Source organism: Anguilla anguilla, chromosome 8 (assembly GCF_013347855.1).
Source record: "Anguilla anguilla isolate fAngAng1 chromosome 8, fAngAng1.pri, whole genome shotgun sequence".
NCBI lineage: Eukaryota > Metazoa > Chordata > Actinopteri > Anguilliformes > Anguillidae > Anguilla > Anguilla anguilla.
In genome coordinates this window covers 13,559,058-13,630,749 of record NC_049208.1, presented here as the reverse complement: position 1 = coordinate 13,630,749, position 71,692 = coordinate 13,559,058, and the positions used below count along the sequence as shown (strand labels likewise).

At 41.7% G+C, this 71,692-nt stretch overlaps 4 protein-coding genes across 9 annotated transcripts in view; 2 read left to right on the top strand and 2 right to left on the bottom strand.

Annotated features, from left to right (window-relative positions):
• Positions 1–18,914: 18,914 nt before the first annotated feature.
• cahz (carbonic anhydrase) lies at positions 18,915–42,465 on the bottom strand. Of its 2 annotated transcripts, none has more exons than XM_035429838.1 (7): positions 42,178–42,465; positions 41,485–41,682; positions 40,055–40,173; positions 39,611–39,703; positions 38,885–38,947; positions 38,623–38,778; positions 18,915–19,069 (listed from the first exon to the last, which is right to left on the bottom strand). In XM_035429838.1, exons 1-7 carry the CDS (start codon positions 42,209–42,211, stop codon positions 19,010–19,012), a joined length of 723 nt encoding a protein of 240 aa, XP_035285729.1. In that variant the 5' UTR covers positions 42,212–42,465; the 3' UTR covers positions 18,915–19,009. The 2 variants fall into 2 exon arrangements, with proteins under 2 accessions (XP_035285729.1, XP_035285728.1); XM_035429837.1 differs by lacking the exon at positions 18,915–19,069 and adding an exon at positions 32,796–34,048 and having other exon boundaries at positions 42,178–42,440.
• Positions 42,466–45,843: 3,378 nt separating this feature from the next.
• ripk1l (receptor (TNFRSF)-interacting serine-threonine kinase 1, like) lies at positions 45,844–55,642 on the bottom strand. Of its 4 annotated transcripts, none has more exons than XM_035430895.1 (11): positions 55,573–55,642; positions 53,039–53,225; positions 52,009–52,165; positions 51,258–51,401; positions 50,932–51,163; positions 50,551–50,700; positions 49,942–50,018; positions 49,685–49,754; positions 48,836–49,402; positions 47,810–47,947; positions 45,844–47,652 (listed from the first exon to the last, which is right to left on the bottom strand). In XM_035430895.1, the coding sequence occupies exons 2-11, from the start codon at positions 53,194–53,196 to the stop codon at positions 47,333–47,335; spliced, it is 2,013 nt and encodes a 670-aa protein (XP_035286786.1). In that variant the 5' UTR covers positions 53,197–53,225; positions 55,573–55,642; the 3' UTR covers positions 45,844–47,332. The 4 variants fall into 4 exon arrangements, with proteins under 4 accessions (XP_035286786.1, XP_035286784.1, XP_035286785.1 ...); XM_035430893.1 differs by lacking the exon at positions 55,573–55,642 and adding an exon at positions 54,185–54,931; XM_035430894.1 differs by lacking the exon at positions 55,573–55,642 and adding an exon at positions 53,509–54,176 and having other exon boundaries at positions 53,039–53,265.
• Positions 55,643–60,195: 4,553 nt separating this feature from the next.
• LOC118233047 (dual specificity protein phosphatase 22-B-like) lies at positions 60,196–67,838 on the top strand. The gene is made up of 7 exons (XM_035428368.1): positions 60,196–60,390; positions 62,192–62,225; positions 62,520–62,602; positions 63,462–63,511; positions 65,547–65,621; positions 66,868–67,039; positions 67,285–67,838. The coding sequence occupies exons 1-7, from the start codon at positions 60,370–60,372 to the stop codon at positions 67,414–67,416; spliced, it is 567 nt and encodes a 188-aa protein (XP_035284259.1). The 5' UTR covers positions 60,196–60,369; the 3' UTR covers positions 67,417–67,838.
• Positions 67,839–69,811: 1,973 nt separating this feature from the next.
• Positions 69,812–71,692, top strand: part of LOC118232915 (interferon regulatory factor 4-like) — a 10,176-nt gene continuing 8,295 nt past the window's right edge. The window contains exons 1-3 of one of the 2 annotated variants that reach the window (XM_035428161.1): positions 69,812–69,900; positions 70,618–70,681; positions 71,640–71,692. The exon at positions 71,640–71,692 is cut by the window's right edge and continues 134 nt beyond it. In XM_035428161.1, coding sequence (XP_035284052.1) covers positions 69,851–69,900; positions 70,618–70,681; positions 71,640–71,692 — 167 coding nt within the window. In that variant the 5' untranslated portion in view covers positions 69,812–69,850. Of the gene's footprint in view, positions 69,901–70,481; positions 70,682–71,639 lie in introns of both variants that reach the window. The other variant, XM_035428160.1, reaches the window with a different exon arrangement.

Here is a 71,692-nt window from a genome sequence, read left to right as displayed (position 1 = left end):
TTCATTTGCAGCCCTATGTGCAAAGATACAGGCCTGGAGGCAGTATTCTCATGTATTATTTTAATCCTATACAGTAGTTTCACACTTTGGATTGGTATAATTGCTTTTTTTGGGGACATGCTGCAGACAGTCGTTTGCTAAAACAGCAAGGTCACCTCAAGAGTTCTCCCTGTGTTTTCTTAACTGGAGTTAATCTCTGTGTCCGACTGAGAAAGCTGTGAGAGTGTGAGCATGCACGTGTGTGTTTGAGTGTGTGGTTTTGTATAAATGTGCGTGTGTGTGTGTGTGTGTGTGTGCATTCGTGCATGTGTGAAGGCATGCATAATTGCTTGGTTTTGGCCAGGGCAAGATAAGGTTATTTGTTATCGTCTTTCCTGATATTGTTCTCTTTTCAGAAACTGTAATGAATACTTGCTTCTGACGTAAATTGCAAACTTTCAGATAAAAATGAAATTTCCAAAGGTGTATTTATTTTTGAGATAGATCGCAAGAAACCAAAGACCATGGCTCCACAATGTAGCTGTGTGTAACACTTTTGTCACAGGGGTTCATTGTGTAATTAGAAGGAAAAAAAGGTTCACAAAACCTTGACAAAGAGATATAAAACAGGATGCATGTCTTGTATCACTCACAAGGGACAGTGTCTTTATTTTTCTAATAACATTACATGAAGTCAGTACTGTGGATGGTTTAATTTATGGGTAATTTCAACAACTGCCTGCCTAACTGCAGTAGCATTTAACACTGGTACTTGAAAACTGTGGTACAGCAGATCCTTAATAATCCTTTTAAGAAAAGATTACTTACTAAACATTGGATTTCTTACAGATTACAGTAAGTTTGTTTTTTTCCCCACAAACAAAATTTGTTCTGACTGATATTTGATATTTGATATCGCATGTGTTTCCAACAGGGAAAATTCAAAAGATGAGAGATGGAAATTTCTTCTCTTTTTTTTGGTGTTTGGTTGTTGCATGTTGCATGCAAGAAAAACAATGTTTATGAATGTCATTTTTACAGTCCCTTTGAAGTGCTAAAGGTCTAAGCACCTTCAAATTTTGTCTACATTTCGCTGTGCTGGAACCACTGTTCACCATTGATGTGCTGTACAGCCACACTCCAGCCCCGCTCTGCTGTACATTCACTGCCCAGCCCTGCTCTGCTCTACAGCCACTGTCAAGTCCTGTTTCACTCTATAGCCATTGTCTCATCCTGTTTCACTCTATGGTCACTGTGCAATCCTGTTCCACTCTATAGCCACTGTCTAGTCCAGTTTCACTCTATGGTCACTATGCAATCCTGTTCTACTCTATAGCCACTGTCCAGCCCTGCTACATGCCATTAGCATGCTGCTGATCTTAAAGGCTCATATAACTACGCAACACTAATAGTTCTTATATCAAGCTCTTAGAAATAATGCTAATGTTTGCTAAGCCAGCTTTGACTATTTTTGAATGTATTTTCATTAAACAAAGCTTCAAGGAGGGTCATTTATTCTGGCTCAGGACCAAAGCACAGTCACTCAGCTGCCTAAGTCAATATGTCCTATCCTTTTGCATTTGCCTATGTCTTTCTCTTCCTTTATTTTCCAAAGATATCCCAGCTTTGAAGAACCTCTGCAGGGGTGCAGAGTAAATAACTCATCTCAGGAACAATCAGGAAAAGCAAACAGCATTGTGAAGAAAAGTCTCACAGCACGTAAAATGGTTTCGGGAAGAACACACACTAGGTGACTTCCCATTTGAAAAGCGGAACATGTTAGGGGAATATGGATTCTCAAGCATGGCAGTTGTTGAAGATTGTAATTTCATGCATATCTGGAGACTACAGTGCAAAATTAAAACAATTACAATACGATTATTATGCATGAAGAATGGCTTACTGTAGGCTTTGTAGAAAAAGTATTTTATGCCACTGCGTTTGTATGATGGTGATGAATATGTGGCCAGTGAAAGGGAGATGAGCAGTGTTGAGCATAGAATACTGGGAATTACACCTTTACTTAAAGGTTTGAGGTTGCAGGCCAAAATGGGATCTGGTGCTGCTGAACCATCAAATGCATTCACCCATCACCAGTGTTAGTGTTGGTGTTACAACAAAGCGAGTGGGATTTACACAGTATGTAAGTATTCAAATATGTACAAGCTGTCAGTCAGTTATTACATGATGTAATGCATTTCCTGTCTCATGCACTTGACCTTAAACTGACCCTCCTCCCGTTTACTCAGTAGTTATTATTTCCCAATCATCGGATCTCCTCTAAAACACCGGCTGGGGCAGGGCAGGGCAATGTTAAAACCTCTTTCTCTGGTAGAAAAACTCCTCTCTCAGTCCTCTCCTCCTGAGTGATTCATCGTCCCATCTGAGACAAGAAATAATGACTCTCTCAAGACAGGCACCTCAGCCTTCGGCATTTCCGAAGGGACTTGCACATCCTCCACGTCAGCAGGAGGATGTGTGAAATGCCCTATGCCTTCCAAAGGGATCAGCGCACTGAAGCACAACCTTGTGTAGAATGTAAAATCTAGTGCTGGGTTTTAACAAGTGCCAAATAACAGTGTAAACATCTTGTAAAAAAGAGCTTGATATAGCAAGAGGGAGCACTGTGTTTATTGGGCAAGGGGTTACTAGAATTGAAGATAGAATTGAAGAGTGAAATCCACTCCTACAATTAGTGCACAATCAAGTGCTATTTTTACTTGATATAGATTTTCTGAAAATCAGCTTGTTTAAAGGATAACATTTCAAGGATTTCATTTTTTCAGTATTGTCAGCATGTCCAGTGAAATGATCAAAACCAATAATTGTTCTGTCCAGTTCTAAATGGATACATCCAACATCCATCCAGCCAATGCAGATATACCAGAGGTCATATAACTCCTTTGTTGTTCAAAACTATATTAAACCAAGTCACAGTCAGAGACATATATATATATATATATATATATATATATAGGAAAGGGAAGTCAGCATATTGCCAAATAAATAAAATATTTTGCAGGGTGCATCCAAAAACAAACCACCTGGATTTCCATTATGTCATAGATTTTTCTGACCTTGAATTCCCCAGCAGTCCCAACACGAGCATGTCTAGTTAGGGTAATAATTCCTTGATCCACTTGTGCAATTAATCATTATTTAGTATACTTGAGGCTGCTGAGTTATGAGTCTTATATGGTTTGTGAATGATATTTTTAATTTTTCCATATGTTTATTTTATTATTTATAATAAAATGTATTAATTCACTTATGTATTTACTATGGCACTGAGAATGAGGAAAGGATAGAGGAGCAGCTACAGATCACACTCCTTCTCTCCTGCCTCCCTCCAGCTGGCTGGGACGGCCCATGGACAGAGCCCTGCGAACTCCTGTAGAATTCCTGTACACTGGACACCAAGCCTTTCTGGTAAGTTACAATTCTCAAATTCTGGTTTGAAATATGGGCGCCCCATGAGAGAAAACACACAACCCAGAATTATGATGGAATGTCAGTTTAGTTTGACTGAATTTATTGTCAAAACTTGACTGGGAATTCCAATATTCGTAATCCGCATATGACTGGTGGCTTTTTGTTAATGTAGCATGACAAAGGGGGGAAATATTTGTTCAATCACAAAATCTAAGACTTGGTGATCTGACTATTTTAGTATATAAAATGTATGAAAAGTTAAGCAAAAAGTAACATTGGAAAGGCATGTGGATTCATATTTTTCTCCTCATGAAAATATGTTAGCTACCAAAAGGCTAAAAGAAAAAAGTAAAACGAGTTCCATAGAGAGAAAGAAAGTCAGCACTTATCTCTGTTCTGTACTTTCTGATGAGGAAATGTGATGTGATTTGCATTTCTTCCAGGCTATTGCGTCTTCACTGTGCGCACTACGCGCATAACTGAAGCGTAGTTGAAGTACTGTTATTACAACGGCAGCGGGCGACGTCGTCTCCACCAGATGCGAACGCATCGCGAACCGGCTGCAAAGCTCGCGCGACACAAGCGAACTGAAGCGTAGTTTTTCGCTTCTGTTCTATTTTTTCGGCTTGTCGCGTGTCACGATGGCCTGTTTATACACAGAAATATGCTCTAAAATGCTGGATATACATGCTCTGATTTATATTTCATCCTTATATTACTGGGGGTGTGTCCCTAGTTCGGTCCCAGATATTATATAAGCAGCTAAAAAAATACAAGCCTTTTCGTTTTTGTATTGTCCTTGCAGAAAAAAAAAAAAAACTGGAACCTGGGGAAAAGGCAAACTCAGTTTCGCTATCTGATTTTGCGGAGGGGGTGGGGTAAATTTGAAAATACACCACAGAAAGACGTAGCCTATTGAATGATGTAGAAGTGAATGCACCCAGCAGCGGTTTGTCAGCTCGAGTGTTGGAAGGTAGTTTTTAACCAACCATTGCTCAGCCTATTTGACTTCTCCGATGTCTTCGTTCGCTGTGCTTTCAAAAGGGGCTTGTTAATAAAAATCAGATAATCCACAGAGCTTTAAAAAAAATCAGATTATTTAGTGGTCTTGCCGATGAAAATGCACCTATTTTATAAATGAAGTTGTAAGCAAGCCTTTATTGCACTTGTACTTGAAAGCTTCCGGAGTTCACGGCGTTGTGGTGTTCATATCCATTCAAGATTAAACTGTTACGCTATCTTTTTGATGATTAGCTGATTTTACTAAATCTGATCCTATAAATGTTTTGACGTGAATGACAAGACAACACGGGAATTCCCAATGGTTGATTACGGATTATTTATTATTATTATGATCATTACTCTTCATGAAATTGGCACGCTTGTTAACCAAGCAAATAAATTAATACAGTTTGAGATTGATTATTATGCAGGCTACGTTGCGATTTAAGCTTATGGTAATTCTTGAAAGCGTTTACTTTCTCACGTATTTACATGAGTTAACGAAATATTACCAAATTAACAAACTGAAAAAGGTCTCTCACCAAGGATTCACTTAACCCATAATCAACAATCGTGAATAAACGTGAAATACACAATCTAATCCCACTGCAGACTGCGAGAGCTACTAGGAATATAGAGCTTTAAGCAAGCCTTTGCGCGACACAAACGGAACCAGTGTAGACACGCTACGCGCCGCGCCGTGCAGCTTACGCGCCGCTTGTGCTACGCGTGTGGTGGGTGCCCGGCATTAGTCTGCCTGTGGCCTAGTGGGCAAGGTTACAGTCTTGGGAACACAGGGTTGTAGGTTCAAGCCTAGCTAGGAGCGCGTTTCTTTAACCTGCTTTTACCCTCACTAATAATTGTCTACTACTTCTCAATTCTTGCTTTTGCTACCCGCCATTCACCGAACGTATACACTGCATTATGACGTACCGTCTGCACGTTCAATTATTAACCGGCTACAATATTGCAAAGCCATATGGATTCAACGGGAGCTCTTCTGTGCTTACTGGCATGTGTTCTTCTTTAAAACCACGGACAGGTTTGCTAATGATATTCCACGCATTGCATAGCTATGTCATGGTGCTGCCCTAACAAAGTCACAGACTCGTAAATCTCCGGTTGATGGCTTGAATCTCGCCTCGCCCTCAGGCAGATAATGTCCTCTTTTACACTAACGTTTTCTTACGCTTATATTATATTTGCTTACCAAAACTCACTCACGGCCACCCATATGCATTTCATGACGGCAAATGTATTCATTTTATTAAAAAGTTACACTTCTACTAACTATATTTCTTCACTTGGCTACCGTACAAAACCTTCTTATCAGCAAACGCCACGTTTCTACATTCAGGTTACCTCGCCCTGTTCTCCATCTAGCCACATACAAACAATTACTACGTATGTACGTCCTGCAACTCCAATAAAACATTACATTTAAAATCATGATTCACTCATAATTATAACTACTAGTACTGAACATGAGAAAAACACGTCGGTGCAATAGATTTCACACGTTACTTAACCATCCACTTTAATAGCTAATACTTTATAGCGACTGTTATATATACCGTTCGATAAGGAAAATAAGCACTTCATACATATGCATTTAGTTATACTAATACAGCCTTATTTATTATAACTTTAAGACAAGCAACACGCTCGGAATTCTCATCGCGACCCATTAAATCCAATGGCGCAGACGTAGCTTCATAATTTCAATTTCTGCTTTCCTAACGGCTATTTTGCGTCCTGCGACTTGAGTTACAACAGTGAATATGTACTGATTCCTAGACATGCTGATAGCGACCGCCCTTTCTCATATTAACCTCAAATACGCAAGACAGGACACTTATACAGTATGCAGTTTACGTTTTCCTGTCTGTCGAACGAAGTTGGTTGATAATAGGTGCTCTCACTCTAGCTGACGTTACAACAGGTGTAACGTTAGTTGAAGAAGCTGAGCTATCTAACGTTAGCAGCTTTACTGCTGCCTCAGCCTGTTGTGCACCCACCGCACCTACTACAACTTCTAGCGTTACTGGCGAGGAAAGTGCCAGAGGCGACACCGACAGACAGCAGCAGCCCACCACAAACCAGACACCCGCTCGGACCGGGACTTTTACTCGTAGAGAATAGTGGATGTTCAAATGCTTTTTCAAAAAGCATGTACTGTACTTTTGTCTTGAAAGAATTAAAGATTATATACTTATAATCTTTTTCTTGCCATATTGTCTTCTTCTAACTGACTGAAGGTCATTTGAAGTTCTTCAGTTAGTATTCTCATTTGGGTCTGTCCTTTAGTTCTGTGGCTTTGTCACATTGGTCTTTGCCTGGGGCCTCACTAAATCACTAAAACCGCCCCTGCCCAGGGCCACGGTCCAATACGTACATGTGAACCGCGATATTACGATATGCCTGTCATTTTCCTATAATTTCCAAAACTCGCTTATTGTGGTGCAGACTACACGCACATTGTACATTCAGAGCCACAGAACATATCTTGGGGCTATCAGAACTTCCCTGGAGCGGATCAGTACTCTGAATGCAAATCTCATAAAAAACATGTTTTCAACGTACAAAAATTACAAGTTACTCACACATACAAGACATACACCATCTATAACTCATTCATTCAGACTGCCAAAATCCAGGCCTGCCATTAAAAGTATTGATATCAAAATGACGCCAAGTTACGGTACTACAAACAATATAGGCTATCTTGCCTCACCAAAATTAAATAAGATGTATTCCAAAGCAATGCTACCCAATATTTCCTCAATTCTTTCAAGTCACTGTAAGAAGCGGTTGTGGATTATGGCTATCCTTGTGTGCATGTTTTTAAATATAAAGACACCGATACCGTACCGTTACTGTGGTCCAAAAACCGTGATGCCTACCGAACCGTGGGCCCACTGTACCGTTGCATCCCTATTGCACATGACCTTATGTTTGCAAATGCTTACATGTATGTGTGTGTTTGCATGTGAGTGTGTGTACATGTGCATGTGCATCATGATGTTTTCCTTTGGCTTCTCTATCCATTAGGCAGATTGCTGATTTGTCACCCATCTGTTGCTAGGCAACACCAGCCTATCCAAGCGGACATTACTAATTGCATTAACTCATGACCCGTTAAAGCTTTGCTATCCCTGTGTTGGTAAATAATACAATGATATCGTAAACAATGGTATACAATACATATTGGACTTTGCTGGGCTCTTTAAACATGTTGATGCACATAATAAATTGATTTATTTAATAATGTATTGCTCAGGGAGAATCCATATTGCATTTTCATGTAATCCATATAGAATTTTGAATAATTCACTGCTGGAGGAGACTGGGTACAGAGACAGCGTAGGAGGGAGAAGGGGGGGGGGGGGGGCGGGGGTTAAAACTGATATGAGAAAACATACGGACGCTGGTGCTGCAGGCTCCCTGTGGTTCTCGTTGGTCGCTCGACCAATGAGCATTCCAGCATGCAGGTCCTGGGAATGTGAATCAGAAGACGACAGCGACAGCGAGCGGTCGTTGATATTCCAGTCATGCCCGCCTCCTCAGCAAAGCTCCACCCCCTCATGTAATTCAGGTCGCTGCGGCGCCACCAACATAGCCTTGTCACTTGTACCCGAGAGACGATCCCTTTTAGCTTGGGCAAAAAGACAAATTAACATATTAAATATTAAGCTGCTGGAGAGAAGGTATTTCACAGCTTCTATGGTACTGAATGTGCGATTACAAGTTTGTGATAGAATGGCAGCTGAAGCTATTGGTTTCTTCAAAAACACAGTCATAATGCTGATATGCAGGAATCTGGAATTGCAAGAGACAGCCATGTTGGATATTTCACTGTGCGTATGTGCATGCGTGCGTGTGTGTGTCTGTGATACATAAGGATGTTTAACGCCCCCCGGGCCTAAAAACTGGGCTGAAAAATGTAAGGTTCCTTTATTTACTACAAAATACGTGCTGACATGTAGTGATTCTTTTATTTATTTTTCTTTTTTTGTAAAAAGCAGGACACAATTTATGAGTAGGTGTACTATAATATGTTTGTCTGAGGTCAGTGAATGTTTTTGATTAAATAAGTATTTGTTGATAGTTGAAATTGATGCATTAGAAAAGCTTTGGAGAGACTATGAATTAACATCAGTGTCCATTAATAATGATAAACTGTCAAAAGATTACAGGAAGACAAATTTATCCAGATACCAGAACAGATACAAACTACCTAAAGAAAAACACCACAACTGTATTGACTTCTTACAATAGAGACATGAAACTCTAAAAGAACCACAACAACAAAGAAGAAAAATGATGTTATGTAAACAAATCTAAGAAATGCAAATGTGCGCACACACACATACACACACACAATAACATGCTTATTTGCAGTACAGACAATAATCCTGTTGTGCTGGTCCTGTGAGCCGTGATTTCTTGATTTATTTTCCACTGTCCGCAGATGAATGATGAACATGTTGTTGCCAAGGTTACAGTTCCCACTGAACCATGACGAGTAAGAGAGATGTGTAAGGAGGGAGGAGGGGAGACGGGGGTTGGGGGGGGGGGGGCGTCATTGTGCAGGGAGCGCTCTCATCTCTGAGAGCGCTGAAGTGGCCCTCTTCACAGACGCACTCAGAAGGGAAGGCCAGCCCACGGCTTCAGACAGCGCTAATGACACACTCGGTCAATGCTTCATTTTTCCCGCTGGACAACAGCGAGCGGCGTGCAGCACTTTTGTAACGACAGCTCCTCCTACCCTCCCCCACTACCCACCTGCCTCGCTTCCCACCTCCCTCACACACCTCCTCCTGTTCCCTCCTGTTCCAGTGCACAAAGCACCTGAAAGCCAGAGAACCGCACACTGTATCCTTCTGCTGAGTGCGGCTTCTGTATCTCTGCTCCGTCTATGTTAGAGCTCCTGCCGTTGTGAACCGGGTCCCTGCAGTTACACAACTGTACTGCGTGAAATCTTGGCAGGCGCCCTTGTGTATTTTAGACTTTACACCGTCCCTAATGAAAACAGCTGAGTGTTCAGTCTGCTCTGGATCAGTGGTCCTAAAACACTGATGAACATTCAGGTTACCAGCCTAGTCCACCGGGTCCTCAATGTGCTGAGCATTGCCTCACTGTTAGCTATGGCACAGCATGGATTGGTCACATGGGGTGGAGGGGAGGTGGCAGGGGCAAATATGTTGTCATGGCCACAAAAGCACAGGCCCAGCCTGGAATTTTGCCACTTTGGGAGATGAAGCAAGGTTTGGGTCCCTGTGCAGGTCCCATGCATCCTGTCTTGGATCACTGCTCACTGAGAGGCTGATGGAAAACTGTGTGCTTGCGGGCGGGCGGGTGTGCGTGCGTGCGTGTTTGCGGGCGTGCGTGTGTGCGTGCGGCTGGAAGCCTCTGAAACCTGCAGACTGACCTGGGGGCCTGTGCCCTTTTTCACAAAGTGTGTTTTTGAGAAAGAGAGATGTGTTTGCTTTTTGAAATAAAATGTATACAGAACATTATGTGGACGGAGCTAATTTGTCCTGAACTTTGACGTACAAGTGAACAAACACTGCACATTTCTTTTCAATTTGTAAGGGACTGTTAGGCCTTTTTAGAAGCATATTTGATGCAGGCAGCCTGTTTGATGTGCTTTTATATGCAGTACATCAGCAGGCTAGATAATACATTCTACAATCTGTGGGCCTTTTGAACATGTAATTTGCCCTTACCTTCAGCCAGTTTTTTTCCCCCTTTTTCATTGGAAGTGGGGTGGAAATATTAGTGTGGAAAAAATCCTTACTGAATAGAGTCTCAAAATAGAATGGGACACAGTGGGCTTACTGCTGGCTGCTGCTGTTTGTTGATGGATTTTTGATATAGACAATGCCCCCGTGTTTTCTCTCATCACAAACGCGACCGCTGTTTACTGTCTAAACATACTGTCAGCACCAACTATCTCCTTTTTCTCATCTGTTTTTTTATGATGGCGGTGAGGCACATTTCAGTGCAGCCACTAATGGTCACTGCAGTCTTACTTTAGCCATGTGGTTTCACAAAGGTTTAAGATAAATACCCCCCCACATTTACAGTAGGAGCTGAAAGCTTTGTTGTGTTGTGGTTGTGGCTGTCCAGCATCTTAAATGGATATTTAATAACATTATATGCGCATAAGTTACCATTTAACGTGTGCATGGTGCTTTGATCACAGAAATGGTGTTACAATTTTAAAATGTAATTATATTTCCACTATAATCGCAATTCATGTTGTTAAAATGTGAGAGATGTACTCGCCTGTCTGTGAGGTCATGGGAAAGAGTCAAGAACCAGATGTCCGCAACGTTCAGGATCTACGGCCACATTTCTGAGGTGAGAAAACGGCTAAACACAAATGGCTGGGCGTCTGCCTCCCTTCAGTCCTTCACCCTCAAATCCCAGGATCTTCTGTCATCTTCTGTGAGTCACGAAATTTCTTTACAAACTGCACATTATGATGATACAAGGCCATGAAAAAAAGACAAATTCAACACTGAACTCTGTTTGAACTTTCCACTTTTCTTTGTTCACTGTTCTTTGTTTTAGGCATAAAATATCCAACCATGTTTTTTTTAAGCGTCTTGGACAAATTTAGCCGATTACAGTAGGAAGAGGTGGTTGTCAGGAAAGACTGTGTAGTTCATTCCATGGCCATATTTTCACCCAAAACACCGTATTATAAAAATACTGTTGTGTAATAATTCTGTTCAGTTATGTCAAAATAATAAAGCACTGCAATGCAAATGTGGAAATGTTGAATAGTTTAATTTACTGAGAGACCTAATAACGAACACACTGAATCATTATTAATTGCTTCAGGCCTTCTCTTGTATGTGGAAAATACAAAAAATGCACAGGTCCTACAAAACGGACAGAAAGAATCTGAGCCTTGATTAATGACAAAACAAGGGCAGTGATGCCCCTGCAGATAAGTAATCTCAACAATGATCTGATACTGCTTACACCAACAACATAAGCACAGGAGAGATACTGTATCTCAGCCTCATAGTTTTACTTTATCCTGTTTGGGATAATAATAGAAGAACAAAAAGAAGAAGATTTTTTTTCAGTGGACATTAAATAAAATAAGCATGAATCAAGGTGAAGTGCTGAGTTTACTTTCTGGGAAGGAATATGTTATTTGGCCTTGAATTGTTTCAAGGTTTATATACAAAGAGGCAAACCTCAAATCTTGCTTCCTAAAAAGGGCTCCTTCCATTTCAAAGAGGCATTTGAGCATGGAGATGGTTTTATGTAGCGTTGCTAACGTGTTCACTTATGTTTGTATGTGAAACGGAACCAGCAGCAGTGTTCGGATCAGTGGAGGCAGTGTCCCTTGTATCCCCCACACATCCAGACGCTAGTGTGCGGGCGGCCGCACCTCCGCGCCATTGGCCACAGAGCTCAGGTGCCCGCCACACGTGGGCTCAGCACACAGCGCCGCCTGTGTCACGTGACCTGAACACCATCACTGAGAGCAGCCTGTGTTCTCCCATTCCGAGAGCACAGCAGAAGCCCTGAGTAAGCACATCTTCTCTCTTAGTCTTGTGTCTTTGAGCCTGGATCGGCACTCCAGTTTTCTTGCCTGCGTGCTGAGGTGTGTGTGTGTGTGTGTGTGCGTGCATATGTGTGTATGTGTGTGGGTGTGTGGGTGTGTGTGCGCACGGGTGTGTTCGTGCTTGTGTATGTGCATGTGTGCACAAGTGTTTTGTGTGTGTGTGTGTGCGCGCACACGTGTTTCGTGTGTGTGTATATGAGTGTGTGTGTGAGTGTGCACATGGGTTTTGTGTGTGTCTATTTGTGTGTGTGTGTATGTGTGTGTGTGTGTGTGCCCGTGCCTTTGTTCAGGTCCAGGCGCATAATAATGACTCAGTGTTTGCAGTGTCCCCATTTGGCTTTATGGCTGAAGCAGAGGGACAGGTACTCTATCATGAGTCTTCAGGCTCAAATTATGGGCAGGGTGTCGGTGCCTTGCACCCTCCAGCAGAGTACATAACTTGTATTGTTTCAGTAAACAATAGTGGCGTGCAATAAACTCTAATCTCTGTACACGTCATTCTGGATAAGGGATACTGTACACCAATAAATAGGATGACGTTACGACAGCTGTGACGTTTATGTGGAGTCATCCACCAGTCAGCACCACGTGCGGTTGTGTGCAGTTGTGAAACTGGGTCACATACTGGTGTAAACCCCAGTACAGTCAGTAAGAGGATTGTACACAGTGATGGGTGTTTGGTGATGGCTGTGGATCATAGTCCCACAAGAGGTTTCAGAAGGGTCAGGGAGCCAGTCTTGTACAGAGGCATGCACACATTGACACACACACTCACACAAGCGTGCGCGCTTACGAACATACATACGTACACACATGCCCTCACACACAACCAAAGAAGTTCAATGGAAAACAGAATGCCCTTGGGAGTGTTTCTATGCATTAAACAATGAAAGGAGTGTGTGTGTCCTCTCCTTACATTGAGATAAGCTCTCCATGAGTATTACTTGTACAGTCATGCTATAGCTAAAGAACTGCATCGTGCATTAACCTATTTGAGTCTTGCCTCAGGTAAGTGATATGACCAGTGCTAGTTCACTGAAACTGTACTCAAGGATACATTTACTGCGTGGAAATAACCCAGCATTTAATTGAATTAACTGTGAATTGTGGAATGTTACTGACTCTGTGTCGATTTACATGTGCGCTCACACACACACACACACACACACACACACACATAAAGTATTCATGCGTGCGACTGGCTCATTGGTCAGGTGCAGACAAAAGTAAGAAACATGAGCCTCATCAAATATATGTGCATGATCATATGGGAAGCCAGATTCTCAGCGAATTGCATTTATGATTATGAACTTTAATGAATTACGATTATGCATTCAGCAGACTGATGTAACTGTATTGAGTGTTCTGAATAATACTGGCAGGACATAGATACTGCTGAAACAGCAGAGAGGTGTGGGTGTTTATTTTAATGGGAGATACTGGAGCCGTCTGAGACCGCAGAGACCGGGGTTCAGTCACCGGCAGTGGTACTTCCAGCTTGGTCAGACGTTCCTATGAACACAATTGGCAGTGTTTGCGGGTGGCAAGCCGGTGAGGGTGTGAGTCCTGATCGTTGCATTAGCGACTCCTACTGGTTGGTCCGGGCGCCTGTTCAGCAGGGAGGGGATCTGGCGGAGATAGCGTGAACCTCTGCATGTGTTACGCTCTCCTCCTGTCAGATGAAAAGAAGTGACTGGCGACTCCACATGTATTGAGGAGGCCAGGACCGTGATTCACATGGGGAATTGGTATAATGACTAAAAGTGGGGGGAAAATGGGAGAAAAATAAAAAAATTTAAATAAAGGGAGATACCTACCTATACTTACTAGATGCAAAGAGAAAGGACTACCCTGGAAATCTTAACTAAAACTTCTATAATAATACGCAATATTGAGAATGCACTGGTTTGAGATTTGGTGTTACACCTCCCTATCTCCCTAATCTTTTTAATTGTGCTGTTTTTCATCTCCAGTACAGTAGCCTTCCTGTGATGCCTTATCAGTAGTTTTGTTGCGCAGAGTTATCCAGAGACATGCAGTCTGTCCCTAGCTGATCTGTCTGCTGGCAAATTCAAGTCTTCAAGTCTGGTACATATTGTACTTTATCCACAGAACATAACAATTGCATAACTCTTTTGTATCTCAGCTCTCTGCACTCCACGGGCATTGCGGCTGTGAGACTGGAAAAGTACTAATCAGCCTGTTTTGGAGGTGATGAAGACAGGAGTGCGTAATTACAAATACACATGAGAATGTTGCCACTGACACCTCATTAATACCTCTCCCTAACAGGTAATCCAGAGTAGAATGGGTGGATGGAGGAGGATCGGGGGAGGGGGGGGGAGTTTGTGTGCGTGCAAGGAATAACGTATTTGAGCTTACTGTAGTGATGGAACACACCAGAACAGAAATGGCCTAAATGGTGTCCTGCCTTTTTCCTCTTCCCTGCTTTGGTCTGTCTGTTTTCAGTTCAGTACGCTTCTCATGTCTTCATTTACATTGATTTGGAGGACAAAATAGCTATACATAACAATGGAATGTACAATTTAACATTAAAAGTGTGAATTATACTCTAGCATATGCAGCATTTTTCTATTTAGAAGGAGAGCAGAAGCAGGGGAGAGAATGATTTGCTATTAAAATGCAACAAGACCAGGTCAAAACCTAGTATATGGCTGGACCTAACACACGTCATCCGGCCGACCAATGGTGTAACTTCATTACTCAGTCACAGACAATCGCGTTTGTAGGGCTGGCCCCGCTGTTGCGGTCCACCCAAAACCAAAAATGAGTCTGTGGTGAGGGTTAACGCCCATCTAATTGTTCAGCAGCTATTGCTACACTGAATAACACATGGATTCCACAACCCACCTGTCCTAATACTCAGCCATTTGTCAAATAAATAAAAAATATATGGTTGTCCCTTATCCCCTTACACAACCATGACATCTGCCATTCTACCACATTTCAGAATTTTATTCTGCTAGTCAAAATTAGAAATAACTTTCCATTTAACTTGCTGTGACTGGAAAAGCTCAGCGATGTCAGTGCCAGTGTTGCCAGTCTGAGTTACTCGGGAACGTGAATCTTAGAGTTCTATTTAAGTTCCCTGTTATTCCCAGAATGACTCACCTGTACTTCACTGCGCCTGTAAAATATGCTCCACAGGAGCTAAGTTCTATGCTGTGAATCAGGCTGTCATGCATGACAGCAGCCAGCAGGAGGCAGTGTTACAAGCCCACAATGCCTTTGGAGTCCTCCTATGCTCCAGCATTTCTAGTGCACATACACGTGTGTGTTTTTTTAATAAGCTGATTAGCTTGTGTCATATAAATGCCATATCAGGGGCTGCCATGCTGTGCCAACAGGCAGATTAGCATATGGATGAGTCCCCACCCTCGCCAACCTACAGATACCCACCCAGCAGGCAGCCAGCATTACAGTGAGGTGCTGTTAGTGGAATATGGGTGCACTGTGTTTTTTCCCTTCTGTGGTGTTGGTTAATACCCTACTAAAGATGTTTGCAGGGATGTGATCTTCATTATGATGCCAGGAAGTGGGTTGGGTATTACTGTGCTGTGATACAGGTCTCATTTTTGGGTTTGAGCGGAGTACAGATCCTTTGGGAGAAAGGGAGGGATTTTCATCTTTGAGTTTGTCTCCATAACTATGCCTTATCTGTTCAACCTATCAGAGAGCTGTTTCCTTGTCAGTCCACCACCAGCCCAGAGGTCTTCACATCTGATGTGTTTTGAGACAGGATTTTTTGAGAGAAAATGTATGCTTTTGTGTGTGCGCGTGTACGCATGTATTATTTGACATAAAATAGATTGAGATGTAAGTAGACAGGATCATCCTCTGAAGTTTATGTCAGTCTCAGTTTAAAGCTCAAAGCAGAGAATCCACTTTTCTGGCACTCACAATGATCAGGATCTCAATGACATTAGGTCCTTTTTGGAACAGCAGTAACTTTCCCCACATTCTTCACAGATAACATTCAAATATGGAAACTGTGTAAGTATTTGCATTTTGGATAAGTTGGCTAGCTGTGAAATATGCTTATCAAAGTTATGCTTGCCTGTGCAAGAGCAAATATCAGGCCTCACTTCAGCTGAAAAACCCAGTAATGTACTTTATCTCAGTTTCATATGGGTGAATTGCTTTTGTCTTTGCATTTTATTCCACAACCCTCTGATAGGTCTAAACTTATCTTGTGACACATTTTTGCCAATCATTGAAGAGGATACCTTGCGGATGAGGATACACGCACACCCTGCTTTTCTGGGTGAAGTTAGACAGGCACACTCACAGACAAAAAAATTAGCTCTTGACATTGTTTGTACACACATCGCTAGCTATGCTGCTGTTATTATCAAAATAATTCCACCAGTTCAGTTTTTGTGTTCAATCTGTTTAGCATCCCCACAAATGATTTATTTTATTTTATTTTTTTACTGTGGGAAGTATATCCAGGCTACCTTTCTTTAAAATACCCACTTGCTGTCCAGAACAGGGCCTGATTTAGATTCTGTATCACTGCAGGCTAACCCTTGGAGGAGATCACCCTGCAAACCATATTTCATATGCTGACTCTGCAGACAGGCAATGCAGTCTGAACTGCAGTACAATTCCAGTCAGAGACTGCATTATGAAACCTGAAAACAGGATAGGGGGTTCTGTTAAAAGACATCTTTCTTCTCAATGCACAATTTAAAACACAAATGCTTTGAGAATATCAAAGGAACCACATTAGGATTTGACACACACAGGCACGCACACACACACTCATTTATGTATACCTGTCTGGTTTTTTCTGACATATTTAATATTTATCCATTTACTGTATACAGATGGATATTTGCTGCAGAAATTCCAGTGAGCTACCTTTTGCCAACTGTGCAACAGGAGTGTCACACCTAAGAATCAAATATGCGATACATGAGCCATGGGCACTGTTCTGTTATGCCTGCATACTGCCAACATGCATATCATCTCATAAAAAACACGTTTTCAACGTACAAAAATGCCAAGTTACTCAAAAGTATTGATATCAAAATGACGCCAAGTTACGGTACTACAAACAATATAGGCTATCTTGCCTCACCAAAATTTAATAACATGTATTCCAAAGCAATGCTACCCAATGTTTCCTCAATTCTTTCAAGTCACTTGGCCCTGTGTGTATATAAGCGTGCAGTACATGGACAGGCCAAACATATGTGTGGATGGCTGTCTCACAGTCATGATTGATTGAATAGGCATCTATATGTCCAATTTGTATTGGTATGTATGTATTTTGGTGGCGTATCGTACAGTATAAAAGTACTTTTAAAATACTGAAAACTGTAATGGTATATCTTTTATTTACATCTCTAGTAATACGAAGTACAATAATATTGCCAATATTAATCACAAAATAACCAACGCCAAAACAAATTCATGCCATGTTTCTGTTTGATTTCTCCTGGAGTAAGAGTTTTTGTCTCATGTGAAAAAGCGTATCTAAAATTACAAGCATATCATTAATCTTATTTTCGCTTGTGTTAAACATTTGTGTGAAAACCCTCTGCATTGACCTGCGACACATGGCCATTACTTTATGAAAGGGCGACAGCAAAGGAGAAGAAAGAACAGGTGATGGATCAGTCGGCTCGAACTGCGGTTTGTGTACATGACATGCCATTGTAAACACAAAAGGGAATATGATTTATCTGTAATTTACACGGTCATATGAAGAACGGCTGCAGATTTACCAACGCCTCTGGAATTCACCAAAAAAGTGTTTCCTTCTCCCTTATGCTATTGGCCAGAGCTGTATATCATGATCAACATATTTTCATCGGTGGGAAGAGTGGCTGTTTCATGTACAAAGCAGTATTTCAGAGAATTGAGATTTGGGGTTTATGTCTATTTGGCCATTTTGCACAGGAAAACTAGAAAGTCAAAGTCAAGTAACGCTAAAATAATTTTTTAAAAGTCAGCAAACCAACCATGAGACAGGGCACAAAATAACTAAAAAGCACTCCTATTAAAATAAACTAATGTTTACAGTGGTATGTCTTGACATTACTAGAGATGTAAATAAAAATATGTGACAGTGGTTTCTGGGGCGTGGGGATGACAGTGACTCTCAATGAAACAGAGCAACATCGACAACACAGACACAGATCTTCAGATATGAGATTAAAAACCAGTTTGTCAGCGACCGGTTGGTACCAGTTCCTGAGATCACGTCTGCCAATAAAGACACACATATTTCAGAAAATTCCATTCACCCTCATGGCCTTTTACTAAGAAACACAGCTAATCTGGGCCTCTCTGTTTTGAATATATGGGACATCAGGGATGTCCAATCTTATCAGAAAAGTGCCAGTCTCGGTGTAGGTTTCTGTTTTAGCCCAACCCTACAACACTTGATTCAACTGATTTATTTATCTCGCTCCTCAATCTAGACCTTGATGAGTAGAACCATGCTGTCTTAATGCATGGTTCTACTCATCATTAATTCCCTTTATGAAAGGAAAACAGTGCAATGGTGTTATTCACCTCTCACAGATCATGGTTTCATTAGGATAATTCACTCATTTTTCATAAAAAATACATGTTCAAACTCTTTTTTCTGTATATTGGAAAAACCTAGATATAAAATACACTAGTTTTATATAACATTTAATTTTAAATTTGTTTTACATTTTTAAACATTTTTTTTTCATGGGGTGATGTTGCTAGAGATGAGACACCTCTTCTTTTCAGGGTCAAATTGACCCGTTCACTTAAAATCAAGCCAAATGAGTCATAAGGATTTTTATTGAAAGTAATCTTTATTTATGCAATGTTTAGAATGTTTAGAACCAGAAATGAACAAAAATGAACAAGAGACGAGCAATATAAACGAGGCGTGTGTGTGTGTGTGCGTGTGTATCTGTGTATCTATACAGCACATGAGGGACAAGTCGTCACGGTATGCTTTGTGCAAATGAATTTTGCAAGTCGCACATGTCGTGCTCATCTTGACGTCATGCAGACCTGGCACCTTTTCCACTTCCATCTTCCCCCAGCAGCAACCTAGAAAGATGAGGGAGATGATTACTATGTCTTTTTTCTGATCCCGATCCCCTGACACGCACACTGCCTCCGTTGTATATGCGGTACCACGAGTGCCTTCCCCAGCTTCTCATGGAAGATGCGCCTCTTGTACAGCTTTGACACATTCCACTCAGGAAAAATCTCCGTCCAGATGATGAACGCATTGTAGGCCGATACATCAATTATGTTATAAAAAATGCCTAAAGGCCAGCGCACAGTCATTCGCTTGGTGCTGTAGGACCCCGTTACTTTGTCCAAGTTGTTCCACCCCCCCTTCGGTGGCATTGTAATCGAGGATCATGCTTGGTTTCTGGTCCTCTCTGGTGCTGATTTCGGCATTTTTATGGAGAGTGCTCATGAGACACTAGGGCTGTGTTGTCTGTGAAGACGAACTTGGACAATTGAAGGGCCCTATACTTGATCACCAACAGTTCGGCATATCTGCACTTTCTCACACTTTACAGGTGAGGTAGGGATAATGGATAATAAGGAGAAAGAGTGTTTGTATGTATGTGTGTATTTGTGTGTGTTAGATTGGGGTGAAATGTGTGTGTGTGTGTGTGTGTGTGTGTGTGTGTGTATTGGCATGTATTACTATCTTTGTGAGAACCAAATGTCCCCACAAGGATAGAAGGATGAGGAAAATTACGCAAGGTGGGGACCTTTTGCTGGTCCCCACAAGTTCAAGAGGCTGTTTTAGGGTTAGGACTTAGGGTTTGGCATGTATTGGTTGGGGTTAGGGTTAGAGGTTACGGAATGAATGTAAGTCAATGGGAAGTCCTCACAAGTATAGCAATACAAACATGTATGTGTGTGTCTGTGTGTGCGTGTGCATGCGGGTGTGTGTGTGTGTGTGTGTGATTGGGGTGAAATATGGTGGGAGGGAGCAGGAAATACCTTATGTTTCACATCTGCAAAGAAAGAAATGGTCTAAATTTGACACTTCTGACCCCTTTTAGCCTCCACTTTCACTGTCGGGTCAAATGGACCCGAACAGTATCTCTGTGATATAAACATGCAGGGGGGGTTTGCAAATACATGAAATGAACCATTTTCATTTCAAATGTTGATTACACTAATTAAGGCCAGTAGAAGAAGTTTCATACTGAAAAAATACTTTTAAGTATTTTTCCTAGATTTTCAAACTTTAAAAAGGGTCAATTTGACCCGCAACATAACAGGAGGGTTAAGCTAGAACCGGAAAAGTTGATAGTGGAGAATAGGAGCAGACGCATATGTCCCAGCAGGCTTTGCATATGAGAAAATAACAAGTGTGAGATAAATTAGGCGAAATGATGAAATTGCGTAGTTGAAACAATATGTTTTTTAGCAGAATTGGCATGTAGGTGAAGGTTGACATGATCACAGACTATAGTGCGAAGTAAATGAAGTGACCATGAGCGAGCTTAGTTTCCTTATCAAACGGTATATATAACAGTCTGTATTTAACATTAGTTGTTGAAGTGGAGGGTTAAATAACGTGTGCAATCTATTGCACTAATGTGTTTTTCTCATGTTCAGTGCTAGTAGTTATACTTATGAGTGAATCATGATTTTAAATGTAATGTTTTAATGCGGAGTTGCAGACGTACATACGTAGTAATTGTTTGTAGCCTATGTGGCTAGATAGAGAACAGGGCGAGGTAACATGAATGTAGAAACGTGGCGTTTGCTGATATGAAGGTTTTGTACGGTAGCCAAGTGAAGAAATATAGTTAGTAGAAATGGCACAGTGGTGAACTGGTGTAACTTTTTAATAAAAGGAATACATTTGCGTCATGAAATGCATATGGGTGGCCGTGAGTGAGTTTTGGTAAAGCAAATATAACCGTAAGAAAATGTTAGTGTAAAAGAGGAAATGATCTGCCTGAGGGCGAGTCGGGATTCATGCCTTAAACCGGAGGTTTACCAGTCTGTGACTTCGTTAGTGCAGCACCATGCCATAGCTATGCAATGCATGAAATATCATTAGCAAACCTGCCGGTGGTTTTAAAGAAGAACACAGGCCAGTAAGCACAGAAGAGCTCCCGTTGAATCCATATGGCTTAGCAATATTGTAGCCGGTTAATAACTGAACAGTGAACGGCGGGTAGATATGGTGCAAAAGCAATAATTGATAAGTAGTAGACAATTATTAGTGAGGGTCGAAGCAGGTTAAAGAAACGTGTTCCTAGCTGGGCTTGAACCTACAACCGCGTGTTCCCAAGACTGTAACCTTGCCCACTAGGCCACAGGCAAACTAGCTGTTTAGATTGCGGAGTTGCAGAACATACATACGTAGTAATTGTTTGTAGCCTATGTGGCTAGATAGGGAACAGGGCGAGGTAACATGAATGTAGAAACGTGGCGTTTGCTGATATGAAGGTTTTGTACGGTAGCCAAGTGAAGAAATATAGTTAGTAGAAATGGCACAGCGGTGAACTGGTGTAACTTTTTAATAAAAGGAATACATTTGCCGTCATGAAATGCATATGGGTGGCCGTGAGTGAGTTTTGGTAAAGCAAATATAACCGTAAGAAAACGTTAGTGTAAAAGAGGAAATGATCTGCCTGAGGGTGAGTCGGGATTCATGCCTTAAACCGGAGGTTTACCAGTCTGTGACTTAGTGCAGCACCATGCCATAGCTATGCAATGCATGAAGTATCATTAGCAAACCTGCCGGTGGTTTTAAAGAAGAACACAGGCCAGTAAGCACAGAAGAGCTCCCGTTGAATCCATATGGCTTAGCAATATTGTAGCCGGTTAATAACTGAACGTACAGACGGTAAGCCATAATGCATATGGCTTAGCAATATTGTAGCCGGTTAATAACTGAACGGTGAACAGCGGGTAGATAGAAGAAGGAGAAAACGCAAAATCCCCTTAGTTTGGGGCTTTATTGTGTGGACATGTGAAGTTGTTTATGAATTCTGTTTGTTGAAATGGGGTCAGAATGTAATGTTTTTAAGGGTTGAGTGTCTGTGGCTGTTGTGGTTATTTCTGTGGGGAACCCTGAAAAGTGCCAAACTCTCGGTGCTGTATAGGTATGGGGCATGCCCCCGCCAAGGCATAACTTGGCGGGATGGCATACCTGCCATCCCAATACTGCCTGAAAGCATGGGGTTCTGCATCGGAAACTTATGGCCCTCTGGGTTATGACTGGAGCTGTTTCAAGTCCTCATAAACAGATACTATAGAGGAACACAAGTGTGAAATCATCCGGTTTTTAATTAGGTTTTTGCACTGAATATATTCTCTGTGTGTTTACAAAAACATACATAATGTGTGTCTAAAAGAATGTGCTTCATCATCATTTTTTTAAGTGAATGATTTCTCTGATTTTATCAATGGTGTTAAATAAGCCAGGTCCACCCTCGCTAGTTCTCAGAGGAGGAAAATAGCCATGGGTGAATCAAATTGATCCCTGCGAAGGTTTTCCTATTGACTCTCGATTTAGTCGATTTACTGTCAATTTATACTCTCCATTTCCCAGTCCATTGTACAGCAAACCGTTAAGAGGTCACTGCAGGTCACACGGTCATAATAATCCATGACCTGAATGACACGGTCCAGTCACAGAGCAGACCAAAAGGACATTTAATTTCGAACCAGCGGTCAAGGATGGGTCAAGTTAGAAATCATTTATACTATAACAGAGATTTTTTATTTTTTATTTTTTGAATTCTGCAGAAGGTTGGGTAGAAGTCTTCATAGTTTGAGGTTTTTCATAATGGGGAAGTCTCAAGAATATGATCTGTTATCACTGATTTCCGTGAGAATAATGACCACTGTAAATCTGACTGCCTCTGTTTGCATTTTATATGTATACTCAAATATATCATGGATATATAAATGTATGATGGTATAATCTTCTACAGAGATAACAGCAGTGAGAAAATGTGATGTTAGGACTCAAATATAGGTTTAATTTGAAGCAATTTGTCAGACTGTAAAAGCTGACAGCAAACATGTGAAATAGATTGCGTAGAAACTATATTTGTCAGCACACAGTGATAAGTCTCTCGCACAATGCATGCTGGGATAGGCTTCAGCATCCTCCATGACCCTGAACAGGATAAGTGAGTATAGATAATGGATGGATGGATGGACACTGATATGTGAATTATGTGTGGTCTGCAAAACAACCTGTATGAATATAACCAAGTTCTGTTGTTGTTTAGAATTTGTTATTTAGCGGCAACCTTAAATAGGCCTACTGCCAATTTACATTTGTCCTTACTTTTGACCAACTCTCCTAACTTTGTCTTAAAGGCCAGTACAATTTTCATTCATTTATTTACTTATTTATTTCTTTATTTATTTATTTACAGTATTTATTTATTTACTTTGCTCTCACCTTTTGAGGGTACATGTTGGCTAAGAAATAAAATCCTATTTCAGTTATGTGGGCATCAACCCGTGAGAATGTGTCAATTTACAGACAAGCATAGACTTTTGTGCACAAAGTACTCAAATGACCTCATTCTCCATCCCAGGGTTTCCAAATCACCAACCTCTTCCATATGAAATGCTCAGTGCTGGCTATTTGGAAACCCTTGGTTCATATTTCATAATTACTGTCATTTTAGCAAGAAAGTATCTCAGGTTTACATTTTTTGCAGTTTTTTTTGCCTGCAAAAAATGTAAAGTTCAGTGCTACTCTGAGCGTTCAGATGCGACACAGCTCTCGGCCACGTCACGTCCAATGTGTGAGCAGGAGGGACGCATGGAGGGTTTGATTGCCCCTTCTGTACACAGTTGATATGGGCAGAATTAGAACACGCCCACAGTACATCATATGCTCAGACTCTACATGCCAGAATGTACGCTGGCAGCGTCGAAAATATGACAGCAGAAGTACAGTATCTATCAGACCAGAATATCGGCATTCAACATTTGAAGTAGGAAAAGGCTCCACTAATGACTTGTCTATACACTGGTCTGCAATGCATTTCTGGGATATTATGGCCTGCCTTTGATGTGCAGAGCCTGTGGCCTTAAGCGCTTGCATTGAATAAAGGCTTTTGAATTTTTCTTTTAAACAGGCATTTCCACACTCCTCAGGTTTTAAGGTCATTCAGCTGGAATACATTTTAATCAATTGTAGTTATCATAATTGTACTCTTATTATTTTATTATTTTTATTTTATGTATTTCTATTTATTATTATAATAATAATAATTATTATTATTATTGTTGTTGTTGTTGTCTTGTATTGGGTGGGCCCACAGGCCCTTAAACCCCTATTTCTCCTCTACACACACCCTCCTGCTATCAGGGCCAGTGCTGTCTCTTATCTCCTGTCATTCAGGGATGGCTGTGGGTGTCCTTCCGACTGAATTTACAAGCTTCCTCATCGTTTCAACAGTTCTCAAACTGTGTGATGTCTATCAAGTTCACAGGCTTTCCCATGGTGACCAGAGTTTACAGACGTCCTCATTTCACAATTTGGTCTGGAGCCTTCAGGTTTGTGTAAACACAGCAGGGACCAAAGCTATATGTGATCATTTCAGAGGAGCAATTGTTGCTGGTCATCAGTTTGAGAAGGGTTATGAAATCATTTCCAAACAATATGAAGACCACCATTTCAAAGTGAGAATGATCGCTTACAAATGTAGAACATTCAAGACAGCAGCCAGTCTACCCAGGAGTGGGTCATGCAAATTTACCCCAAGATCAGACCGTATGGTACTCTGAGATATTGCAAAGAACCCTAAAACTACATCCTGGGATCTATAGGCCTCTACAGGGACATTAGGAAAAGACAAGTATGGCTTTTTTGAGGAATAAATGAGGGTTAATGATGACATACTATGTAAAACAATAAAACTGATAGAAAACTTTTTCATGTCACTGTCCCTAAAGGAAACCATGAAGCAAATTTTTTGCAGTGAGCAGTTAATTCGAGAAACTGTGCGAACAGCGGGAGAGGTATATGCACACAAAAAAGCATATAGTATATGCATGTCAGATGTTCCTAATCTCATTATCCTAGACAATACTAAAATGAAAACTTGCTCACACTCTACAGTGAGTTCCACAAACAAAACCATTTCACAAAATATGTGGTTGTTTTTTTTCATCCCATATTTCTTCCTACTGGTGTTTCCATGACTACTGCAGCAGAAATCCCATGATCAGAGTTTTTGTTGAGACAGCATTTCGTGCGGGAAATATTTGTGTGGTGAGGGGGGAGTGGGTGAGGACTTGAAGAGCAATATCATGATTCAAATATTGGCAGGCCAACTGAAAATATGTTGATGCATCATGCAACTTCTGATCAAACAAGTCAATGTAACCATGACGTCAAACTGCATACAAATGCCAAGCAACCAACAACAAAATTTTTTTTGTTTTTCCACTAAAAATGTACAAGCAACAATTACAATAATGTTAAGCACTCTTAATTTGTTTCAACAGATATCTGCTAAAACAAAATATGTCTGTTGATTTAAATGACAGCTACGCAACATAAGATAATTGCAATAAAACCTCATGTTTATGCAACTTTCTAATTCTCAATCTTGATATTTATGTAGGGAAGCAAATATTTACATTTTTCTGTTTATTAGCAATACTTTGTTTTTGCACGAAGGATATAATCCAGTGTTTTAACCACCAACGGACTGAAGGATGACATTGTTGTTGACACTTAAATAAATATCCGGCGCCTGAGAGATTAATCAATTTTTCCAGACATTTAGCGTCTTGTTAAATATGTACCAAAAATAAATATGCTGCACCAGATAATGAGAATAGCTCTGAAATTATCCTGTGTGATTTCAAAATCCGCAATTTTGAGATTAAAGATAATTCTTATATTTATTATAATATAATATAATATAATGTAAGAATCATTAAAAGATGAAAGGCGTTGAAGACGCTGCCTTGATGAATAGTGTTTGGCTGTACAATCAGTAAGCATATGTTAAGTTGCCTGTACAGTGGGATAGTATATTTTAAAATGTCAGCAGTCGAACAAGTATACTGCTGCTCTTTATCCTTACAGTTATAAAACTCTCACATGCAGGAGGAAGTCGTTCATGCCGTTATCTCCCTCACACACATTATTTTAGCTTTGGACTTGAAACAATTGAACTTGCAATTAATTGCAATTGTGATAGCGGGGCAAACAGACGGTCTTTGAGGTTGACCGCTACAGAAATCTTTACCCTTCGTTTCACACAGAGACTAATGAATCAGAGTGTAGTGGGAGGATTGCGGTTCCCTTCCTCCTTGAACCGAAAGAAAAGACAGATTCGTGTTCTGAAATCCCTCTCAACCTTAAATCTCATTCAATGGCTGGATAGTCTGAAACAGGTTCTTACTGCCCAAATGCCACAGTAAACTCCAGTGGGTTTTCCTGTAAAGGATTCCACAATGTCCATGGAACCCTACTTTAGTCATTTCCGCCATTTATTTGCTTTGCAGATTCCCTCATCCACTGGGCCTCACACAGTTTATATTCCATGTATACAGCTGGTTATTCTGCTGAAGCAATCCAGGTTAAGGGTCTTGCTGTTGGGTGCAGTTCTGGACCTCCACAGAGGGGAGATGACAGTCCTGTCATTGGTCTGGGGTAGTTCTAGAATGTGTTGTCAGGGTGGGCATTTTGAAATATCAGTTGGGCTTCCATTTCACATGTAATGGGCACATCAATTTTGATTTCATCATTGGTATGAGCAGACAATGAAAGAAACTAAAGAACTGACAGACCAATGGTCTGTTTCTAAGATGGTTTATCTTTAACAGAGAGAAATATAAGCCTAAATGTAATTCTTAAATTAACACATTTTCCGTTTATATTAAGGTCTTCAGCAACCAAAAATGGAAATTAATTTCTAAAAAATATTCTTCCAAATGTTTTGCCCCAGAATTTTTCTTTGGCTTGGAAAACATAGCCTAAAAACATAGGCTCTGTCTAAATATAAGAACAATAGCATAAAAATATTGACCGATCAAACAGGGGTGGAGACAAAGTGGTACAGGGATGGGTGTTGCCCACCCTAGCCTTTGTCTCGCCCAACCGGGGCGGTGCCAGAAATTCTACTTGTTTGAAAAGAAATGGGGAGATTTTTACAGCTTCAAAATTGCACCTACCAAAATTTGACATCCCCCCCATAACCTCCCCTCTTGATACAAGTAGCCTAATACAAGTTTGTAAATACTGAGAGCACCTTAAGATATTAATTGCAGAAAGTGGCACCCACCAGAATTTGGCTCCAGATTTCTTTATTCAAACAAATTTCTCCATATGATTCTAATCATTGTTCTCAATATAGTATGTTTATTTAATTATTTATTTATTAGTTCATTTTTACAGGGACAGAGTATGTTGAAGGCACTGTATATAAGTTTGTTTTTGCAGGCTTTTGTTTATGTTTGGTAAAACATTCCTTCACATTCCGACAGACATCAATAAATAAAAAGCTCTAAGAAAAAGATCTGATCTCTCGGACTGCCCCGGGCTCTGAAATCATCCATTTTCACCGCGCCTGCATCTTAACAACAATCAGGACAGCAGTCTCCTGACAGAGCAGACAGGGCGGGGCTACACGGATAAGAGCAGCGATACTGCAGAGATAGTGCTAAAGCTAGACCTCCAAACGACGCCAGACTTCATGCCACCTTGACATCTCACAAATCTTGTCAAACTATATTTTTACTCTGAATTTGACATTAAGACATACAGATAATGAAAGCAAAGACATTTTCTCTTGGGTAAAATCAGATAAAACCCTTGAGTCGCTGCGAAAACACGATGTGATTGGCAAGTCGTGACAAGCTGGCTAGCCTCAAAACAACGCGGAATCCCCGCGTGCTACCTCGCCATCTAACGTTTAAAAGCTTCAAAACTATATCTATACTGAATCTGACATTGAGACATTACAGATCACAAAAGCCAAGACATTCAACTAGTCGCTACGTGCAGCTGGTGACAAACGGCTGTATGATCTCAGTAGCCTAACAAAACTCCAGTGCTAGCTTGTCACCTTATGCTTAAAACTTTAATACCTATATTTTACAATGAATTTGATATGAAGACATACAGATCATGAAAGCCAAGACGTTTTTTGAGTAAAATAATATGAAATATAAAATAAAAATCCATTAGCTTGCAGTCGTAAAGGCAGTTTTTAGGTGATTGTGAAACAATGAAAACAATGCGAAACTGCGGTGCTGTCATGTTTTGTTTTAAAGATTCAAAACTATATTTCTACTCTAAATTTGGCATTAGATCATACAAATGATGAAAGCCAAGATATTGTTTTACGAAAATAAGATCAAACTCTAAAAATGACATAAACATCGATAATATGAAATTGGCCATAGTGACTTGTGACAGAACAGGTCCCCTCTCTCCTGTACTCAGGGGTCAGGCAGCGCACATGCATGACTGGAGAGGGGGGCTTTGGAGGGAGAGCAGAGAGGAGGGGGGTGTTAGGTGGTGGAACGTTTTTGTTTTTTTCTCAAATTCTCGCTCAACCATTGCTCGTTTCTCCGAATTTACGCGCTGCACCTTTAATCAACATTACTATAAATGTGCCAGTATCAACTAACTTGATCACTTGTAAATGTAGTGTTTGGGCAAGATGGAAAAACACTATTGAAAACAGTTCAAAAGACAGATTATGACAAATGTTCCTGACGATTTAAGATGTGGCTGGCATGTTTTAACACCGCAACGTAATTGTGACCTTCTCTTTGTTACGCTTGGTATCCCAATGAAAACTTCACTCAGCCTGCTAATTACCTATCTTTGCAATGAAAAAGATAGTGTTCAACATTGTGACTTTTTACATTATTGTATGGTTCACTGCAATCAATAGAACAATCTACAATTCATGGTTTATAGCTAAGCTCCTACTTTAATCCACAGTCATTTTCATTTTAATTAGAGAAATTAAGCCAAAAGAAAAACGGATGTCGTTTGTAACATCATTTGTAGCTTGACGTCCGCGTTCATGTGGAGGGGAGTCGAAGGCTCGGTCCCTATACACCTCCTAATTACTACGCTTCTGTTTTGTGTTACACTTAATTAAGTGTCACTGACGTAAAGGCCACTCACAGTCGAGGGTAAGCATCGACGCGATTGGGAACATAAAAAGCATGCAGGTGTGGGATGCACTTTTTGTCCGCTCCAGCGACCCTGATCTGTCTTTACAAATAATGAATTATTATCAAAAATAAACCATCACCACATAAAATCACATTAAGTATCACTTAATCGTTGGGCACGATGGGTTACATTAAACCGTTTGTATTACAAATAATGATTACCGCAATTTATATTGGTGCTATCAGTAGGCCATGCTTTAATCTGCGAAATTTGCATCATTTGAGACTATATTTGTTTGCAAACAAGACAATACTGCTTGGACCATGATAATTGTCTTTTGAAAAGGCATGCCTTTGCAGTAAAATTACATTTAAATGTGGTTAGGTCTTTAATTTCCTCAGCGTCAGAGGGCTGAACAGCCACTACACCTTGCTGAAATTTGTCTCAGTCAGTTCTTGGGCAAGACGGAGGCTAAGACGGGCAACACACAACCCTGCACCCCTCTGTCTACGCCCCTGCATTGGGTTATGAAGCTGAAAGCAGTGTCCTTACAAATACAGTACAACTGTACAAGGATGACCTCAATGCATTAACTGCAATCAATACTAACGCAGTGTTCAGTCTGTGCATTAAATTAATCATTCACTTGTTTCTTGTTGTAATGGAAAATGTTATGTTGTTTCCATTACACTTTCTATTCACATTAACCTTGTTATTCCAAAATTCATTTATTGATGTAAGAACAGAGGTGCTGCCAAAATATTTGAACACACGCACACACACATACACACCCACACAGATATGGACCAACCCCCCTCCTCCTCTGTCTCTCTCTCTCTCTCTCTCTGCTGGCTCAGAGACAAAATTGATAGCCAATGTCACCTTCACAGTGAGGCAGCCCCCAGTGCCTCAAGGTCTCCTCTCGCCTGCGTATGAACTCTCTGCGCAATACAGCTGCACCGTGATGCAGTGCAGAGGGGGAGTGAGCCGCAGTCTGGAGCGGCAGAGGAGAGCAGCCGCCGGTCAGATCAGCGCATTCCGAACCGTAACGTACAGGAGCAATCGCCCGGCTGAGTCAGAAATGAGGAAATCCTGAGAAAATACTGATGGTCTTTGGCCGCACATGCGCGACCACTTCAAAAAAAAAAAGCCCTTACAATAAGGTTAAGTGGCTTTGCTGTGTGCCTGTTTATAAATTTTCGTGTGAGTCGTGAGGCAAAGCGCTAATGCATTTTCAGTATATGCTGAGGTGCATGTTAAGTCACCTGGTTCCCTGGGGCCTTCGTCCATCTGTTCCTCCCTATGTCTGTCCTACGGGTCCTTTCCTATGAGCCTGCCCATTCACTATTCCGCACCTCCACAGGGGGGAGATGACCCAAATATAGAGGGCTTCTCTGGGAAAGAATCTCTGGCAAGGGTAGCCGAGGAAATGGGAATGACCGGTTACGTAACCTGGGAGACAGATTGGTGCTATTCATTGGAGATGAGAAGAAAAAAATCAAGCGTTAATGAGGACTGGATCTGAATTCTTATTTGCAGCAGGTCTGAGCATAGAACAAGGAATGATTGTTCTGGGTTTTTTTCCTCTTTTTTTTACTTCTTTTGATGTTAACAGGGTTTTACACCAAAGATGGGTACTAGCAAAATGCAGCTAAACTGAGCTAGATGTATAAAATAACTCTTCCAGAGGGTTCTGCTCAATCTAACCATAGTATGCTCCAGAGCTGTATTCTCAGGAATTTGTTTATGGTTATAGTGTTATCTTGAGATGGCCAGTTGCTGAAACAACGGAAAAAATCAAGAAAACAGTTGAAATTGTGAATAAATGGGAACTGCATTGCTGTTGGGTGATTGGAATCAACACTGACATTAAATGAATCCTTTATTAATATTTCCTGGTGTGTATAGTGAAACAGGTCCTTTCTGTCACCAGCTCTCATTTGCAACCTTTGTATCATTTTTATAATGCTACTGATTCATTGTGTTATTAATGCATCACTGCATGCAAATTGCTTTGAAAAGATTGAAAAAGTAATCAATATTGTCTCATTAACTTTATAGTTGTTGTGGTGTGACAAACAATGTTTGTTTTGAACTTGGAAGTTCTCATTCAGTGAATAAAGAAAATCGAAATAATAATTAGTGTGAAACAGCATTTGCTATTGCCCGCGTCAAGGTGAAGTATGGCTGACCGAAGGTTTATTTTTATTCGGAACGTTACCTCACTGAAAAGAAAATGGTACTTAGCATGCTAATGGAAGGGTGCTGTACAAACCATGGGCCCTGCAGCACACAACTCAGTCTACCCTGAGATTTTAAAGTGCTCTCACTGGTCACAGATCTCCCTCTTGGCCAAGCTTCAAATGGACATTATTGACCCCTGGGGGAATCTCAGCGGCTGTTCAAAAATATCAAAATGAAAGGCTAGGGTCTGTCACAGGAAATTAAAAGATGATATGTATTTCTTTTGTTCACAGATGTCCTTATCCTGTGTAACTCTTGACAGCTTCTTTTTTTAGTTCTCTAAGTATAGATTTGGGTTATAGACTTCAGGTAAAATGGCTCAAGTGTACAACAGCTGAGCCCCACCTGAGATGTGAACTTGCAGCCTTAGCGTTGCAGAGTCCCTAAACCACTAAAACCCACCACCACTCAGAGGAATTACCCACTGACAAACATTATCTATGTCTACAGTATATATTCAGATGTATATGTACACAAATCAATCGCTAAAGTGATTTGCAATCCATTTAAGGTACCAAATCATTAAGTAGGTTCACATTGCATAGATTTATGGTTGATTTCCAATATAATTGCGGTGCATTTCACTTGGTTCACTGAGCGTATTTCCCCTCCTCACTGTGGTCACACTGAAATCCCACAACTGTCTAGTCTGGTGATGCAGTCGGCCTTCTGTAGTGCCACCCTTTAATAACATGACTGAGCCCCAACTGCAGCAGGGCAATCCAGAGAGAAAGCATTGATCAAACTTCAGAAGGCACTGGAGCACTGGAGAGAGTACCACGAGCCAGAGTCCAGGTCAAAATATGAGTGCGCTTAGTATTAGTATTCCCGTACCCAAATTCCATCAAGTTATAAAGCAATACCACTAATTTTGGCATAACGAAGTCTCCCTCTTCCATCAGAAGGAAGATGGGAAATCACCATCATTACACCATTGCTTTTGCTTGGGGGTTTTCTCGGTGAAGACGATTTTTCACAATACACGTAAAAACTATTTACTTATTGGGAAGTACCGAAACCAGAAGAAACACTGGAGTTGAGAGGTCTTTTTCTCAACCTCATTCATTCGGTTTTTATAAGTTTTTCTAACAATTATCTGTTTTTACTATTTTTAAAAATTGCAGTTGGGCCTACATCACAGAAATGCCTCCTGCACTCACACAGGGGGACAACTGCAGCTGAAGAGACTGCTGGCTGGTGCACTTCCTACAAAAGCCACATTTGACTGGCACTTTATGATTTCTCAATGCTCCCAGTCAATACTAAAGTACAATTGTAGAAAATGTTAATAGAATTTATATATTGTAGCACGTGTATTTTTTGAGAAGACATTATACGGGGCTTTGAATCCAATTCTAGATGTTTGATTATCAAGTCTTATACTGCGCACACACAGATGAAAGAGAAAAAAGACAGGAAAACTCATAGCCATAAAATAGATTTAATTTCCCAATAAAATCTTCCTTTTAACAAGACAGGGATTACGAAGAAAAACAATCAGGACACCATCACTCCCAGTGTAGCCTAGTAACAATATTGCTTGAAAATGCATAGAAAGGAACATGCTAGTTTTAAAAACAACCTGATGGGACATATGACTTTATTGCTCAACACATTTTTTTCAAACCAATTTAAAAAGCTTGGAACCCTATGTGACAGGTTCCAATAGGCCCTTCTGGGCCTCACTGTGTAAAGACATCTGGTCACCCATGGGTTGACCCGGAGGACCTGAGGTCTACGTAATCTGAGGTTTATATAATCTGTATGTGCTTTTCAGTTGGCAAATGGCTCTCAAGCTTGGCACAATGGCACACTGCTGGCATCAATGTTGCGGGTTTCCAGTTGCTGAAAGGCTATTATAATCTACAGTGATGAATTTTTAAAGATACCCCATAAGAATGCAAAGGAAGAGAGACTTATGTCATAAATTGTCTTAAAAACACTTTTTAACACAAGTTCCAGACTAAAGCAGAAATGGCATTCTAGCTGATTATATAGGACAATAACAATGAGACAAAGCACTGCACTGGTATTATCCAAGCTGCATCCACTCAAATTATGTGGCTCTACTGTATCACACCGCACGGCGGAACAGAAACAAAGAAGGAATTAAATTCAGTTTAAAGGGCTTAGCAGTGACTGGACAGATATTTGGAGGGGCGTAGCCACAGTGGCCAGTGAACGTCATTAATCTGACGCAATCGCTGATGTCGGCGGTGGGAGATTATGGGCAGACGAGATGAAGTGTAAAAGTGTGTGTGTGTGTGTGTGTGTGTGTATTGGGATTCTAGGCCTTTTTGCTTTATTCTCTTTAAGTCTTTTTTAATTTATTTATTTGCCTAGGTTGTTTATTGGGGCATCTTGAATGACATCTACAGACCTGAAAAAAAATATGGTAAATCTGAGAAACAGCCCTGCACAACTATGTGACAATTAGCAGAAATGCTTTCAGTACATGTAAACTGCTGTTCCCTGCAGATCTCTGAGCCCCATAAATGTGGGGGGGTAAATTTTGGGAAGGGGGCACCTGGGTGGGTGGGGCCAGACACGCGCGTTTACTTGAATGAGGCGCGGACCTTACGCCCTTTCAGGGGCTGAGGGGGGCGGTAGTTATCCGCCATGCAGCATGGAGCCTCCCCATCAGATGAGAATAGCAGACTGCGGAACTTAGCCATCTGAGAGAGAGAGAGAGAGAGAGAGAGAAAGGGAGAGGGAGAGGGAGAGAGAGAGACTTTGACTTTTTATGTTCTTTATTAAAACATCTCAACTAGAAAAAAAAACAGTAGAGAAAAACCCCTCCCGACAACCTTCGCTCACACACACACACACACACACACCCACATACACCCCCAACTACAATATATCAGCAGCCTGCACAAGCACAATTAACAAGCAAAAGTATACAGTCAGCCCCTCCTCCCCCACAGTACAAATTGCATTCCTCAATCCCCAGATATTCTTAAATGCATCAATATCATGTCTCAGAGAAATACATGTACTCCAACCTAAGGCGCGCAAAGACTATTCCCCTCAACATTGCCACTGTACCTGTAGGACCAACACCCTTAATCTTATTCCTGCGGGTCAGCCAAATGGCCAGCTTAGCCTGACCATACAAAACATTCAGCAACACACTAACAGCATTCTTACACACTGAATACATAGGACCAAGGATGAAGCTCCCCACACAGATAGTCTCCCCCAGCTTTACACACAAACCCTTAAGGAAACACGGAACATTGGTGATTCTTTGACATTGCAGAAACACATGGATGACAGTTTCAGACACTCCACAAAAAGGGCATGCATTCTGGACGTCTGCCAGAAAGCCACTGGGGGAGTTAAGAATAGTTAAGGAGGAAGCCACCAGGCTGTTAATGATCAGCACCCTCCCTCTATAAGATACCTGAGGTAACAGCCACTTCCACCTAGACAGCCTAGCCACCATTGTCTGTGCTCCGCCCTCCCAGTGCTTAAAGACCCACCCCCCTGAGCCCAGATATACCCCTAGCAACTTAAGGCCAGTCTGACCCCACTGTAGCTCCCCTGGTAACCGTGGTAATACCAGACCCCTCTAAGTCCAAGAGAGAGAGGGAGAGAGAGACATTTTATTACGGCACCTTATCTTGATTTGAGAGATTTTCTAAATTTTATTACTACATGTTATCTTGACTTGCGAAAATTAGGCAATGTTTACTATACTGCACTGTGAATTCGACTGAGACTGTGGGACAGAGAGGGAGACTGGGAGAGACTAATAAAAGACTACAAAGAAAACCAAAATGTCTTCAATTATATGTTCTACATTCATCGCCAAAAAACATGCTATAAAAAAGGTTTTAATTGGTAAATTTTGTGTAATTTGACATCCACACTTGTGAAGCTGTTATATATATAAATGCCACAACATCCCCTAAAAACTCTAGACAGAACAATGCATTCTGTTGTATGTGTTTGTGTGTGTGGGTGTGTGTGTGTGTGCGCACGCGTGTGCGAGTATATCTGTCTGTTTGTCTGTCCATCTGTCTGTCCGTGTGTGTGTATGTGTTTGTGTGTGTGTGTGTGTGTGTCTGTCTGTGTGTGTCTGTGTGTGTGTGTGTGTGTGTGTGTGTGCTAAGAGGTAAAGCGTGACTAAGACACACACACATAAAAACAGACTGTAAAAGGAAAAGAGCTGAGAGAGAGAGAGAGAGAGATACGGGGAAGAGAGAAGGGGCCTCAGAATGTATCTTTTCTGTTTTCTTCCTCTCTCGTGGCTGTGGGTGGTGCGTGACGTGCTGGATGTTTGCATCAGAGTCTGAGGTTTCCTCCACCACAGGCCTGGCCTATTTTAGCCCCTTTGGCTGGAGGCACTAGCTATAAGCTAATGCGCTACAGAAGCTGACGCGCTCCAACGGCACTGTTTTATGAATGAGATGCGAGTGCGTTGTGACAGATGTGAGCTGTAGGGCTTCCTCTTCCCCATGGAAGATGGAAAAAATTTAATCAAAAAGCAAATTACTCACAGGACCTCAGTGCCTTTGACTCGGGATATTGTTCTACTGTTGTTGGTTTTTGTCGGGTTAACCCTGTCTTACGGTCACGCTTTCAAAGCAGAGGGAATCCCTGCACAGCACCGCCATGACAGGTGATAAAACAACGACCTGGCCTGAGACTTTACATCAAGGAGAGCAGCCTCAGAGTTGAAAATCTCATATCAAATTCAGCTGATGCCCTGCTGATCGACTAATTATTTTTACCGAACAGGTAATTGGTATAATTGGTACGTGACTGTCCACCATGACAATCACCTGGAAAAATTATTGAAATGATTTGGCCGTTGTATGTGTGAGGTTGCTGAGAGGACCTTTGTGCTACATTGATTAGTGTGGCCATTGTGGGTGACTGGAGCATGCAGTAAGCATGCCTATGTTCTCATTAAATCAGTATTGTTCATGCAATGTCAATAGACACATACAAGCTGACATGCAGACAGGTGCACTCTTACACACAGTACACACACACACACACACACACACACTGCATATGTATGCATATGCATACACACATGCAGTAAATACACACATTCAGAAAGTATTCTGGCATATCCCTAAAAAGGGTTAATAAAGACTGTAGGCATTTTCATTTCTGTAACCATATTTTACCTCAGTCTAAATGGATCAGGCAGTGTCCACTATCATACAACTAACACAGAACTGTGCGCTCTGCACAAAAAGTTATCACACATTGTGCAAACCACAGCGATGACCTAAGGCTCAAACTTTGATCTTAAGTGATCTAAGCCCCGCCCATCAAAGCTGAGACCCGAGCCTGACCTAGCACAAGGGCATGCCGGTTCACACGGGAACCATGGCGACAGTGTGGGCTCGCTGTGGCCAACGTGTCTGTTTCGGAAAAAAAAAAATATCCTTGAAAATGAACGTCAACCAAATGGTTTGAGATGGCGCCACTTCTGCTGCATTTGACTCACTCTGCAGTTATCACGTACGAATATTAACACTTCCTGTTATTAACACTAGCTGTTTCACACAATCAAGCGCTCCCCATTTCCTGCCATATATAAGACATACTGGTCTGGCCTGGGAGCACATGCACTGGAACTATGCTATCCCAGACAGAACAAGCCAGAATCTTGAGACCCTTTTTGATCTAAAAGGACTAGGTAAACCAAATATAGCTCAGGGTTTATCTGGATATAGCCTGACTACGTCCTAGTTGGCTATGAAACTTTTAACTTTTCAACCAAATGTAGTCGGGTTTTCACCTGCGGTGTTTTACCGACTTTTTCAACCAACTTTTCACTACAAAAATGTTCACTGGGATACATCTGACACAAATAGTCACAGGTGGTTTCTCTAAAGGCAAGGGGAAGGAGGGGAGCTTTACAATTGACATTTGTGTGATTTGCCCACTTCACCATGGAGACGCAGTGAGTTGGCAGTCAAGTAAGGCGACCGGGGCAGCAGAATGGCTGTCATAGCTGTGAGTGCAACACACAGGTAGTTGAGAGAGAATCGGGTTCAGTTCTGTGGGAAGGCTCTGGGTTAAAAGCAGTAAAGACTCAGACGTCTAAACATGCATTATTAAACAGCTTGCTTTGGATATTGTTTCCAGACCAGAAGCTTACTCTAATGTATCACTGTGTGTGTGACTGTGTTTTCTTAGGTGTTCCAGCAGCAATCTAGCAATACATTTTAAAAACGGAAAAGTTCAAAGATAACATTGTAATCTAATTCTATAGTGAGGAGGTAATTCCTATTTTACTCAAGGGGACAGCAAAATCTCACAGCAAAGCTCACTGGCTGATAAAGAGAAGCTTTAAATAAAAAAATAAATAATTAATCAAGTAATCTGCCATCACAGAGGGCACCTAGTCCTGACACCTCTTAGTTTTTGGAGTGGGAAATGGTTGTTGTGCTAATGTAAAAGGACCCCATAAGACGTCCTTTAAAATAAAAGTTGGTGGTGGTGTAATTTACAGACGTGACAGAGAACACATGGGTGAACTCAGAGAGAATAAAGGGAGAGAGGGAAAGAAAAGGAGCAAAGGAAGGAGAAAGAAAGTAGGCGGCTGTTCAGACTTAATTACATGAAACACAATCTCGCCCCCACGTAAAATTCACTTCACTGTGACCAAAAATTACAGTTTTTGAAGAGTCTGAACTTTATTTAAACACATACCACTTCAGACTCTTAGATGGGTAGAGAACTGAATCCTTACCCTAATGTGACTAAGCACAAAAATGATGCCTGTGTCTGGTTCCAGGTCAAGGGTTTGCTCATTTATTTAGCTCCGTTATCGTATCAGCAACTGCAATACAGCTCACAATATATCTTCAGCGTCTTGGTTTATTCAATCTTTCTGCCATTATGGCCAATTTCCTTCATTTAAATACAATGTGATTCCTGTTAAATATGTTTCATTAAAAATAGTCTACATGGTCTATATATCATTAAAGAAATCACCTGATTTGTAAATGACTAATGGTGTAGCGTGACTCTGGACACCAGGGAAGTATGCTGGTCGACAAACACTTGATATTGACTTTATGCAATAAGTCAAACATCTAATGTGTGCCTTGAACCATTGTTACTTAAGACCCTTCATTCATTAAGTGGGAGTGTATGTGTGTGTGTGTGTGTGTTCACAAAGAAACGGAACTATGGGGGTGACTGTTAGCAACGGTTGTAATGTGCTAAAAAAAAATAATGAAAGGTCAACAAGGACTACACTCAGAATGCATGGTACCTGGGCAGGGCTGACACTGATTGGCTCCTTCAGGACAATCCAGGTGACACTTTCCAGAAGGGGGGGTGTAGTCAGGGACCCGTCGTATGTCCAGTAGTCCAAGGAGCGAGGGAGCAGGATCTTGGGGTCAAAGTTTGAGAATGTCGTCTGCGTGCCCTGGATGAAACAAACATATATGGAGTCAAAAGAGCTCAATGTTCACAAAATAGCATTCACATAAACTTCCAAAGGTACAATCAATATAAAATGAGCAAGCTCCTACCTTAGTCTTGATGTTGTCCAGAGTATCTAAAACTTTCTGTAGCTGGGGGTTGTCAGCACCGATCTAAAGAAAAACAACAAGGTCAAATCAAACACAGTTCCCACCCAGACCAACACGGGTACATTTCCTAAGCTGAGTTTAACTCAGGTTGCATCTCACCCCGTCCAGGATGTTAGGTAGGTGTAACCTCTTGCATCATCTGAAGCCAGGACATCTTACCAGTGGCTCCGAATGTGATGCATGTGCTAACAGGGTCATATGTAAACCCAAAGTGCCATCAGCGGGCTTTGAGGGCTGTCAGATCACCTCCGCATATCTCTCACTGCATGCGCTGTCATGCAAGCAGGCAGATGTTTCAGAGAACCTCTTCTTTGGTGCTGGATGGCCGCAGTTCCACTCAACCCTCACCCAGGAAGGCCATGTTTTCTGCAGGATTTCTCAGCCGAACGCAAAACCTCATTCCAACAATTGTGGTTTATGTAACCTAGTTTGGCTTTGCACTCCTGTTATGAGAGTGCAAGAGAGGGGAGCTTAAAAAGCTTAAAACGTCCAGAGCACAACTAAGCCAAACTTCCAATCTGGCCTGCAAGTCTGTGGGTGTCATTTTTCCTTAATGGATTTAATGCGATTTAATGAAGGCTCGGTAACTTTCGGTCTGCGGTCTCATCCCGGTCACCTACCTCTGTATCCTACCAATCTATGAATAAAAGCCAGGATGACGCTCACCTTGAGGAAGACTCCGACCACGGCGAGGCCGTCAGGCTGGCTGGCGGCATCACCAAAGCTGGGGTACTTGGTGTTCCAGTGAACCAGGTGGAGCTGGGGAGGGGAAGCCATGACAGACACGAGACAGGAGGAGGGGGGATGGGACAGTACAGGGGTATGGGACACGCAGGTCTTAGTGACCAAGGCTAGGAAGACCTTTGAGTAGCAGAGTGTAGCACCAGAACCTGGACATCCAAGATTATGGAAAGACCCCAAGATTACACACTGCCATTGTGTGTGGGGTTTTTTCTCTCTTCTTTTTATTAACCACAGTACCTGAGAAAAATATTCTTCAAAATAAATAGATAATTTATTAATCTAAAACAAAACAAAGGCTATGAGTAAGTAGCATTGGGTAAGGCGTCACCAAGATAATAAATAATGCAGAGTCATGCAGGTTAGTACCTCACAAGCGAACTTGGTGCCTCCCACAGTGTGCTCTGAGCCTCTGTCGTTGCTGCCGCCCCAGTGAAAGTGGAACTGCCTCAGCCTGTATGTACCAGAGATCGGGCCTCCTGTCAAAGCTGAGGGACAGGACAGATAAGATTGGTGAGTGTGTGTGAGTGTGTGTATGTGAGAGCGAGAGAGGGAGAGAGAGTATGCCAGTAATACTGAAAAACAATACAAGCGATCAGATTTCTACCTCTTGACACCTCATGGTAACTTAATGTCATACATTTGCATCTAAACGTTCTTCACAACATATGCTAACAGGCTGGTGCACAGAGCAAAGCCGTTAATTAATCTAACTTTTTGGCCAGAATGCACTAATGCTGTCCCCTGGCTCATCCAGCCCTTCAGCCGCTTGGCACAGTGAATGCACCCAATTCATCCTCATCAGTTCTGCTGCTGAATCCAGACCAGAAGTTCAGAACAGTAAATGGTATCAGGATTTTTGCTAAAGTTGGTCCATGTCCGCAGTTTCACAACTTCTTGATACACTGATCATGGTAATTTATGATTTTATTGCACAACAGTTCCAGCTTTAAGCCTAAAGAGGTTTTGCATCACCAGTTCATTCTACACAAACTTGATTTGACTACAAAAGCACAGAACGGCAAAACGTCGCGCAAACCCAAGGTTAAACATATATCAAGGAATTTACCTCACCAGAACCCTTAGCCTGCAAACACATGCATTAGAAATATCAACGATTATAGGAAAGCCAAAAGATATATTATCGAGTAACAACTGCCACGAATAATTGCTGTCCTCTACTAATGACCTTCACCTAGGGCGTTAAAAGAGGATGAAAACAAAGGAAACAGCGCGCGTTCTGTGCTCGTGCCTGCATTGAGAATTAAGAATCCTGAATTATACACACATACTTTGCAGCAATGTTCATTAAAAATATGAAGCTAATTGTAAGTGTATTTATGGGGGGGAAATGTGGCTTCAGTAACCTCGTTGTTTAATATCAACACATTCCCCAGGCATACACAGCTGCGGGTTAATTTTTAACGAGATTCCTGCAGAACAACAGCTCACATATCATGGCAACTTTCTCTTGCGCTAGACACTCAGTCACTACTTCGCGTTCGCATTTCAAAGAAATGTACGGATATGCTTCGCTGCCATATAATCCTCTCTGATGAGAAGACTAATTGCTGCATGTGTAGCCTACACAAATGCTGTAAGCATTTTGCTTAGCATAGCCCACTGTATTTCAGAGTTAGTTGCAATATAACTAACATAGCCTGAGTTTGTGGTCAATTAGCATTCGTATATTTCGGCAGAATTGACCAATTTCTAATTGTAGAAATTGTCGCAACAACAGTTATTGCATAAACAGGTATTTGCAAAATATGCTGATGAAGAACCAAAGAATGACTAACTTGAACTGTCATCGTCGTCAGCGAAGTCCACTTGGAAGGAATGTCCGTTGTTAAGAATGTCTTTGCAAGTGGCCGGGTCGTACTTCAGTTGGAGAGGTTTCAGAGAAGCGTCGTACTGGGCTTGGCTCGGGACTATATCAATCGGAGACTGCCTGGGTCCATCAGCAATAGGAAAGTTTTGAACCCATGTGTCAGGTCCTGGAATTAAAGGATAGAGAAAGAACAAGTTATTGCTGTGTCTGGAGAGAAAGCAACGTGACGAGGAAACATGCTTCCCTTCGTGACAAATCCTGAACAGGTGTTTCCTTAATTTTGTTAACTTATTTTTGTTTTACTTTTTGTACTGCACGAATCTATTTGTGAGAACTAAACGTAATTGATCCTTGTTATATAACTTCCCAACCGTTAAAGGGTGTTTAACTGGACATTCAAGTTGCGCAGTGTGCACGCCGACCAGCTTGTCGTCAAGGTGAGTGCCGGCATCTCCTATATAGACTGCGTGCCCGGAATGAACGAGTAACTGCACTGCGCTCTTGACTGTCCTTCCATAATGGGACACTGAAGCAGAACTCCGTATGAATGAATCCATGATTTCGCGAAGGTGGAAATGCATGTCATTCAACGTAAATCATTCGCCGTCTGCATATGCAGTGTCAAATCCAGCGGTCAACGGCATACGGTCGCGACTCTCACCGTTTTTTGGCGCATATCCCCAAGCGTGAGACATGGTGAGAATTTGCGAGCACCCAGGTAGAGTATCTACTGCGGGTAATCCCTTCGACTGGGTCAGATCTGGATGCAAACAACCAGTTTCTGGTACCCTTGCAGGACAAATGTCTGCTTATATAGACGTCCCCGGTTCATAGCTTATGTATCTCAAATTAGTGGGTTTGGCCCACATGATCTCTGCTGATTCCTGCTGCCGCAGGAGGAGTTAAAGATAGGAACCATCAATCGATAGGTGGCCCAGTTCTCTCTCGCTCTCTCTCTCTCTCTCTCTCTGCTACACTATGTTTCTTTGACAGAACAAGGATGGAGAATCTGCTGCAGCCAGACTACAACTCTCTGTGACAGCCCTGAAGTTGGAAAACTTATATAGATTTAACTTGCGGTTCGGCATGGCTCCTAGTTCCAAATGATTCCATTTTCATGTCCAAACACACACAGCCATAAATATACACATCCGTCCCGCTGACATTTTCTGACGAAGGAGGTTGTACTCGACAAGTCGCGAAGACATACATTCTGCCCATAGGCTATTGTTAGAATTTCAGAGAAAACGGCAGATCAACACATGAAGCGGCATATTAGCTTATTAGCTACTTGGTATAGCCCAATGATTGCCATGTTTCGTCATATAAGAAATACTGCCCTTGTAGTAAAACGCGAGCTGGTTATAGCGCAGTGCAGAATCCAATAGCATACCCTGCAACGATGGGGGTTTTTTTTTCTTTCTTCTCGACCGCATATTTTAAAGGGACCACCACATTCCGATAACTGAACCTAATATAATAGATTTATTAAAATACAAAAATGTAAAAAAATGGGGGCCGTAAACAAATATCTGCATAGAACTTATTCTGTGTGCACAAATAGCCTATGTGTTGCACTGTGCAATGGTATCTAACCGTACGCTGCTTTCATGGATACCATACGTTTTCCAGTTCGTACAATAGTCTAGTTTTCACGTCTTATCATGTGATAATCCATTTCAACTGCCAGTGACAGAAAACCCGCGTTACGATTGAGGTGTTACCGTGTTACACTATAATTAATTTAGCCGTTTGAATTCATTTACCAAGCAGTCTAGATTGTACCCCGGTCCCGGGGGCGATGTCACGTTCCAGTTCAATAGCAAGCATTTGCTACCACATTGTGGTTGAATCCCGTAATAACATGTCAAAGGACTGTAGATAACAGTCGTTTGATACGCGACATTTAATGAATGTTTCTCACCACATTCACCTTGCAGTTTCCCCACTTTTTTATGCATCCACAACTGGACTTAAAACGTAATTTAGGCTACAGTGCCGTGAAAAAAGTAGGCCTATTTGCCCCCTTCTTAATTTCCTCTAATATTGCATATATAATGAACTGCTCGCTTCAGGTCCTGCAGCAACATCTCTATTGGGTTTAAGTCAGTACTTGGCCACCAAAACTTTATTTTTTTTTAAAGCCATTCAGATGTGGACTTGCGTTCGTATTTTTGATCATTGTCTTGCTGCATAACTTAATTATTCTTCAGCGTCAGTTCACAGACAGATGACCTGACATTCTCCTTAAGAATTTTCTGGTACTGAGAAGAATTCATGGTTCCTGCTTGATTGATATGGCACCAGTTTGACCAGAAACACCCCCTTTTAGAAGGAAATAGAGGAACTCAATTTTAGTATTCTTAAACATTAAAGTGTAAGTAAATGGTTTATCCATCAGCCTTTGATTAACAGCTACACTTCAGTGATATTTGAGCATAAAAACTCAGCCCTTAATAACGTAACTGATTGCATAGGTTGACAATCAATGACTAATCACTCTGGGATACTAACTTGCACATTTTGAATGTAAAGAAATATAAATGGGTGACAAATTAAAGGAAAACCCAACATAAAGTGTCTTAGTAAGTTGTTGTCTTAGTAAGCCACCACAAACTGCCAGAGCAGCTTCAATGCACCTTGGCATAGATTAATTTGGCGTTTTGATGATTGTGGTGGAGATCGCTATTTAACACGTAGGTCCAAAATCCCCAAAAGGTGTTCAGTTCATTTTAAAGATGCCCACCAAGACGCTTCCGTTTCATTTACAGCCATAGGTATTGATGTTGTCCCATTAACATCCAGAAGACGTGATAGACAGAGAGTACTCAATCAAAAAGACAGCCGCTGGAATCACAAGCTCCAGGCCACTACCTTTCCAGGACTTAATGACTCTATAGACATGGTTTCGTTTATAGATGTATATATTGATTATTAGTATTTTAGCAGCTCCTATAGATATAGATTTTTGATTATTTTTGTACTGTTATTGTTTATATATGTGCATTGTTACCTGTCGATTTTCAGTGGATTTAGTAGTCTATTACACTGACCTCTGGTGGTGACAGGTCTATACTGTTCTCTGTACAAACTGATTTTCTGATCAGCTGTTAGTCGTTTTAACTCATTGCTACTCATTTGAATGTTTGCCTGAATTGCTTTCATTGTTATGCCCTGATGAAGACTGTGTGAGGCCGAAACATATTGGTGTAGTTTTAAAAATGTTTCTATATGAACTAGCCCTTCATTAAAGGCTTTTTATTCTAAGAAGAGTGCCTTGGACTTGCTGTATTCATTATTTTGTCGGTTTTTTCCCACAATTTTTTCCAAAGGGCACCTTTACAATACTTCTTTCGGCTTTACCCTTTCTAGAAGCGCCAAAGCCCTCTTCCTGTTCTTTTAGGTGTTCAGTTGGGTTGAGATCTGCTGACTGTGAAGGCCATAGCATATGATTCACACCATTTCCATACTCATAAAGCCATTCAGTGATTCCTCATGCATTGAGGATGGGGGCATTGTCATCCTGGAAGAGACCACTCCCATCAGGATAGACATGTTCATCATAGGATAAAGGTGATCACTCAGAATAACTTTGTATTGGTTTGCAGTTACCCTGCCCTCTAAGGGGACAAAGGGACCCAAACCATTCCAGGAAAATTCACCCCACAGCATTACAGAGCCACTGGACCCCCTCACTGTAGGGGTCAAGCATTCAGGCCTGTACCTTTCTCTTGGTGTATGCCACACATGCACTCGCCCACTTGTCGAGAATATGGTGAAGAGTTGCTCTTCTGTTTTTCCTTACATATCCCACTAATGCACAAGCATCACAGTCATTGAATGTGTACCTTTGACCATAATTTCTGACCCTGTTTACTGATGTCTTTCCCATAGATCTAAATGCAGAACTTTAGTCACTGTTCCTATTGAAACACTAGCCAGTTGAGCAGTCTTTGTGACTGCCTTCTATACAATTCCTGCCTTCAAACCCCCCTGTAATGAACCCTCTTCCAAAGTCATTTAGATATTTTCCTCCTGCCATTTTGATCCAAAATTGAGGTCAACTGGGCAGCTCAGCATTTTTATACGTGCCACAGAGCATGATAGGATGTTAATTCATTAATTGTATCATGCAGTACATCTGTGGAAGCATCTGCATTCGTTATGTTTCTCCACTCATTTATTCAGGTTTTTACTATAATTTGGCACCTGTCTATATATAGCCATGTGTGTTCTGATATTAAATATTAAAGAACTATATTTAAAAATACTACATACATTTTCCCTTAAAAATGAAAAGTGCAGAAGGATAAGCATGAAACAATGGTACTTATGAAATGCTAAAGAATCTAAAGCAATGCCTTTTATTAATTTTTTTCTTTAAAAAAGAAAATTTTACCAAAATGTTTACCAACTGTTGGCTTGCAAAGAATTGGTGAGCAGACATTATTGATTCATTTCTTTTACCATTTACAGTTTTCACAAGGCACTGGGGAAATGTGGGATATGTTTAAAAAGCTGGTTTGAAATAGCAACACTGATTGGCCCTCTTTCCGACCCTGATTTGACAGCACAAACCATGTGAACAGCAACTGCACTTGGAAGTGAAGAGCTGGATGCAGTTTGTGTCAGTAGTACAGCTGCATTGGGGCCAGAGCAGACCAGTTCAGAGGGGTACATGTCTATCACTTCTGCTAAAACCTAAACTGAAGCCGAGTCAAGCCTGATACCTTGTGAACTAATACAATATGTAATATAATTCAACTTTATGGCAATTCACCTCTGTATCAGTCTACTGCAGCTGTGTTCACCGCAGGGGCTGAATTTACCAGCAGCATGTTCACACAAATCCTGTGCTCAACTGTGCCTCCATCCTTAATGCTAAACCCGATATGAAGGTTCACAGGAATGTTGCTCCCATCACAGTTCAGAACATGTACACATTATAGGCATCCCCTAGTGGCCAAGATACAGTAGTGCAGGGAAGATGAAAGATTTAGTTCAGATGGAAGAGAGTAATGTCCGTGGTACATCTGCTGGACAGTTCGTTTTTCATAATTTCAAATGACACAATGATCAAAACCAATAAAAATGTCAAACCCTAAAATAACAGCAATGTATTTAAACACAAAAAAATAACCGAATGATAAGAAACACTTTTGACTGCCTAGGAAGGTAGATTATTGCGGGGGAGTAAGGTGCTTTGGCAGAGTGGGTCTATGGACATGTTGGTTTTTGGGGACTGGGTCTATGGGCATGTGAGTTTTTTGATGAGTGGGTTTATGGGGATGTGAGTTTTTGGGGTAGTAGGTCTATGGGGATGTGGGTTTTGGGGGCACTGGGTCTATGGGGACGTGGGTTTTTGGGTGAGTGGGTCTATGGGATGTTTGGTTTTTGGGGGAGTGGGTCTATTGGACATGGGTTTTTGGGGGAGTGGGTCTATGGGGATATGGGTTTTTGGGGGAGTAGGTCTATGAGATGTGGGTTTTTGGCGGAGTGGATCTATCAGACATGGGTTTTGGGGGAGTGGGTCTATGGGGACATGGGTTTTGGGGGAGTGGGTCTATGGGGATATGGGTTTTTGGGGGAGTAGGTCTATGAGATGTAGGTTTTTGGGGGAGTGGATCTATCAGACATGGGTTTTGGGGGAGTGGGTCTATGGGGACATGGGTTTTTGGGGGAGTCGGTCTATGGGGACATGGGTTTTTGGGGGAGTCGGTCTATGGGGACATGGGTTTTTGGGGGAGTCGGTCTATGGGGACATGGGTTTTTGGGGGAGTCGGTCTATGGGGACATGGGTTTTTGGGGGAGTCCGTCTATGGGATGTGGGTTTTTGGGGTCAATGGGGATGTGGGATTTTGGCAGAGCTGAAGCAGCTCGCAGCGCAGGTCCACTCTGATGGAGCTGCCGAGCAGGCGGCACAGCCTTCCCATGGTGCAGCCCACTAAGCCCTCCTTCATCCTCCACTTCTCCAGCATCTGGTACACCTTCTCATTCAGCCCATCCCGGTTGTAGTCGTGGTCGATGGTCTCCACCTCCGTCTCCGTCAGTCCCAGCTGCCGAGCGCAGGACTTCCACTGGGCCCCTATGTTCTTCCTGAGGAGGTCCAGGTGCTCCTCCCTCACCGGACAGTCCTCTGGGTGCAGTAAAACACAGCACTATGTCACCGCCGACCAGCAGGCACCAACCGACACCTTTTAAAGTCACACTGTTACTGCTAAGCAGGTGTGGTCTTGGTTAGTACTTGGATAGGCGGCCACCACAAAAAACGAACAGAGGTTGTGTGTGCTTACCGTACAGCAGTAGAAGGTCATTGTACAAGCTGTTGCTGCTCTGCTGGTAGCTGCCAGATCCTAAATCCTGGCTCCGAAGACTCATGCGGTTATTGTTACCGATCTGAATCCCGCTGGCGTTGTGTATGAACAGGCTTCCTAGGGGAAAGAGGACAGAGACAGACACCTCTGCCGTTTGACTCCACATAAAATGCTTTATGAGGTGCTGCAACATGGGCTCAGAAATCCAGTGTCTTCAAATCCCAAATGAACTTGATACAGTAACTGTACTCTTTAAATCAAACTAAAAAATGATGCCATTTAAAACCATTCCAAATGCATTATTTAGTAGTTTTAAAAGTGATCTGTATTTGGTAATGTTAAGTTGGTCTTTAGGCAGGTAACTGTGAACTTTTTTCAGTCAAAGTCCTCATAAAATGAATCCTGGGTGTTCATAAAGTATATTCTCATGGGTTTTGTTAAGGCATATTTACCTTCAGGTTTCACAAATTGTTTATCTGGGTCGTTGTAATGCAGTTATATGAGCTGGGGCAAAGAAACTGACTTTTAATGCAAAATTAGCAAATGTTGGAAGACTTGCAGCTAGATTCTCACTTGGTTGAGCTCTAAGGTTATGATGAGAATGTTCCCCAAGCAGTCTTAGAGTATATTAATTGTTCCAAAGGAAAGCTCTGTGAAAAGAACATTCTCAGTGCATTGCATACATTGCGAACTCCAGGTAAAACGAAAATGAAAACCCCTCGCAATTCAAATCAATATGGAAGTTCAAGAATGTTCGACTTGTAACATTCAAGGGATATCCAGCATGAGAAGGTTCTGGAAGCCAAAAATTGTTAGGTGGTTGGTATTGATGGAATGAAAATGACTGCGATTTTGAGGCAGTGTCTTATAAGAACTATTTGGGTCTGGCGACTGGAGTATCATAGCATCTGGGCCTAAAAGTGGTATATTAGCAGCTACCTTAGTCTGAAGACAATGTCTTATAAGAATGCCCTGGGTGAGGAGGGAGTATGTTAGCAGAATTACCTGTGTCTTGAGATGGCATCTTAGCAGACATGCTGTGGTATTTTCCAGCTGTGACATCAGACTCTGGTGTGGGATTGGCCGGGTTGGAGTAGAGGCGGTGGAATTGCTGATAGTGGTTCATCGAAATGGGGCTTACTCCCGCACCAGGGACGGGGCTTATGGGCGAGGCCTTGTAGTTGGAACTGGACAGCGTGCTGTACGAGTCGATCGGCGGGACGGGCTCATCCTTGTTCCAGGACTGGACCGAGGACTCCTGGAGCGGGACGCCCCTCTCCAGGGGGCCGTTCCAGAACGGTGCGGCGTTCAAGGGAGATGCGGCGTTCAAGGGAGATGCGGCGTAGGGGGCGGGGCTTTGGTGGGACGTCGGGGAGGGGTGCTCCAGGCAGCTGTAGCTGCCGTGCTGGTGGTAGCCCAGCTCCTGCTCCAGTTTGAGCTTCAGGCTGCTGTCTTCGATGGGGCCGGCGTCGGTCTGCAGGGGATCCTCCCTGCCGGGCTCCGAGAGCCGAAGGTCCTCGATGCTGGCCTCGATGGGCATGCTGTCCGAGCTCCGCAGCGGCGCTGGAGAATCTTACAGCCAAATAGCCAAATGAACAACCATACGAATACTGCACCCACAACACTGCATCAGATGGTCAATAATAAATAGTATATCATCAAGATTCACAATATATTGGCAAATATACAAATTATTGCTGCTTTTAGATTTTGAAATATAAATAGACATATACATTTTTTTTATGCACTGCTGTGAAACATATGGATCATATTTTAAAATAAATTTACATATAAATATTGCAGTACATTGATCAGAAAAGATGTTGCTAAGACACTGTTTCCACACCCAGATACCTGTATATGTCCTATCCAGGGACATGGATTTCATAATTTCCAAATAGTGGTTGGGCCCTTCGTACGTCACCTGCAGGTCAGTAAGTAAAGAATCAGATCTGGGGCCCTGGTAAATGTGAATACATCAGGTATAACTGTGCAAACAGCTAAGTAGTGATAGTTGTTTGGCTTACAATACTAACTATTTAACTCCAGCCAAGGACTTCATTTGTGCTAGACATTTCATTTAAAAGGTAAGTCGGTTCCATAGCATTTACCATGAGCTGTGAAATATCTTGCTCCACATCTTTTTCCAAATTGTCCCTGTAGAAGGGCTGGAACGAACTGTAGCTCTCTGTACAAAGACAGCATAATAGATTTACACCAGTCACACGAGCAAAATTCCACCATGCACACAAGGCGGGAGGAGAGCAGGGACTACCAGAGGGAAAAGATCCCTGTAAAAATGTGTAAATAAGCGTTTGTTTGAGTAAGACAAAATAAACGTACACACATGCGTACGTAGATATACACACGGACACACCACAGGCACATGCATATCAGTGCACGTGATCCACACACCCATCCACTACACATCCACATTTGCAAAAGTGTAATTTTTTCATAGCAAAGAATGCAATAAAGTGCGTATATGTATGTATAAATATATTGGTTTGCATATTTTTTGTGACAGAATTTTGTGTCAACAGGTAGGCTGAATCTGGGCGCAAGTTTACAACTTTACAAAACCTATGACCAATCAATGGTGTCGAAGGAACACTTAAAAGTTCTTGACCAATCGGTACACAAAGTGACCACATTACATAGTCAATGACTATGCAGAGGGGGCGCACCGTCACTGTCCACACAGAGTAGGAGTCACTCACCCGCAAAGGTTGGCCGCTGCTTAGGGTTGTGGTTCCAGCAGTTCTTCATTAACGCTTTCATCTCCTCAGGCGTTTCAGAAGGAATGGCCGTTTCATCCGGGCGGTCACCGTTACGCACACACTGACATACGTGGTCGTCATTCCGGGCATCTGAAAACAGCGAATCAGGAGAGGCAAACTCAACCTCCGTCAAAACCCTTACCATCTGCGTAGTATCTGTGGAGTGTTACCGTGGTGACTGAGAATGATGGACAGCGGTGAGGCCTTTCAATCTACACGGCAGCCGCTGAAACTGCTCTTCGCTCCTGTTTAAAATGGCCGCCCGCTAGACGAGCGTCGATCCCTGGTCAAAACGAGCGCTGCGGACGGCCGGGCGCTCACTCTCGTACGGCTCCTTGTTGGCGAGGATGACCCAGACGACGATAGCGAAGCTGTAGACGTCGGACTTCTCGGAGGAGCGCGTGTTGATGCTGTCCAGGTGCTCGGGAGCCATGTAGAAGAGTGTTCCCGCCGTGCAGGCGCTGCTCCGCCCCCCCTTCCGGCTCTTCCGTCGGGACGCCTCCTTAGTCAGCCGGCTCCAGGTCTGATAGGTGGCCAGACCCAGGTCTGCTATCTGAACACAGACGCACACCCGCGCGCACTTTTAATCACTCGTGCCAAATGAAGAATTTCCACACTGATACATGTGCACATTGGGAAATGAATACCTTGATGTGGAAGTCCTTGTCTACCAGAATGTTCTCTGGTTTCAGGTCCTTGTGAATGACATCTTTCTTGGTTAAATACACCATTCCCTCCAGGATCTCCAGAATAATCCTCCCCTTGATGGATAGTGGTACGCTTACAGGCGCCTAGCAGGGTGACAGAGAACAAGAAAAACAATGAAATAAAAGCTTCTCTCTTTCCACCAATTGGAATGGACCGTGGCAAGATTTTCTGAACAGGATGTTATGAAAGAAGAAATCCCAATTCATGTTTGTGTAATACCATTAAGACTGGGACAATCACCACCACATCTCTGATCACAAACCATCTGTGAATGTGTTCAAAATGTACCTTGTACCAAATGTATTTTTGGTCTGGGAGAGAGACAGAGGGAGAGAAAGAGGTCATGGTAAGTACAGTATAGCAGTAGTGAAATGAAACGCATTATTTGTTCAACCAAATAAAGATGACTTTTCTGGTGACAGCCTGGGGAAACAATGCAGGTGGGGGGTGGGGGGGGGGGGGGGTAATGGAAGTGTCAAATAGAATTTAGAAGGAAGCCTATTCATGCATAATAAACTAATTTTCACACCATGCTCATGACTCCTCAGAGGCAGTATACTGAGAGCTCTGGGGCACCTCTTTGCGTATAATTTAAGGCTGACAAGTGGTTGACTTATGCCCAGCGACATGCTGGGTCTAGAAGCACACACACACACACACACACAGGACAGTGCATTGTGGGTCTCTTACATCCTGCAGCAAAGAGAGCAGGTTGCCCTTGGGGATCAGTTCCATCACTAGCGAGTACGCCCCATTCTCCAAAATCATCCCCAGCAGCTTGACGATGCGCTCGTGGTTCAGCTTGAGCATCAGGGTGCCCTCCTTCACCAGCGACCGCCTGTTTCCCCTGGGGGAGCGGACAGACAGCCACCCATTAGGACCACGAGCTTAAGTGTTATGAATTAAATCTGGCCTGTATTCAATCAACATTAAATGTTGATTAATCAAATTACTTAGTTATAATAAGACATCACTTATGCCCCCTTTTCTAATTGTCCTGTCCATCCAAAAACTAGCTAACAGTCTAAATGTTATTTTTGTATGGTCACAAAATCAGGTGTTTCTTTTAGATCACCTAGTAATTTTATCAGCTAAAAGAAAAGAGCAGTTCATTAGACTCTGGTGCTAAACTGTGTGGTTTAGCCTCCAAGGTTAAATGAGGTCTCAGAGATAACATCGAATCGTCACAGGAAGAAGTAAATGATGGTAAACTGAAGATAGAGTTCCCTGAAGCAAAGAAGCACCTTAAAAACAGCCAATGCCTGTGAAAATATATGGACTCCAATGAAAATTTGCCCCTCTGACATCCCCATCTGTATTACTGGAAGGGGAAGTATCGACAACCGGTCCTTTCTAAATGTGGGTGTCAACATGTCTCCTGTGACTACTTCAGTGCCATTAGACTGTATAATGCTAACATTATTTTCGGAAATATACTAATTAAATGCAAGTGTAAGAAGAATAAGAAGAAAGTACAAAAACAGGGTTTTATAATAAGTGATTTCCTAATTTGCAAATACATTTATAACACAGAACTTTAATTGCGTTTCAATTTAAAGTTAAATAAATCTAATGAATATCTAAATATTTTGACCATGATGCTGAATAGCGTGGCTTCACTTTGTCTCGGGATTCAGAAATCAGCCGGGCGGAACAGGTAGTTCCGGGTGGGAAGATGTCTTGAGGCGCAAGCGCTTCCCTGGGTTTGGCGGAGACTCACTCGTTCAACGTGGGTCCGGTGAACACCGTCTTAAGGACCACCTGGCCGTGCGTCCTGTGGTAACACAGGAACACTTCGCCGAAGCCGCCGCACTCCAGGGGCTCCCTCTTGATGAGGTCGGCGGAGTTCATGAAAATGGATTGCGGCGATGCGGCCATGGCTGTCCACGAGGTCCTCCACCACAGACCTACGGGGAAAGCAGATCTCGCTAGTGTATGGCAAGCCATTTTTTACATTACATTACAGGCATTTAGCAGACGCTCTTATCCAGAGCGACTTACACAACTTTTACATAGCATTTTTTTTTTTACATTGTATCCATTTATACAGCTGGATATATACTGAAGCAATTCCGGTTAAGTACCTTGCTCAAGGGTACAACGGCAGTGTCCTTACCCTGGAATCGAACCTACGACCTTTCGGTTACAAGCCCAGTTCCTTACCCACTGTGCTACACTCCGTCCGTCCATTTTGACATTTAATCGAACCACACTCCTATCTGTAATTACATTTTAGATATCCATAATAGCATTTCTCCTAGTCATAATTGTATTCTCACTAGTCAGAATGGTAATTAAAGATATAACATTCTTACTAGTAGAAATTGTATTTCAAGATATCTACAACTTTGATTGTACTAGTCAAAAATAAATTTAAGATATCTAAAAATCCTTAAAAAGTATAAGTGGCTGATTTAACATTTAATAGCTAGACTGGATATATATTGCAGATATCTGTAATTTAATTCTTCCTAGTCAATTACAGATATCTGCAATACATATCCAGTCTAGCTATTAAATGTTAAAATGGCTTGCCATAGCTAGTATCTCCCGCTCTCGTTAAAGACCGGCTAATGGCAAAAGCAAGCATTAAAATTGCATCTGCTGATGCTGACAGCAAGGGAAACTCCCAGCGCTGTACGTCATTTTGGTTCATTTTTAAAACAAGGAAGCTGCCAGCACACGCTTGTTTCAATTGTTGAGCAATGTGTTGGGCCAGGCTCTACACATTAGTTCTTTTTTCTTCTTCTTCTTTTCTTGGCATAGGGGGCTATGAACACCACTGCACCACATTTTGTTCTTATGAATGACAAAAATGCTTATTATACAAGGCTAATTAAAATGGCTTCTGAGCAGACAGTCTTCCCTTTGGTGGAAGTTTCCATAGGTGACACAAGAGAGCTGAACATCACAGTAACTTCCAATATGGACAGTTCCACATTTAGGACAGACTGTGACCTACTATACAGAACAGATAGGATGATGTAAGCAAATTAGCTATTTAAACGAATGGAGCCTCCAACTTTCTGTTTTCTGGCACATGTCTGAGGAAATAGGCCTACCCCTTTGCATAGCCCTATTTAGTTTTCAGTTGAAAAATTGAAGCAAAAAGAAATGAGGTGCATGCACAAGGACGTTGGACATGTATCCTGAAAGTAACTTATTTAGAAAAAAAATAGTATACAAGCTAACTTTTACATCTTATGCCTAAAGCCTCAATTGAGGGGGTCTTTGAATTTGCCTGTTAAGATCTTCAAAGATCTTTCAAAGATTCAAAGAACATTCTTCGTCAGGGAAACTGCACTGGTTCTAACTGCAAAGAAAGAAAAGGTTTATGAATGAATGAATGAATGAATGAATGAATGAATGAATGAATGAATGGAAAGGTTTCCTTAACCGTCGACGCTTACGTTTAGACGCAAGGCAGTTCAGAACAAGACATACGTCCCTGTTTTATTACAAGGACTTTCGATGCGGAAATGCTATTTCCTACAAATTATTAATGACATTTGATTTTTTGATGCCTGGCCATAGGGCAACGAGCAGTGTTCGAATTACGGGGGGGATTGGGGGGTCTGATGTAAATATGTAATATATTTACAATTACAGGTAAGAAGGATATATAAATGTTTCGACTCCCCCGACCGGTTGTTTTACCTCTTTTGGGGGGTCCAAGTCTTAATTATGGGCGTCAACCCCCCCCCCCCCCCCCAAACCCCGCCGTAATTCGAATACGATACAATTTAAAGGTAAGCGTAAAGCACGTTTAAGCGTAAAGATTTCGGGACACGTCATACAAACACCACAAAACTGAGTAATGTCATCTGAATGAATTTAACAATATCTAAACTTTTACTTTCTATCCAAAGTTTCTGACTGATCAACAGCAGTAGCTACTTTGTTTTCCTATAGTAGCCTAAAACATACAAATAAAAGCAAAATAATAATACTCATTCTTCTATAAAATAAATGCTGAATACAACAGATCGTAATTCAGACAACATAACACACACTCACAGCCGTAAAACAAATGAGACTTATCTTCCTCTGCCACGGTGCAAATGAAGTACCCACAGTTATGGGGTAGCTACTGTGCACACACCCCTAGCGAACTGTAAAGAAGCGCCTTTTCAAGTACTTTTTCTTACGCTGTGAGATAAATTCTGCTACGAAACTAATATAGCCATGGTACTAAGCGATGTAACAGCGAAGTTTCAATAAAATACCTTTTATAAAAAGTTTTTTTTAAGTTACCTTTTTCACATAACACCGTCCTTCTGAACTTCTAGACACTTCCTGAAAACCCGTGTCCAGTCGAAACTGAAAGTAAACTAACGTAGTAGAAAAATACCAGAGCATTTCTGTAAACTAAAGGCTCATGCAATCGAAACCAGAGTCACGGATTTATTCCAAGAATGTATGCTGTCACGGTTATGATTGTGACTGTGGTACAGTTAGACTTCTTAACATCGATCATCACCATCATAATACACGTCTATTTATGTTTTTTTTTAGGCATTTTTGTTTGGATAAAGCAAATGTATGGTACAGTTAGTTCATTTTCAACACAAAGTGTAAAACTTTGTGTTCAGATGTGGAAGCTTGTGCCTAATTCTCTGAGAAGAAAATCGACCTTATCTTCTGCACACCCACAGACATCTAAAACTGTGGTGTACAGAGCCAAATCAAAAAAAAAAAAAAAAAAAAACGTGTTTGTGTATGTGTATGCAAAAAAATTAAAAAACATATTTGATTCAATTATTCTTCAATCAGTCATTTCATAAGTCTTCTTCAGTTATAAAGGCAGATTATTATGTAAACACATTGTAATTAAATATTACCTTGAGCGAGCACATTTAACAGGACTTATACTGTACAACAGCATATATGCCCATGTTCTCCATATTTCTACAATTATCAGATTTTCCCCATTTGATGTACAAACGGCATGTACTGTCATCACTTTAGAGCTGGACGTTAATATGAACCCCTCTCCCTCAACTCATAGCTCTCTCTCATTATCACACTCTATCTGTTGCCAGGTGAAATTGAGAATCTAAGCACACTCAATTAATTCTTGCAGGGACACAGAGGCCTACAGAAGTGCACTTTAACTGCATGTGAATTGGTTGACTACAAATATAAACTTGTGGAGTACAAATCAAGATTTCTTCATCCCAAACATTATGGAGGTCATTGTATGTGTGTCATGATGTTGCCATTCAACCCATGACCATCTTTGCAGGTAACTGCTCTATCACCCTTCCTAAAACTCACCAGCAGGGGGAGTCCTAAGTAAAGCACATGCTTTTGCACGCTTGCTGTTTTGGAACAGTAAGAGGTGAATCCCCTCCCTTAACATATTTGATTCAATTATTCTTCAATCAGTCATTTCATAAGTCTTCTCCAGTTATAAAGGCAGATTATTATGTAAACACATTGTAATTAAGTATTACCTTGAGCGAGCACATTTAACAGGACTTATGCTGTACAACAGCATATATGCCCATGTTTTCCATATTACTACAACTATCAGATTTTACCCATTTGATGTACAAACGGCATGTACTGATATCACTGTAGAGCTGGACGTTAATATGAACCCCTCTCCCTCAACCCATAGCTCTCTCTCTCTCATTATCACACTCTATCTGTTGCCAGGTGAAATTGAGAATCCAAGTACACTCAATTAATTCTTGCAGGGACACAGAGGCCTACAGAAGTGCACTTTAACTGCATGTGAATTGGTTGACTACAAATATAAACTTGTGGAGTACAAATCAAGATTTCTTCATCCCAAACATTATGGAGGTCATTGTATGTGTGTCATGATGTCGCCATTCAACCCATGACCAGGTAACTGCTCTGTCACCCTTCCTAAAACTCACCAGCAGGGGGAGTCCTAAGTAAGGCACATGCTTTTGCACCCTTGTTGTTTTGGAACAGTAAAAGGTGAATCCCCTCCCCTTTGCTTGCGGAAGCCACTTGTACTCAAAAACTTTGCTTCCTTTCCTACCTGCGGCATTTCCGAGCGCGCCACCACACGATGACACTTTTCAGAATCATTTCCGACATATGCAGCGTGCGACAACCTCTCCTTCGTAACCCGGCAACTTCCCACACCCGCTCCCAGCTTCCTGCCAGACGCCCACTGCACAGAGCGCACCCGCGCTCGAATTCCCCCACCTCCTGTACAACACAGTATTGAGCCCGCAGATACTGACTCTCTGACGGGGGGGGGGGGGGTGGGCGGGTGGCAGGCTTGTGTTGTTCCTCGGGGGGCTGGTGTTATTTCTGCCTGACCTCCTTTAAGGTTGGCCACACAAGCATCCGTTTAACCATCTATCTAGTGTGTGCCTTCCTCTTATGGTCGTGGTTTATGTGAAACTCAAAGGAAGCAGCAGTATGTTTACCAGGAAATCCATTAGGCTAACATGGTATTTTCCTGAAGACCAACTAGATTAACAATCAATAAGTCAACAGGTGAACTCCACTTTAATTCACATACAAGTAAACTCCAGTTTAATTCACATACAGGTGAACTTCATTTTAATTCACATACAGCCAAACTCTACCTTAATTCACATACAGGTGGACTCCACTTTAATTCACATACAGGTGGGCTACTACTGATTGCAACCCCACAATTATTTTTGGTGGAAAATATGAAATAAAATACAAAGAAAAAGAGAGAATAAATGCAACACAAAACATGGGTAAAGGAAATTGATTTCCTTTTTAATTTTTTTTATTCATTTTTCATTCATATTCATTATGCTTCCTTTTTGTCATCTGCCATACACTGAAGTGAACATCATCTTGACTAAGAAAAGAAACACATAGTTTTTGAAACAATATTGGGGCTGACTTTCAACTTTTTTTTCCCTCAGAAGATGTGAACAAAACAATATCTTTAATTTACTGGCAGTATGACTAAACGAGATTACAAGTAAAAAAAAAAAAAGAGATCACTCATTGATAAAATTTCAGGCCGTCTGCCTTACAAGGCTGGGAAACCACCGTTTCGGAATGTTTTTCAGTGACATGCAAACATCACGGCTGCAAACTGCGCTTGAATGCTGCTGCTGATTTCTGGAAACGCCCCCTTCTGTTTACTTGTGTGTGCACTGCCACAAAGTGAAAATTATTGCTAAAAATAGAGCACCATAATGGAAGTCTATGAAACAAAGAGTGACTAGAAATGGCTTACTGTACATGCACAAGAATAACCACACACACCTTTTCACATTACACAAGCATCAAAGAAAATCCTCACATTGCCAGGTAATATGTTGTTATGACTGTGTCTGCTTTGCTAGATTAGACATGTAGCTGAAAATCTTTTCAAGCCTTGAACAGAAAAGCATATTTCACTTCATTTAAAGAGAGATAAAAAGAAAATCCATAAAAGAACAATTAGTCTTTTTTTTTTTTTTGAAAATTTGATTTGGAAGCAAACATATCGTGTGTTCTGACACTAAGTATAATATGTATTTATATATCATTTTTCCATGAGCCTTGCTTTAAATCAGAGTTAACATTTTCAGACAACATCTGTCTTGTTACGTGGAAAAAAAGAAGGCAATGGTGACACTGCTTAGAAAACAGGATATACATTTGAAAAAGTGCAACCCCAGAAACACGCAAGATTTACGGGTAAGACAGGTTTAGTTTTTGATGTTTGTGCTTGCTCATGTCGGTCTCGATTGAACAAGAGCTAAGTCTGCTAAATTTATTTGTGATAGAGTGGTGATAGCCGTTCAGGAAATATGTGTGTGGGCTACTTTGGTACAGTTCAAAGGGACAAAACCAAAAACCTTTTTGTCCTTATGACTCAGAAGTGGCTGGTGTAGCACATGTTTTGGGGGAGAGTGCACACTTTTGTGGCGCTCGTGCTGTGTTCTCTTGAATTGGCAGAGGACAGAATGCAAGTATGATTGGCCAATACAAAATATTATGCTCTCTGCATTCCACTGCAGTCCACAAATGGAATTTTGTTTAATGTCAGGTTAATCATATTTCTTGCCATTTATATCCTGATGGACTGAGTAGCCAGCAACATATTTCCAAACTGACCCAATATGCAGGATCTGTATATTAAAAATATACCTTTTGGGACCCATGAAAATATCTCGCATTGGGCCCCACCACTGCAAACCACTCCATCCCTGCATAATTACTCTGCAATTTATTGACAGCCCCTGTCAGTCTGGGGTAGGGTTGCAAGATATTGAATTTATCAAAACCAGACAACATGCAGACCTGGAAACATAATAACAGACGACATGGGGACCTGTGAGGACCGGGGAATTTTTTCAATCACTTACTCAGGCAGGACATATTGTCCGGTCAGGACCACAAACCAGACCTGAACAAATAATGAGATTCTGGATTTAGGGCATCTGACAGTCTTAGTCTGGGCCCTTCCTCCCAACAGTCCAATCATGGTTAAGGGAGACAAAATAAAAAACAAATCATTTATTTTCTTTATAAAGGTGTTACACCGGTAGCCTGGCACACATAGTTCAGACTTGCAACCCTCTGTACTTTTACTCATTTAAGTGTAAATTTGTAAACAAATATGCCCCAATAATGCCTAATAGTAATACCACTTTGCAAGTTAAATGTATTATATTCGTGTATTGCATAATGTACTATCATCAGGAACACTCAGTACCAGGCTAACATCACAGCCGGCCTCGAAATCAACATTGGCATCGTCTCCACTTAGCATTACACCATCCTACACACGCGCATACATTTAAACGAGTGTGTCTTTAACTCTCTTCTATCTGGTAAATGCAGTTCGCAAAGCAAGTAACTGAAAGCGAATACTAACTTAAAGAACTACATTTCCCAAGAACACTCACAAACCACTCACTTTCTATTTAGACTCGACGGTCAGTATCGAGGAATTCGCCGAATGTAATTGAATGGTGTATTAATAGTAGACTAAAGCGGTTTCTTATGAGCACGTCGAGACTGAGTTTCACGCTACATTTCAGCATCGCCTGTAGCCTATAAAATAGGCTACTGACGCCTGTAGTGAAGATGGGAAACGGAGTAAACAAGGTACTTCACGTATTTCTTGATTGATCAGTTACCGGTGCTCAAGTTGTGAGATTCTTTCAGCTGTGCTTGTAGGCTACTTTTCTCTCTGCGAGTGATAGGAAAGTTGTTTTTTCGCCATGGGTACGATAGAAGACATGGTGGCGAATAAAACGTTTTCATACGATTAAGTGGAGGCACTCAATGTTAGCATGATGATCGAAAATGATAGGCTAATAATTTTTTCCCCCTGCATCGCTTATTATGCTATGTATTTCGCATATAAAAAACCATGTCTTTACATAAGTGTGTTAACATATTGGTCACAGTGTAATCTATAGTATTTAGCCGGCTATCACTGGCATCCACTCCGTCGGTTCACTTGTAGGCGGTGAACTCATCCGGAGTATCATGCTGTGCTGTTGAATCCTTTTTGGTTGTTAATGACTGCGTGCTTCAAAACCCGAGTCAGTGAAAGCAGAATCTGTAGGCGGCTATTCATGTTCTTACACAGATACACATTCAGCCGGAATATAAAGACAAAAGTGCGTTGCTGTGCGTTTGAATTTCTGTGCTCTCCTCATTAGTGCTGATAACGATACTGTATTTTGCGCCTGCAACCCCCGCCGCCGCATTTTATTGTGGTCCGATACAGAAGTAACCCAGTAGGCTAGTATGACCTGTTGTTTGGATTAAAAAATTTAAAAAACAGTAAAAAATATAACCAGCATATACACCTGTCCTCTTGGAGCGACGGTTTGCATCCCTGTTATTAGCTGTGACTTTTATTTATTAAAAGTTTCAGTGAACCCGTATTTCAGTCCTCCAGCGGCAAGATGCCATACATCCATCTGTTGCGCAGTCGTTAGGAATCATCACACTTCAGGTTGAGTCAGCTCAATTAGTCACTTACTAGGCTACCTTATAAACACACTGGATATGGTTTAGTAGGCTACGCATCGTCTTTAATTAACCCTTTCTTCTCTTATGACGCAGTGTTGTGCATGCCCATGCTGATTGTACCAAATGTGTCAATATTTGCACTCTAAATCAGGTGGAAATTAATATCCCATGTTATACACTGAAACATTGTTTTTTGTATTGTCACAATCATATTATAGGCTACTTCATTCATTCATTCATTTTTGATCAATCATGCTAAAGTCATTATGCGTGATTTCTCTGGATCATAGGCAGTTGCCTTGTAACACATTTGGAGAGTGGGCACAGAGGTTGAGAGAGCTGTGATTAAAGCTGTAAAATCAGACTACAGGAAATGCTATCTTGCCTGTTATACCTTGAACCCTGAGTTACTCCTTGCTTCTATGGTAATGTACCACTTGTCCAAGGTGTTGTGGTTGCCAGATATTTAATTTTTAGAACAGTTCGTTTTATGTTCCAGAAGTCAATATAAAATGACAGAATTCTTATCTTGAAAAGTCTCATTCTGTTTACGCTAAGCTTAATTAGCTTAGTTTGACTAAGCTGTTAAATGGGCGTAGATCTGGGATTGAAGTTGCATGACTGGCAGTTGGTCATTTTCATCCATGGAAGTACCGAACAGTTGGAGGTTAGTTTTAAGGCATAGTTAGTTTTAAAGGAGATTAGATTGTGGCCAGAGTTGTGCATTTTGATACAGGTGCCACATTCCAAAGTGTCGGGGAACATTTTAGCTATAAGGCCATGTAGGTTAGTCTAGAGTAAAGTAGTCATTCTTGATGTTGGCCAGATTGCATAAATGGATGGGTCAATTAAATACTTAAGAATATAATAAATTAAATCAAGAGAAAAACAAGGAGTTCAACCCTGTTTGCATTCATTTTAGGTCCTACCTGGGCTCTACCTGGGGAACTTCAAAGGTAAGTTTTTTCTACCTTGGAAGCTGAGCACGTTTTAGAACAATTATGGTTAATGAAGTTTGGCTCCCAAAAATTAGTAAACTTAGATTAGTATTTTTTCTGTTTATTCTTCTATAAACTGTGATCTACTCATATGAACAGAATATAATAATATGGCATATGTACATGAGCCTGGACATATGTATGTCACCCATCCTGCAGCAGCGTTTTACCGTGGCAGGACTGTGTCGTTGATATGAGGGAAGAGTTTGCATAAATTGACTGAATTGCGTTCTTCTCATTTTTACCCCGCAGACGCACGAGACAGAGAGCAGCTAGCGAGACACAACATCACGCACATCCTGTCCATTCACGACAGCGCTGCCCCGCTGCTACAGGTACGCGACGCCCCCCCCCCCCCCCCCGGCTGGCTGCGGGGGCCTCGCCTGCATGGGCGGGGAGGTCAGGGCCGCGGCGGGATTGGCTGACACGGCTGGTGGAGCGCCCGCGTGCAGTCTGCCTGCCGTGCGGTTCCTCGGCGGGTCTCCTGGGAATTGACGCTCTTATCTGCTCGCTCAGGGACTCACCTCACGCTATCTCCTCTCCCAGATTGTAACAGTCAAATGGACATCCTTCCTCTAAGTGCAGCTATTACCGCGAGAAACCAGATAGAAATCGAAAAAAGGTCTTTAATCTCTGTTTTCCTCCCTTTTACACCGAGCACCTCAGATGGGTTATATCCAGGGTAAATGTCTGGATGAAACAAGGTTCCATTTAGGGGTCTGCTTGGTGCCACCTCTTAAAGCATGTTGGCTTGGGTATTTTTTTAAGTCCTACAATTTGGCTTAGTCTGTAGTACAGGTATATTCCGATGATAATGTGAAAGGAACCTGCAAATAAATATGTTTCCGTTGCCTCTGACAATTTTTTCAGACGTCTTACAAAAACAAAAATAATCCAAAACCTGTACGTTATCTACATGATTGTGCAGCCTAGCCCATGTTTCGGGCATTTTTTTTTTTTGGAGAAAGTGTGTTTCCTCATTGTGCAGTTCGCAAAAATGCAAATGGAAATGCAGGGCAGGAGCTTCTTCAGGAAGTAACTGACCTGCTTGGACGTTTGCTATTTTAAATTGCATTGCACACTTTTTTTTCCCTCATTCAGGTTTGAGTGTCTCTGTAACCACGTGTAAAGCGTGCCACAGTGTGTAATGCGTGTGTAAAAGTGTGTAACATCGAGCTTTGTTTCCGCCCACAGGAGATGACATATCTTTGTATTCCAGCTGCTGATCTGCCCACACAGAACCTGTAAGTGACTCCTCTCCGTTGTAGTAATGCACTTACGTAGGAGTCCATTCAGTCTCCTGAACATAGCCAGCCCCATAACAGCATCTCATCTCAGGAATATGTTAGAAAATATGTTGCAGTTACAATGTTCATTTATTTGTGCAACTGAAAATGCAACGGTCTAAGAATCTTAATATTTATAGGCATATTAGAGTCATTACAAAGACATGCTAGCCTGCTACGTTTTAAGCTTTCAAGGAGATGAACTGAGTGAGGAGCAATTGTGCTATGTGAGCGCTGTGTAAAAATTTTTTTATGTACTTGGGAAAAGTACTGTTTGAAGTGCTTTAAAAGGTAAAACACCTTTTTAACATTTATTTTTCTCAGAAGAATGATTGGGTTGCTTATGAATGATTACATTGACCCATGTCTCGTTATATTGACCCATATTCACGCAAGCACACATGCACACACACACACTTACACACGACAATCAAAAACCCATGCATGCACACAAACATTGAGGAAATCATGCACGTATGCACACGAGGCACACACACAGACACACATGCACATGTGTATGTGTAAGCACATCAAAAAAAAAACTCTGACAGAAACAGACAATGGCTTCCGGCTGAATGTTCAGGCTCTGGTGTACAGGAAGGAAGCTCTCAGTTCTGTGCTGCATCTGAGCCTCATCCTCAGCCCAGCTCTGTTTTTATCGCTCGTCAATCTGCTGGCTGGGAACTGCACCGCCTAGAACAGCACAGTACAGCACAGCATGGCATAATGCAGAACAGCATAGCATAGCCGAACTTAGCACAAAGCAGCATGGTACAGAATAACAGCACAGAATAGCACAGCATAGAACAGCACAGTACAACACAGCACAGCATGGCATAATGCAGAACAGCATAGCATAGCCGAACGTAGCGCAAAGCAGCATGGTACAGAATAACAGCACAGAATAGCACAGCATAGAACAGCACAGTACAACACAGCACAGCATGGCATAATGCAGAACAGCATAGCAAAGCCGAACGTAGCACAAAGCAGCATGGTACAGAATAACAGCACAGAATAGCACAGCATAGAACAGCACAGTACAACACAGCACAGCATGGCATAATGCAGAACAGCATAGCATAGCCGAACGTAGCACAAAGCAGCATGGTACAGAATAACAGCACAGAATAGCACAGCATAGAACAGCACAGTACAACACAGCACAGCATGGCATAATGCAGAACAGCATAGCATAGCCGAACGTAGCACAAAGCAGCATGGTACAGAATAACAGCACAGAATAGCACAGCATAGAACAGCACAGTACAACACAGCACAGCATGGCATAATGCAAAACAGCACAGCATAGCCGAACGTAGCACAAAGCAGCATGGTACAGAATAACAGCACAGAATAGCACAGTATAGCAGAACATAACTTGGAACAGTGTAGCATGGCACAGAACAGCTCAGTATCACACATAGAAGCATGGTATAGCACAGGACCGCACAGTATAGCATAACGTAGCACAGAACAACACAGAATAGCACGGAATTACACAGTATAGCACAAACAACACAATAATTAGGATAGCATAGCACAAAACATAGTATAAATTTTTGTAATTTGTAATGAATTTGCTTGTCAATGACTCCCTGCTCCGATGTCGGTTCCCCCCGGTCATCCCTATATGAAAAAATGTGGGCAGTATACTGGTTGGTAGATCACATTGGGCTGGCCATTGGAAAAGTATATCGCAAGCCAAAAAAGTGTGGACACCCCTGATTTAGACGATTGTGAACAATTACAGTGGTTATTTCAGATATGCACAAATTAATTTCAACCCCCTGTGCCTTCGGAATAATAATAATAATAATAATATTATTATTATTATTATTGTTTATTAGTCGCACAAATGTGAGGTTCGTCTATCGTAATGGCTTAGAGTACTGAATGTTATTGGGTCCCAGTTTTGAAATTTTGGGGGGGAGTGATTCTTAGATTGTTATAGGGGTGCTGTAACCCCTGGAATTTCCTCCCATGCTCACAGGACCCAGTATTTCAAAGAGAGCATCTCCTTCATGCACGAATCTCGTCTGAAAGGGGAGGGCTGCCTGGTCCACTGGTGAGTGCCTGGAATACTCACCACCGCCACCCACCCACCCGCCCACACCATTTACCATGGAGATGTGTGATGGACAGCTGAGTTGGGGGGGTGGGGGGGTTCCATGTACAGCATTTACATTATGAAAGAAGGGTTTGGATGCTGCATGGGGGCTACATGCTTCTAGGCAACGTGGGTTGAGCCCGACACCATCCACCACCTACACACTCGCCCCCACTCCCCAAAAGAAAACTGAAAGCACTCCGACAACCAGCGTCACCTCATTGGTGAACTCAAGCGGAGCCCTGTGAGAACACAGATAAAAAGGTGTTAAAGTCAACCTATTCTTGAACTTCCCAAATTGCTCTTTGGTGGCACACCATAGGCAAATAGGCTGCTTGTCTCTGATGGGGGTCCTGCGACAAAGGAATGCTCCTCTACATGTTCAGAAACATTAACGCTGGCCTTGTATGTGTAGTAATACACTAGCATTGAAACAGAGAGAAGACTGCTGCATCTTCAGGAGCATTGAACTGGCTTGCCTTAGCTTTGTCATAAACGAGGAAGTGTTTCAAAAAGCAGGGCCACTTTCTGTGAATGTCTCTTGTGTTACTGCTTATTTTCCTTTTTGCCAATAAAAAAGAAAATAAGCAGTAACACAAGAGACATTCACAGAAAGTGGCCCTGCTTTTTGAAACACTTCCTCTTTTATGACAAAGCTAAGGCAAGCCAGTGGCCCTGCTTTTTGAAACAGAGAGAAGACTGCTGCATCTTCAGGAGCATTGAACTGGCTTGCCTTAGCTTTGTCATAAAAGAGGAAGTGTTTCAAAAAGCAGGGCCACTTTCTGTGAATGTCTCTTGTGTTACTGCTTATTTTCTTTTTGCCACCTCTACCTTTCTCTGTCCTATTGTGATTGGCACTCTGCTCAGTGTTTTTTTTCTTCCCTTTTTCTCTGTCTCTCTTCTCAAGGATTTGTCCTAACCTCCCTCTATGTTTTCTGTGAATATTGGTTATTTTCATCTTTTCACTCATCTTTTCTACCTCTTACTCTCTCCATTTCACTTTTTTCCTTTTGTTCCCTGTTCCTATCTATCTATCTATCTATCTATCTGTCTATCTGTATGTCTGCCTGGCGCTCTCTCTCTCTGTGGGAAGAGATTAAAAGTCTGAATTCTCTCTCTCTCTCTCTCTCTCTCTCTCTCTCGCTCGCTCGCTCGCTCACACACGCACACACACGCACACACTCGTGCACGCACACACGCGCAGTCTGGCGGGCGTGTCCCGCAGTGTGACCCTGGTGATGGCGTACCTGATGACGGTGACGGGGCTGGGCTGGCAGGACGCCCTGAGCGCTGTTCGGGTGGCCCGGCCCTGCGCCGGCCCCAACATGGGCTTTCTGAGGCAGCTGGAGGACTTTGAGAGCACGCAGGCCATCCACGTGAGTGCACAGTCTGCCCATGCTCTCCCCCACTCAGTGGAGCCATCTGACCTGCCCCTGCCCTGCTGTTGATCAGATCTCCTGATGTAGCAGTGGTGAGGTATCACTAGGGGTGTAACAGTCCGTGCTTGTCAATTTGCATCACTAGGCTGTTTGTTTGAAGCATGATTTTCTGTTGATTCCAGAGTTTTCTGAGTAAATAAGTGTGTTTGAAATTGTTTTTTTGTTTTGTTTTTTTACCCCAGTACAGGACATGGCTGAAGGAGAAGTACAAAGAGAACCCCTTTAATGATGAGGATGCGATCCAGGTTCTCTTGGCACAGAAGCCCAAGGCCAAAAGTGCAGATTTTACCTCTCTTGGCATGACGTACACCTGACGCTGCCCACTACAGTCACAGATGGTGCAGGACGGTGCCACAGACACCCTACTACTGGGTTTGGAGAGCCAGTTAGAGTACACTGCCATACCTCTCCTCTTTTTGTACAAGTGTTTGGTCGGGACCCTTGGGTTTTTGGTCCTTTATTGCTGAAGGAGACAGGCATTAATTTAAATGAAGCAATTGTTTTTTTTGTGATATGTGACTCAGTTTGTGTGGGAAATCACTATTTAAATCTACTTCCTAATCAATGTGAAGAGGTGCACTATGTACTGAGGTTGTTTTTTTCCCTCCAAAAAAAAAATAGAGGAACATTTTGAATGTGCTTTTGTTATTTCTATATGCAGTTTTTTTGTAATACAAACTTTTTTTTTTCACTTGTTTCTGTACTAAGTATAAATTAAAATGGACTGGAATCACAACCTACTGTTTCCTGCACAATTCTTTGTCTTCAACTTTGTAGCACATGTGAATGGTTCTTATTGTATATGAAGAGAGCACTCTTATACAGTGGTGAGTTGCATCGCCTCCATTTTATCATGTGAAATGGTTATGGTATTTATTTGGTTTTAGGTCATTTGTATGTTTTTGCGGATGTAATCTGTATTTATGCAGTATTCTTGTTCTTTGACATTCAATGGAGTGATATCTCATTTCCACTTGCTGGACATTTTGTCTGGCAGCTGGGGCACTATTGTTCTTATTAGTTGGGTGAATACACTAATGTTTCTCCTATATTGTAGGTAGCTCTGGATGAGAGTGTCTGCTTGATTAAATTAACATAAATTTACTCAGCTAGGATGATTTAGTCATTTATGATGCATCAGTATATGCATTGCTTGGAGCAGTCAATGGGACAGAAGCCCTGGTTAAATGTTCAGGGGGAGAACTCTGTTGGAACTCATTAACCTCCTGAAACCACATACTGGGGCCGCATTCATATTCTAAGGGTGTCACCAGCTAACTAATGATAATGAAGGTGGAACCGCAGAGCTAGGCTGGTTCTCCCTTTATCCCCGTGGCCACTGTCTCTTTCCTGTTCACAGCATATGCAAGCAAGGGTGGCCACGTGTGAAGGTGTCAAAAAAATATATATTTATAAAAAAACCTACGCGCAACATACTTTTGTTGTGCGTAGGTTAACAGCATTAACTTTAACCGACGACTTCTGTGAGTAGAAGCAGGCGAATAAATAGTATTACACATGTCCAAAATGTACACATTTTTACTTTCCAACCACTTATGATGTTAGTTATAAAAGCATGAAAGTAGTTGTTCATCGACAATAAAAAATGCCACATTTCTACATTTGCATTGAAGCATTTAGTAGACACTAATGCTTGTTACTTAATGTGCATACATGCAGGTTTTATGCTATGAAAAGTGCTGATGATGCCATCACACACACGTGAAGTTATCAGGTCACAGCTAAGAGTTGCAGTCTACATATTCCTATGACATAAAGTGGAATTCATATTTGCAAGAGGGAAATAGATAATGGGGTATTATTAGGAAGCACATAGTTCAGGTGGCATGGTTTAGTATGGTTTTGGTTTTGGTATGGTTTTATTGTTCTAGTAAACCCAGTCTGAAATTTGAGCTGTATGTGAGTTTTCCACCTGTCACTTACTGTCATGTTATGAGAGTCTTAAGTAAAACTGTCCTCATGAAAGTTCATAAAACCAATGAGTTTGGGGGGATTGGATCAGTATTAATATTTAAATGTTCTGCATTTTAATGGTGAATGAGTGGTCTGAGTTTTCATTCAAGAAAGACACGTAGTGAACTGTTTCTTGACGAACTGTAGCTGCAGACCTACTGTTGACTTGTTTGACATGTCGTGCATCGTAACTGGACTAGCAGTTGCAGTTACTATGTTTTCCCAGCAGGAGGAGGCCTCCCACCCCTCTCCTCTGCTATAACGTATGACAAATCATTACTGACCAGTTTACATTACAGAAGCCAAATATCTGGCCCACTGTATGCACGTAGAAGGTAACAGACCGCTACCCGTCTGTGCCATATTTAGGAATAAATAATTTTTGTATTAAGGTTTTTTTTTTCTTTTCTTTTTTGTTCTGTATATAGACTGAGCAAATAATAACAGATCATTAAGATTTTGATTAATTGATTTTGGTTAATTAAAACTACAAAATTAAAGCAATACAAAAATGTCTGGAAATAGAGCGAAAACAACGTGTAAAAAATGTGTTTTGAATTTCAAAAATAGCACATTGTTTGTTCCACTGCCTTTATGCGGCTTGAATTTGCCGTTAGCGAGGGATTTCCCTTGTGTTTTCTGTAGCTTCTAAAGTGCGATAAGGTTCACAGAACTTCATTGAAAAGACCAGACAGTGATGATTTCGACGAAGCTCCTCCCTACCGCTACCCCCCACCGACTTGCTTATTTAATGAGCACTAAGTTCCTCCTTTAATGTTGTCCTGTGATTACACTGAGAGCGTGCCGGGTTCTAACTTTCAAAGGTAAGAAAACTCCTCTCCGTGCTATGAGCAGATGGCAAGCGGACGAGCTTATGCCCCTACAGGTTGTCGTCAGTGTTGGGCAGAGAGGTAGTGGAAACAGTGGCGGTGATCATACATGGTAGTCGTTATGTAAAAGCAGGCTACAATCATCTTCTAGGAGTTAAATAAAAGCATCGTGTTCCCATCAATACATTATATAATATAAATTACAAACTGTGTTGCCATTAGAAAATGTCCATATTAATCAGATGCTGATGAAGAAGTTAAATAATGGTGTTTGTTTAATACCATGATAGAATTTAATTGTAAATTAGACTATCCTTTCGGACATTTCGATTGCTTTAGTGTGCTGGGTTAGCTAACACGGCACTAGTAGGCTATTAACTAAAACCATAAGATTCTGCTTTGTAAATTATCTTGTTATGAAGTCTGGCATGCAGTTGTTTCCTTTCTCGCATGCCGGTAAATCGTTTATGCTTTTCTGGACTTAACCACGCTAATCCTCCCTGGTTGACATAAATGTGTCTTGCTAGTGTTCGACATGTCTCCATGTACCCATTCTGTTGCATGCGTTTTGACAGATATGAATTTAGAGAGTGACTACGGCACGTCAGTTACTTGTGGCAATGGAAAGCTTAGACAATGGCTGATTGACCAGATTGACAGCGGAAAGTACCCCGGATTGGTTTGGGAAAGTGACGACAAAACCATTTTCAGAATCCCGTGGAAGCACGCGGGCAAGCAGGACTACAACAGGGACGAGGATGCCGCGCTCTTCAAGGTATGGCCCTATTTCAGCCAATGCGCGCAGCGGCGTGTTTACGATAGAACCTGCGTAGATGTGTAACTGCGATAATAGCCAGTATCAGTTTCAAATAGTTATGCGGTGACAGCCAGTTGACCGATTCTGAGATGTGCAGATCCAATTGGATGGATAGGCTACGGTCGTTCAAGGGCAGATTTAGCTTCATTTGCATGTTGTCATTTCATTTTCCTTTTCCGCTCTGTTTAGTGGGCGACGAATTATTTTATGACGTCTTTTAAAGTCATCTTGACTGTTTTGCTTGACGAAATTGAGCTTTTACTGCTGGAAAAATGAAAATATAAAAATAGTCGATGCGGACTTTATTCTGAAGTGCTGAACCGGATCAGAATGGCTTGGCTACGTCTTCTGCCAACGCAATTGTGAAACTATTATTTGAGCCACAGGTGCACACTGCACTGCACTGTATTTTAAAATACGAATTCAACTAACAACATGCATTTACCATATCTTAAAAAGAGCAGCTGATTTATTTGGGCTTATTGTATATGTAATTCTGGACCGGTTCTGTCAAAACCATCACTCCATTTTACAGAAATACATTTTACTGAAATACATTGTAATACATTATATTAGTAAGATATTGCAACAGGCCATGATATTGCAATATATCTTAGATACATGCAATGAAAAATGTAATAATACTATATTTAGAAATATTGCATGTTTCATATTTTACAACATTGTAGTATCCATATACTTACTGTATATTGCAGTATATTCAATTTCTGTAAGAATCTAACTTCACAGTAAAACACAGTGTTCATTCAACACTAACAGAGTATATATGAGTCCAACAGGCCCATGTGTACTCTGTACGAATTGATATAACGCTGAACATTTTACTCTGTGGGGAATATTGTAAAAAGCTGCTGCTCCAAGTAGTCCACTGTAACTGACCAACTGTTCATCGCAGGCCTGGGCACTCTTCAAAGGGAAGTTCAGAGAAGGGATTGACAAGCCTGACCC

Excerpts from the sequence above, each read along its gene's own strand:
- LOC118233047 (XM_035428368.1), top strand. The coding sequence starts at position 60,370 with ATGGGAAACGGAGTAAACAAG. Across the intron at positions 60,391-62,191 it reads TGGGAAACGGAGTAAACAAG|GTCCTACCTGGGCTCTACCT; the intron begins GTACTTCACGTA and ends CATTCATTTTAG. Across the intron at positions 63,512-65,546 it reads GATCTGCCCACACAGAACCT|GACCCAGTATTTCAAAGAGA; the intron begins GTAAGTGACTCC and ends CCATGCTCACAG.
- cahz (XM_035429837.1), bottom strand. The coding sequence starts at position 42,211 with ATGTCTCACGCTTGGGGATATGCGCCAAAAAACG. Across the intron at positions 41,683-42,177 it reads GGGATATGCGCCAAAAAACG|GACCTGACACATGGGTTCAA; the intron begins GTGAGAGTCGCG and ends CTTTAATTCCAG. Across the intron at positions 40,174-41,484 it reads TGACGACGATGACAGTTCAA|CTTTGACAGGAGGCCCGATC; the intron begins GTTAGTCATTCT and ends CCTGTCCCTCAG.
- ripk1l (XM_035430893.1), bottom strand. The coding sequence starts at position 54,227 with ATGTTCAGCTCTCTTGTGTCACCTATGGAAACTTCCACCAAAG. Across the intron at positions 53,226-54,184 it reads TATGGAAACTTCCACCAAAG|GTCTGTGGTGGAGGACCTCG; the intron begins GGAAGACTGTCT and ends CTTTCCCCGTAG. Across the intron at positions 49,403-49,684 it reads CCTGGATAGGACATATACAG|ATTCTCCAGCGCCGCTGCGG; the intron begins GTATCTGGGTGT and ends TTTGGCTGTAAG.